The following is a 72,089-nucleotide window of genomic DNA, read 5'->3' as shown; positions in this document are numbered from 1 at the left end:
TTATAGAAAAATTCATTTAAGTTGACTACAAAAATAGTGATAGATTCAATTTCAATAATAATAATAATAATAATAATAATAATAATAATATGTTGGTTTATGTCTTTAATTTTATTTTGAAGAAGCTTTATGTCTCTAAAATTCTAAAGATTATCTATTCGTCAATTTAGATGGAAAAGATATATAATTAATTGTCACATGTCTATCTCTATCTGAAGCAGTCTTTCTAATACGTCTCACTCGCCTGATGAGATTGAGTATTGTCGTTGTTTAATATATAATCTACCGAGTTATTTTTTAACGTACTTGATATTGAATGGTACTTAGAACGTTTGATACTGAATGGTACTTAGATTATTTGGATTTGATGGCTCATCAATCAAAAAGTTATCGAGAGTAGTTTCCCTGTAAAAATTTAATTGCATTTGATGAATTTAGACAAAAGGAGTAGAATAAAATAAATTTATTATCGGGATAAACATATACAAATGAATAATTATATCATAACTTTTAATGAATCTATCATTATTATGTAACGTATAGTTGTACTATGTGTTATATATACTATAGTTTCACTCTATAGTAGATTAATAAATAAAATAAAAATTAATACGAGCTCTTTAAACATATAGGCATTTTGACGTAGGACCAACTAATACCTCCAAGTGTTTTTAGGTAATACGTATTTATTTAATCGGTATTCGAACACTTTTAGCTAATAGTAGTTGGTTTGTCGTCTTTAGGTAATTGAACCTGTATATAAACCTTAAAGTCCTCACCTTTTTGCACCATTTCAACCTCTTGTCTCTTTTAAATTCTCATGGAGAATCACGAGCTTCTTCCAAATATTTGTTCTTATTTACGTCAAACTACAGAAGCTTCACAAACCTTTTCTGTTTGTGACGTCTCAAACCCTGTAATCGGGCTCACAAGCCACGAGACTAGCGGTCGCAACACTGGTGATACTTGTCCAAAATCATATATTATGACACCAAACAATGGTGGCTCTGGCATTCCACTAAACTTTATTGAATCCTTCCCACAAAATTCTGAACCATATATGGGTTCGTTCACCAACACCTCAATGTTGTCTCCAAACTTGAGCATGTGGTTGAACGAACCCAAACTCGTAGCCAATTTGCCACCAGTGGTAAATTGGCTCAAGATCAATCAAAACTCAACAAACGACGCTAGTGATCATTCCTGGCGGTGCACTACTAGTGCTCAGACTATGAAATACACTAGGAGTAGAGGGGTTATTAACACAACATTCGAAAGGAACCAAATTTGCTCACCAAGGAGGATATTTAGAGGAGTAAGACAAAGGCATTGGGGAAAATGGGTAGCCGAGATCAGGTTACCACGAAACAGGACACGGGTGTGGCTTGGGACATATGTTACAGCAGAAGAAGCTGCCATTGCATATGATACAGCTGCATATATGCTAAGAGGTGATTGTGCACACTTAAACTTTCCTAATCTAAAGAACCAACTGAAAGCTAGCTCGAGAAACGGGAGCATTGTAGCTTTACTAGAAGCAAAGTTGCAAGCTGTCTCTAAAGGTGTGGTGGCCAAAACAAAGGCTAATGACATAGCACCACAATCGCCAGAGTTAGGATTATCTGAAATGCCTACGATAGAAGGTGGGTTGGAGGTGGACGTAGCGGTGCCACCAAATGCAGGGGAAGGGGTTCAGCTCAGTAGAATCCCGTCTTTGGATATGGATATAATTTGGGATGCACTTCTGGTTTCCGATACATAATTATTTTTCTTAGGATTTTATTGATCTTGATAGATAAAAAGGTACAAACAAGTATGAATGAACAAAATATATTCAGTTGTGTCAAGTGATACATTTTGATATAAACAAGCATGCTATACTATTTGATATAAACAAGCATGCTATACTAGACTGGCTGTTGGAGTTAATTGGGTTGGATTGACCAGCCAACACTTATTTGTTTTTTCAATTTTATAGCACAAATTAATGATTATTATAAAAACCGCATAATTATAAAATGGAAAATGATAATGACAGCCCTAAGGGTTGTCATTAACAGCTTATTACATGCATAAAGAGTAGTACTTTATATATCAATAACCGCCCCCTGAATTTTCGCAAGCCAAAGTACAAATTTTAATGCATCAAATTAACTAATACTGACAGCCCTAAGTAGTGCACACAAAGCCGGCATATATTATGTTTGTGTGCACTACTACAGGGTTGCGAGTTACAAAGCCGGCAAGAGATATGACATCCATGAAAGGCTTGCTCGAGTTATACACATGTTAAATCTCAAAATAAAAGGCTCGACGAAATGGAAAGGCAGGTATGAGATATGACATTCGAGATGCTCGAGTTACAAAGGCATGAAATATGACAAGATCCCTAAATGCTCGAGATACCTAAATATATATTTAGGTAAACATGTATATGTAGTTATAAATTAGGGGATTTGACTTACAAGAAATAGGAAAGGCTCGAGATGTATCAAAGAAAGAAGGCTCGAGATGTATCAAAGAAAGAAGAAGCTCGAGATATGACAAGTGAGGAAAGGCTGACAACTAGCTCGAGATATAGCAAATGGCTTGAGATATGACAATCACAAATACCTATCACTAATGCTCAAGCACGGGTACCGATCTATATATGCATTTTCGACTTACAAATATACAAGGGTAACATGGAAAGATGTTGCTCGAGTAAAGGGGATACCCGAGATGCTTTTGCTTGAGTCTATCGAAATAGGTAAGAAGGCTAGATCATAATTAACCTAATGGGCCATTCATGGGCTGGGCTAATATAACTCTTTTAAATCCATGATGTTAGAACTAGATATATATTATGATGCTCGAGTTATGAATATTTATTAATTAGTCTGGCTCTCGAGTTACCGATACCTCAACAATGACATCTTGCTCGAGTAGGAGGAAGTATCATTGCTCGAGTAAAATGGTATGGAATATCATGGCTGCCATATATCAATTTAAAAGCTATTTAATATCACATGAGCCAGAGTTGGGCCATACTAGTACAGGATTCTCGAGCTATGATCTTTGGCAAAATGTCTTGCTTGCTCGAGTAACTCTTAACATGGATCATGTATGACTAAATGGGCATGTCAAATTAAAGGCGTGAACTTTTAGTGGGCTGAATTACATAGTTCAAAAAATGTCAAGCTACAGTCTTTACACAAAAAAGAAACGGACAACATTAAGAATCCCAGAAAGTGTTTGTCACTCTTCCAAATATACTTCTATAAAAACTCAATTGATTGTCTATCAAACGACACATTCAATTCATATTTAAGTCAATCAATCATATTCAATCAATTCACAATCATTCCACGCCACCTTAGGTTCGTCAAGAACTTGTTAGGTTCGCACTGAATTCTCAGGAGTTGCGGTGGTTGTGGCCCGTAATCTTGTTTGTCACTGAGCCAATAAATTTAGGTTCAAACAGGAACTTACATTAAGATACTATACATTTGGTGAAAGAATGAAGAAAAGGCTAACGGAATCAACCAACTATGAAAGAAGAACAGGTGAGAAAGATTAATGGAATCAACTAGAAGTCCGATTCTTGTGCATGACTTGACAAATAAACCCATGTGATATTCAATGATACCGTTGTGGATATTTCTAGTAGCCAAATATCCAAATGATAGTAACCTTAAACATTCATATGTAAATCTCGTAGAAATAACAATAACAAGTGTATTCATTGGTGAAATAATCAATGCTTTGTAGAAGCATTATAGATGTCTAGATCTTAACAAGTAAGCATTTTAATTGGTAGTTAGCATCTTGGTACTCGTGTTCAGAATTTCACCTATAACAATAAGTACGTTGTATAACAGTTGTTTAAATGTATACAATTGACTGTACAAGTAAGTGATGCATACTGATGATAGATATATCAAGTTCACTGATATAAATATCACTTCCCCCTGGATAAAGAAACTAATACGGAGTAATAACTATCTTTTTATATGTGTATGGATAAAAATCTTCCATGTAAAAATCACCTCTCATCTTTTATTGATACTACTCTATATTAAAAAAAAAAACTAATAATAACTATCTTTTATTGATACTACTAAAGTTAATCTCATTATGTGTCTTTGTGGTTGTTGTGATTAACAAATTAGCCCATTGGGAAAGAATCAAAGATATATCTTAGAAGTAGCGCTAGTATGAATGGTTGACGGATTAGTGACTGTAGAGGGAATTAGAAGTGCTCTTAGGCCGGTGCCAACGGCCCGTCGTTGGGTTGTTCGTGGAGGCCGTTGACGAGGAAGCCGTTGGTAGGACCTTGTTCGTGGAGTCCGTCGATGGAGGCCCTTCAATGGGTGGAACTCGGACGAGAGAGAGAGAGGGGAGTTTGTTTGGGGCCTGCTGTTAGTTTTTCCATTTTTTTAATTGAAAAAGGCTTTTTTTTTAGTTCCGATCGAGAAATATGCAGGTTATATATAATATATATATATGTATGTATGTATAGGGTGACAATTAAATAAGAACCAACTTAAAATGTAAACAAATGAGAACACTTAAAAACTACATTTTGATGCATTATAAATCCATAAAACTGACATAGTGCATAACTAATTATCATTATTTAAGTGTTTAACAACACATTGATCTGTCAAAATCAAGAAAATCACGTTTTTTGTTGGATGCATCATTGAGTAATGAATATGCATCCAAGATGGATGCACAAAACAAAAAACGTAATTTTTTCGAATTTGACGGATCAATGTGTTGTTAAACACTTAAATAAAGATAATTAGTTAAACACTATGTTAGTTTTATGGACTTTTAATGCATCAAAATGATGTTTTTAAGTGTTCTCACCGTTCTTATTTTAAAAGTGTTCTCACCGGAGTGTTACCATATATCTATATAATTATTAAAACAGTAGTTAACCTAGCCTTTTAAAGGCCTCTTCAAATTTAAAGTTATTTTTAAAATTTGCCACATAGGTTTTTATCCTATGTGGCATCTCTATAATTTTTGACAATATTTATCTCTATTTTATATATGTCTTTTACAAAATTCAAAAGCAAAGAAAAAAAAATCATAAACCGTATAAACTTAAAATATACTTTTAAAACTGAAAAATATTTAATTTTTAAAATAGTTATATTATATCCTACGTATTATAAACTCTAACCATATATCACATTTATCATTTGATATATTAATTTAGTTTTTTTTTATTATCTTTTTCTTGGTGACCATGTAAAAACAATTTTTTTTTTATTTAATATAAGGTTTTTTAAAAATATTTTTATAAACATGGGGGACTTTTCTCTTTAATTTTTATATATTTTAATGTTCATCAACTTAGTTGGTAAAAACCTCCATAATGCCCAATGACATTTTGAAAATATTCAATTGTAAACAACATTTTTTTTTTCATATTTATCTTTAATAACATTTTGATAGTGATATATTATACCCATATTTAACATTGTTTTATTTATATTAACATGCTTACGAATTTAATAAGAACAATCACATTGAACTAATTAAACAAAATATTTGATATTGTGTATGTCTACATCAAAACATTTAAATCAACACTAATTGAACAATAACTTATAATAATACGCGCATCGCGCGAGGTAAAAGACCTAGTATATATATATATATTATATATGAAGTATGTGATATAGTGGAGAAGAAGAAGCAAGCATCGACCCACTTTTACTTTTTTTTTTTTTTTTCTATTAGATCCCTATAAAATATAACAATTACATATTCTACCTTTACTTTAGAATACAAAATGTGTTTATTTTATTTTATTTTTACACTTTTTACTTTAATATGAAAGTATATGTATAAAAATTAGATAAAATTGGGTATATAGATTTAGGTTTTTATATATTTTAAGATAAATATAAAATATAAATAAAAGTTGAGGAAGAGTTGGGGAAAAGGTGAGGAAGAGGTGAGGTTGGTAGTGAATGAGGAAGAGGTGTTTTAGGAGAGAGAAAAACAGTGAAAAAAAAGTTCATGGTTGGCAGAGGCTTTATACCCATCCATATTTCGAACACTTAATAATTCTTCAAAAATGCAGACTTACTTTAAATGATAGAAAGAAAAGTGCATTCTCATAGAAATACCAAGATGATTCGACTTTCTAAGGAGAATTTACGAAAATATATCTCACAAAACATTGATCAAACCAAATGTCACCAAAGATTTGCAAACCAACATAGTGTATAGCTGCAATGAGTCAACGACTCTCTCATGGACTTGGTCATAGATTGATCTCATTTACTTTTTCTTCATTCACTCGAGATAGATGAGAAATCACCATCACCGTTTTTACCCATTTGCTTATCGAATTCTCTTTTCTTTATAGCCTACAAAAAACATAACTTTTTAACATTCAAGCTAGAAACAAAAAAAAAGAAGAGAATTGAATAAATATCTAGACCAAAATAGTCAGAGAAAATAACTTGAATGACCAAATAACATCTAAAGTATATTATTTGACCAACTGTTTATTGTGTTTAATTTAATCGATTTTTGGCCACTAATTTATATTTCAAATACTTATTATTAGTCTAATAAAAAGAGCTTACCACGCAAACATTCTCTAAATGAAGCTTGAGTTCACCGGGGCTATGTATAGGACCATAATGACAAAGCTTACAGTCGTACTCCCCTACAAGTCTGTTTTTCTTTTTCATTTCCTCTTTACCATCTAGTTTCTTCATAACACTTGAAGGATCTTTTGTATTATATTTTTTCATACAATATGCATTAACCTTCTTCAAAACCTAAACAAATTTAATTTGGTCAAAAATTTATTAGTAATATAAAAAACAGTAACAAAAACAAAGGCCAATAACAAAATAAATAATAATAACAATATTAAGATAATAAGGGTGAATTTCATATTTTTCCATTTTATGCATCAATATTACATATTTACCTAAACAAATTTTCAAATTACATATTTGCACCATTTAACTTCAAATTTTAGCATATCCGGCCCAGTTTATAATATAAAATTGTGTTAAGTCAGATGAGAAATGTAAGTAAATAATAAATTGTAAAACATACAACCAAAAAAAAAAAGGTGAAAACATGATTTACAAAAGCTTAATATAAAAAAAATAAAACTATTGTTTTTTTTAGTCATTAAGTGACTAAATTGTTAAAGTGGTTGAATGAATATATAATGTCTTAATGAATTAAGTCAATACGGTTTTTTTAAAAAAAAATCACCTTTGATGACTTAATTATGGATATTTTTGATTAAATTAGATTTTTTTTTATTAAACCCCTAAGACACACTACCTAAGCTATACAACACCAATGGATAGCAAATGTAAAGAGTAATTTCCAATTATATGCTTCTTTTTCATTTTATGGATAAATGTATGCTTGTTTCAAGACTTATTTCTAGAATTATGCTTTTGAGTATAACAAAATAAGTTGACAATTTTTATTTTTTTTTCTTTTTCTCCCAAATCTTTTATTATTATTTACTCCGTAATAAATGAGAAACAATGATCTTTTCTAAAACCTTGTTAAAATTTTAACATACAAATACAATTGATGAATATTTTTTTAATCATGCCGAATACTTGGTACTAAAACTTCTAAAACATATGTAGTTTTAGAATTTGCTTGGATAAATACCCTATGTAATATTGGTGCTAAAACCAGAGAAATATGAGAATTTACCTAATATTTATACATACCTTTCATTTGTCGTCGTCAATATGTTCCTGAAGTTTGGTCAAGCTACTTAGATGATTTTTGCATAGATTACATTCATATACCAATTGTTGAGCTTTTTTAATAGGAGCTGCTTCTTTACCTTTACCTTTAACATCATTTAGATCTGAGCAATTCATCATATATCCTACATATGGTTAACATTTTATTAGCAAAATAAAAGCATATATCCACTCCCCAATTGATAATTATTACACATCCCAAATCCAACAACGATACGTAAACTTACATGCACAATTTTTTAATCATGCCTACTACTTGGTACTAAAACAGTAAAACTTGTAAAAAATAGACATATATATATATATATGTCACCAATTGTTTTAACAAATCTCGATGATATATCGTGCTATAAGTGTGTCAACATCTGGTAATCAATAATGATCACTTCAAAATAACCTTTATCAATTTATAATAATGGCACAAAAAAAGTTTCTCTAGCTAGACACTATTAATTAGCATCTACAACACAAAATGTGTCAAATGTTATCAAAAATCTTGGTAATATAATGTGCTAAAAGTAACACCTAATAATCAAGAGGGCACTCGAAAAAACCTAGCGGATGTAAATGATCACCTAGGTACTCGCAAACTACTCCTCAACTCATCAAAAGCTTGGTTCGAGTCAAACCTCAACAAGCTTGGAGCTAGTCTAAAAAACGAACTCAAGCCCAGGAACAAACATCCGTTAGATTTGCAAGCCTAGATGAGTTTCTTATGTGATTAATAATTTATTAATACGTATATATAGAATATAAGTTACTTACACACTTATATATTATAACACCATCTGTAAATATGATTTTAGTTAACATAAGTGAAAAATTATGTATCTATATGTATTATTGTTAAACTTATATCAAAACTTAAAAAGTGATGATTTAAGAAAATAAAATAATTTAAAATTTAATATAATCTATATATACGTACCCTTATAATGATTTCAACTCCATGTTGACTTGTTTAATATACACTTGCAACTTAAAAGGACGTTTGACTGCTCGAGATGGTCTGGTCATCTCAAGATGAGGGATCAAGAAAACACCTGTTTGGAGTGTGGAATCATTCCAGGTCGACGGTGTGAGGTGAAGGGGTCGGTCTACCCTGAGACGGGTAGACTAAAAATCGACTTGAAGGAGTTTTGTCTGTTGGATAACATGACCTATGATAGGAACGAACTCTTGGGGGGCTAGGATATGCCAGGTAGGGGGTAGGTTACATCACACCTCCCCCATACCCGATTGAGTATGGTGGTTGTGTATCGACAAACTAACAAATTAAAGATGCACACACCAAAAATCAAACAAAAACATAACAATCCATAACACACCAAATCAACCTAAGTATTACTACAATAATACTGTAATAACTAAAGAAACAAAACAGAAAAAACAAGCAAATATATGACGACTACTTGTTGGGAATCTTACATTCAATACTTGCAGTATTTAGTCGTTTTACCTGATCATATATGACCCGACTCATGATCCATACTAATTTTGAAGTTTCATTACTTATCTATATTAAACAAATCAAACTAATAATCGAGAACATATACATATATATATATATATATATATATGTAGCCTACAACAACAACAACAAACCGGACTAAGTACAACAACAAAAAAACTCAGCTAACAAATATATATAGTATTTATAATGCATAATCTTCATCAATCAATACGCAAAAAAAGAGATATCAGAATTACCTCTAATTAATCAAGTCAAGATTGCAGATAGATGAACGTCAAAACAAGCTTGTATGTAACACCTGCGCCTTGTCTTGTTTTCTTTAGGTTTTTGTGTTTTGTGTATATTTTTTTATATAAATATAGTTTTAGGTTACTATTTCTTTAGGTTACTAATGATGACAATTACGATATTCTATTTTCTATATCTATAATACTAGTTAAATAATCCGGGTTCAACCCGGACATTTTAATACAAATTTTGCTAGTCAATATTCAATAATGCTTAGTAAAAGAATAATTGCATATTGTTTAAATTTTATATGTGAAATATACTTAATCCAAAAATGCAATAATAAATGAACACGGTACACTAAAGTAGTTTTGCATTGATATATTTCACATATATCAGAGAAACTGATTAAATAATACACAAGAATGGAAAAAAAAGTTATAAACATATTAATGTATTTAAAGCTTTAAATAGATATCATCCAATTAACTTTTCATTTGCTTAACACCTTCAAATTCAAGAAATAATAAAAAAACTTTATGAAAATTATTACAATACTCTTTAAGAAGAAAAATCATTATTAAAGCTAAAAATCTTATAAAATACAGTTAAGCTACAATTAAAAAATAATAATAATTAAGCTACAAATTAAAATAAACTATAACTTTGTATTACTAATAATAATATTAGCATAATGATAATAGTTAATAACTATAAGGGAAAATCTTGGCATAAAATTTGTAGAACGAAGATTTGGTTTCCAAATTAAATCAAATTCTACAAACATCTAAAGAAAAGAAAAATCAAAATGATTTATAATGTCATAATTTTTTAAAACCCTTGTAAGAAATAATATCAACTTGACACATAAGATTTTTGTTTAAAAAAACTTCTAGAAACAATCCTCTTTTATTTATATAAGAGATCTATAATAATAATAATAATAATAATAATAATAATAAGAGTTATTTACTGAAATGGTACCTGGACTATCCACCATATTACTGGTTTCATACCTATAACTTTAAAATTACTCTCATCATACCCCAACTTATCAATTTTTCACTCGGACGATACCTGACTTGACGAACGTAAGTTTGGCCGTTAAGTTGGGGTATGACTACCGTAAAATTTAAGTTTTAGGTATGAAACCAGTAATATGGTGGATAGTGCAGATATCATTTATGTAATTATTATTATTATTATTATTATTATTATTATTATTATTATTATTATTATTATTATTATTATTATTATTATTATTATGGTTGTTGTTGTTGTTGTTTTTTTAATTACACAAAGTACATTGATATTTTTTTGTAAATATTTATTTATTTTATAAAAGAATACTTTATTTTTATAAAAAAATTATTGTAAATATTTAATTTTTTATTAAAAACTATTAATATTTCAAAAACTATTATTTATAAAGTTTATTTTTTAATAAAATAATATGTTCTTTAAAAGATCATTTTTAGTACAAAGTTTTTATTTTTATAAAAAATATTTTTCAATCTTCCTTTTTAAAGGGGTGAACCGGAAAGAATATCATAATTTCTTGTATTGCATTAGTACTTGTACAACTACTATGTAAGGTTTGAATCAGCTCAAAACAGATTTAATCAACTCCATGTGGTGGTATCTATTCAAGAATTCACGTTCATTTATCAATGTTTTACATGAAATTAATGTACTGCTTCCGATTTACTTATTTTTGTTAAATAAAAAATAAATAAATATGAAATAAATAAAATCATCATGGATCTTTAATTTGATTGATTAATAGTTTTTAATAAAAAAAACTAAATATTTACAATATTTCTTATAAAAATAAAATATTCTTTTATAAAATAAAAGTTAATTACATAAATGACACCTGGACTATCCACTATATTACTGGTTTCATACCTAAAACTTTAAAATTTACCGTAGTCATACCCCAACTTAACGGCCAAACTGACGCCCGTCAGGTCAGGTATCGTCCGTATGGATAATTGATAAGTTGGGGTATGATGAGAGTAATTTTAAAGTTATAGGTATGAAATCAGTACTATGGTGGATACTCCAGGTACCATTTCAGTAAATAACCCTAATAATAATAATAATAATAATAATAATAATAATAATAATAATAATAACAACTAGATTTTAGACCCGTTACAAAATTATCAGTATAAGAATTAGTTTATGGAACAAACAAATACTCATACGTTAAATGTAAAAATATATTTAAAAAGAAATTGAGACATTCAAAAGTAGCAGCTAGTTCTTGGGGTTTTCAATAATTTTGTTTATTGGTAATTTTTTTGTAGTTTCAGTTTATATAAGAAGATTTTGTATTCTAAATATAATTTGATTTAAAATACTAAATAGATTTTAGACCTGTGTCGAATAGACGGGTTTTACAATTATCAATATAAGAATTAGTATATGTAACAAAAAAAATATTTATAAACTTAATAACTTTGAATATACTTAATAAAAGGTTGAATGCTAAATCATATTGAATGTAAATATTCAAATGTAAATATTGAATGCTAAATCATATTAAGGCTGAATAAACTCTTTTAGAAACTTAATAACTTTGATTACACAATTGATCGAGTTTTCATTGATGTCTGAAAAAAAAAATTATTTCATTAGCCATGGTTGATAAAAACAATAAAAATAGCACCTGGTTTGTGGGATTTTCAATTATTTCGTGTGTTGTGATTTTATTTGTAGGGTTCCGTTTATATAAGAAAAACTTGTATCCTAAATATAGTCTGATTCCGATTACTAATAACAACAATGATTATCCTTATTATAGTGTGATTACAATTATTAATAACAACAATATTACAATTAGTTTGATTATAATTAATTAATAATATAAAATAAGATATTTATATAAATATTTATTCCTATTAATCCAAATGTTGTAACTTTCTAAATTTTAGGTATATTTATTAAATAGACATTATACAATAAAATATTAATTATTTTTTTATTGGGTTAAAAGTGTAAATTGGTGATGGAAAATCAAAAAGTGTAAATTAATTTAGACATGTGTTGATTTAATTAATTTTGAGAAATTGAGCGATGTGATTGGTTAATTGGTGTTACTTAATAAAAGGTTGAGATATTCAAATGTAAATATTGAATGCTAAATCATATTAAGGCTGGATAAACTCTTTTAGAAACTCAATAACTTTGATTACACAATTGATCGAGTTTTCATTGATGTCTGAAAAAAAAAACTATTTCACATCAGTTTCCAAGTCTGGAAATCCATCCTACGATCCCCCTCACTCATCGCCAATTACAACCGCAGCCACATTCAGCCTCATCAGTTTTTTGTAGTTTATCCTAACAAAGATTTTGTAAACATATACGACGATGATGATGATTTAAGGTTTTGTAAACACCTTAAACACCTTCCCAGGTCACCTCATCTTGGGGACTTGATGTGTGAAAACCGAGTTAAATTAAAGTTCTTAAAAATACTCCAAATCGAATACTACACACAATCGGGCAGTGGACCCGTCCATATACAATATAGATTAAAGTAAGTCAAGGTTCATTCCACAGGGACTAACAAGAGCTAGCGAGTTTTAAGTAGCTAAGAAAGAGTTTGGATTTTAAAGACTCCACGTCATCTTGGATTTTGTTTGAGTTAGTAAAGATTAAAAAGAGTTAGAAATTCCAAAGAATTTATCGAAAAGAGAATTGTCTTGTATTAATAAAGATTAAAGGATCATCCACTTTCGACTCCATGATACATTAACTCTGGTTGCATTTAAATTAAGACCCAATCCAAATATGTTGACAAGTAACCTAGATTCGAACAAAGGAACTCACTTGGTGGCCAACAAGCTTATAACTCTATTCAATTCCACTAACTAACTAGATCAATCCTAGAAAACCGGCGCCACCAATGTTTAATAAGATTTACCCTAATTAATTAATTTGTTTTGGTTAAGTATTAACAATTATGCTTATTTGAAATTAATGTGACACCATCAACTATTAACCCCAATTAACAAATCGTTTCCTATGATTACTATGCCGTTTACTATCACTCCATGACCTAGTACCAATTACTCATAGACAAATAATTGAAATCATACTATGTACTTCCGACACAATCGACAAAGCATATAAATATCACCAACAAGCATAATAATATTGAACAAGAAAACGATTCATTAAGATCACGACATAACGTTAATAAAAATCAACTTGGATTAAAGAGTATGCAACCATCGTCTTTGTATCACTTCATCTCAGTGGATAATGAAGTATTTAGCTACTCATAATCATAAACATAACACAAAGAGTAAAAGTATGAGAAAACATATTGTACCAATATATAGAAAACAATTGAAAGCTAAGAAAATCGATAACCGAATGCCTTGGAAGTCTCGAGCAACCCTATGATCTTCAAAGATGTAAAAGTTGCTAAATATGTCTCCAAAGAACCCTAATTTCGACTGGTATTGAGAGATTATTCGTTTGATAGGGTTTTGACATGTATTTATAGTGTTTTGGAAATTCTTAAGTCTGGCCGACCTATAGTGCGACCCACTGAATATTGGGTGGGGCTCACTAAAACTTTTCTGTTCTGAACTTCACAACCAATGCTACCCACTGACTCCTAGTGCGCCCCACCATCTGAATAATCTTCAATCTTTGTTTTCCAAGAACAATAGTGTGACCCATCATATATAAGTGCGGCCCACTGACATCTCAATCGACATTTCCTTGCGTTTCTTCATCCAATCTCTACTCCAAACATCCGTAAGCCATCATGGATCTTCAATATGTCATTTCTGATCAATTTCACCCATCTTACATGCTATAGACCTGAAATCGCTCACACATACCATAAAGCATCGAGATATATGTATAAATGATTATAAACTAAGCATAAATGGTCTTAAAACGATGTGGAAAATATGTATAGAATTGGACACATCGGGGCTTCAAATCCATCGGTTACTCGCAAGGCTTGTTTGGATTTCACAATTACAAGGATAGTTTATTTATTTGGAATCCATCAATTAGGAAATCCGTTCCTATACCCGTCATGTAAATCCGTGATGATGATGGTTTTGGTTTCACGGTGGTTTGTAATGACACCGAGCCTAATATTTTCAAGATTACTTAGGTACCCCGGCTGCAGGTACACTTTTATACATTAAGCACAAGGATTTGGACAACTATGTCTACTGATCGCGAATCCTCACTTGGATTCACAGGCACGTGGGTAGTGATAGATAGGTTTATTCATTGGATTGCTTATTATGAGGGTGATCGCTATCTGATTTTGTCATTTGATATTACTACTAGTCAAGATTTTTAAAAATTATGCCTCCCGCCTCCTTTAGCACCACACCCTTCTAGCCTTAAGTTGGGTTTGTCTAAGCATAAGGAGGCTCTTGTTGTAGTGCTTGAAAGATATGAAAGCAAACAAGATATCGGTGTATGGATGGAGCCCGGTGCTCAAAACTCCTTTAGAAAGCTATATACTATCAAGGCACCACCATATCCTTTTACACTAGATTCAGTACTTGGTTTTAGGAAAAAAGGCCGACCTATAACCACAATGCATGTCTGTTCTATAGCGTGGATGCTTTTTTTTCCATAAACCTAGCACGGAAGGCTTTAAACATTTGGGGATATCTGGGAAAAGGGGTATAGACCTTGCAGGTTCATACTATTTATGTTTATTGGGGACATACGGGCAAATTAAGTGTGGAACCTAGAGATGTTTTAGAACAGGAAAACTAGCGATGTTGTATTCTTTCATTTTGTCCTACATCAAAACTTGTAATGAGATGATGTACGTTTAGTAGAAAAAAATAAATTGAATTATCTGGATCACCGTTGTTAAAGTTCTTCTTAAGCAAAATGTACATCAGCGATGGCAAACTCATCCTTAAGTTCACGGGTTTTTTCCCCTTCTTCCGAGAAAGACTGAAGAAGAGGTGAGTGCTGAGCAATCCTTCAATCTTTCTCAGCAATTCTACGTAAGTGTGGAAGACGAAACTTACATGTGGTCGCGAAACTAGCAGCAGCTTGTGCATCCATCTTGAAGCATTTGGGTTGTTCATATGATGATATTTGTATAAGTGTGAAAAGATGAACTGATAGATATATGATGATATTTATATAAGTGTGATTTTTAGGGTTGTGAGTTGTGGGCTTCTTGTCCCGCGGACCTATTCATTTTAATCTTTTATATCAAGTAATTTTTATCATGTTTCGTCATTTTTTTTTGTGTGTGTGTGTGAGATAGGTATGGATCATTTGAATACAATGTTTTAATCAGGTCCGAGCTAAACCATCCTCAATATTTATGTGACAACCGTCATCTGAGCGTACTTCCCGAAACACTTTCCGGTCACTTTAGTTCGTCTGGTTTATGTACGTCATTAGCCTTTAAGACTTTAACATGGAATAAGTGAATTTATTTTTGATTCGGGCCTTATGAGCACCTAGACTTTAGAAAAATTGTACGTGGACTCGAGAACAGGAGGAATACTAGTTGTCTTGTGAAAATGCCAAATTTAGTAAAATACTAAAAATTAAATCAATTAAAGATTAAATAGATAAGGATAGACATATTTATAACCGTTGGAAAGCTATTGAAAAATTACATTTAAATATGACGACAAAAGGAATTAACGAGTCTCGGGTTTTGTGGATTGGTCGAGTCAAACGAGTTTTAGTGAGGTCAAAAGGGAAGTCAAAATCGGTCAAGGGGTGGAAGGGTGAACAAAACCCTAACCCTAACTCCCCTCCCCCTCATTTCTCTCAAAAACCTTCACACATTTCCTCTCTTCTCTTTTCCCTCATAGCCGTCCCCCTTTCCCTCTTCTCCCTCTCTCTTTTTGGCAGCCACGAGCCACACGAACCACAAGCCATACGAACCATGAACCACCATGAATTCATTCTTCTTTTCTTATTTTCTTTGAGTTGTGGTAAGATTATATAAATCCATGCTTTAAATCGGTTTCTCTTCATCAAAAATCATTTCTTTTATATATATGTATATATATATAGGTCCGAAAAATTTTATTTATGTACATATATAAATCAGTGGTGATTATACATAAAGATATATATCCAAAAATATGTGTTGTTTTGGTTGTTTTCGGTTAGATCCGAATTGTATTAGTGATTTTGTTCTTGGGATTGATTTTCGTTCAGTCAAACGGTCGGTCAACTGCCGGTCAAACTGGGCGGGAAATGTGTTTGGGTTGGTCAACTGAGTCAAACTGGTTGGAATGTATATTTTGAGTCTAGAAGTCGATTTGAATTGCTTTTGGCGTTTAGATCTTGATTTTTCGGTTCGGTCAACCGTCGGTCAAACTATTGGTCAAACTTAGTCAACGACGGCTTAATGATGAAGATTAGGGTTTGGCATTGTTTTGGGTATTTAGTCAAAACTTAAAGTTCTTAAACAAAATCACATTACATTGTAATTAATTTGGGTTGTATTTATAAAAGAATTCCAATTATCATAATATTGAAGTTAATACGGATAAAACTATATGTACAAAGAATGATTTTTAAAGGAAAAGGGTTACTAACTTAAAAAGGACTTGCAAGACTATATAAATCGTACATTTATATAATGATAATTAAAAACTTATCGGGCTAATATTTGATAATGACGTTTCATACGAAGACTTGAAGGGATATAAACAATAAAACGTGACATCGGAGTTAATATGGACATTAGACCTATATATATATAATATACCGATTAATTAAAATGGACAATTTCTATATATATATAAGGACTAATTTAGTAAGAACAGATATATATATATATATATATACAAGGACTAATTTAATAAGAACATATGTATATATATATATAATACAAAGAACAATGGACTCGAAAAGACCAAATAAGTTATACATCGGTATAATAGTAATTGATGACATTGATATTAAAATATAATTTTATTAAAAGAAGTAAATCTTTTGGACAATTTACAAGGACAATAAGACTATTATTTATATTATGACATTTGACGAGACATAATGGCATTTTCTAAGACACTAGTATATGACCTGGACGTGTGAAGTTAAGTAAGTACTTACTGGATGACTTGTGGACAATGTAGGACTGTTGGACAGATATTGAGCGTGTTTCAGGTGTACTGACTGTTCCTGTTCTTGTTCGTTGACTTAGGGTACTTATACTTGTGCTGCTTACAGGTGAGTTTCGTAGCCCCTCTTTTTACAAGTTTTGGGGTGGAAAGTATACTTATTTTATTTTTAAACAGTTTTGTCGATTTCTGTTTATGTTCAATATTGAGCCTATGCGTATAGAGTTATTTATGTCATTTGACGTGCTTCAATCTTGTTGTATGTGTGTGATTATGTGTTTGTTGTTGTGCTTTATGACGTGCTTTTTGTGTGTATTGGAGACTTGAGACTTTGGACTAAGGCAGGTACCGTAAGGCCAGACTTTGAGACGTTGAGTCTTTGAGACTTTGAGACTTGTGACTTTGAGACTTGGACTTGGGACTTGAGTACTTTGACTTATATGGCGTAACTCTGCTCATTATATATTGAACAGATACTTATTTTGACTTAAAAGAATCGACAAAAGACTTATTTCTTTAACTAGACTTTTTGACTAAAACCTACGAACTCACCAACCTTTGTGTTGACACGTTTTAGTATACTTTTCAGGTATTCAGACTAATCAGGGATAAAGCCTTGCATGCAAGAACTGGACTTCGGAGATTTATGCTCCATTGCTTATTGTCAGACTTTAAGGCTACATGCCCTGGATTATACCTTTTACGGACTTATTGTATTAAGCTCTTATAGCATCATTTTGACTTGGAACTCATATATTGGGAATATATTTATTATATTCTATTTCACTTAGCAGTATTTATGTAATTCTATGTCGTGCTGTACTTTTCATGACACATCATGTTTCCGCCAACGGTGGGGTGTTACAATTTAGTAAGAGGAGAAACACTCAACTAAACCATCTGATGGCACGACATTTAATTAGGATAAAAAACATTACATTGTGTCCAAAATAGATAAATCATTTGAATAATTTTAAATATTCTAGCCTGGATGGAAGATTAGTAAGTACCAGATGGTACATAAAATCAGCCATCCAATTACTCTTTCATTTTAGTCTTATTCATAAAAAATACCTTTTTTAAATAACAATAAAAAAATCTATATATGAATTTATGATATCTATAAATAATAAATTCTTTATTTTATTATACTAGTTATAATAATTGTTAACAATATGTAGTATTTAAAATATATAATCATATTATCAAATGTTCACTAAAAGTTAAGATAACTATTGAAATTAACATCCCAATTTGATTAAAGATAATTTGTTTGTTGTTCTGCAATTCACATTTCACAACACTAAGGTTACAATTGGTTGAGACTGATCAATGATCACAGATAGACCATAGAACAAAAACAAAACCAAAAAAGGAATTCAAAAATAAAGACCAGAAAACTCCATTTCTGAGATTGCATTTTGCATCAAGATATCCAGACATCATCCATTCTGCTTGCCTGGCCGTTACTGAACATGGCCCGTTGTCTCTTTCTAAGAACGGCTGCTTGTGAGCTCAAACCTGAGGGTGAAACTGGGCTTCCATTTGATGTCAAACAGCTATCAATACTAGGCGCAATTCCGTTTTCAAGATAAGCTGCAACTTCATGATGTGAAGGGATGGGGATGACGGATGGAGGGCAGTCATTGGCTACCTTGATTGCGAGCTCTGACAGTTCCTCCCTAGCTGCTTCTAGCCCAGCAGTCGCAACTGCCTGATCATTTAGAGCTTTACACGCTTTTTCCAAGATCGATTGAAGATACTTGCCTTGTGCTTCTATTCGTAACTGGAGACGGCGTTGAACCTGAAAAAGTGAAGGTTTTATAACAACGCCCTTTTTTGGATCTAAATTCAAAATCGTTATTCAAAATGCATAGTCTGCAAAAAAAAAAAAGTATTCTAACTGATATTAGATTACATGTAAAAGAAGTTTGAGAGTTTTGGGCATTTGAAGATATTTTGGATGAATTTCGACCCATTTGACCTAGTCAACCCATCACAAGTACTTCCAATTTTCAAATATGTGTCCGGAAAATATATTTATTACATTAATAATCAATTTCTCTAATAAAAAATATAGTAGGTTGACCTGTTCCACATTTGGTCCTATTCGACCCTATTGATAATCGAATCCATTTCTTTTCAGCTGAACTTTTTGATTAAATAATCCGCATCAATACTCTAAAACATGTCAAATTACTTAACTAACCTCCAGTTGGTCATGCAATCTTCGTTGGACTTCCATCTGCACTCTCAAAGCTTCTGTAACCTGAAAGCCACTGTTCATAAAAGCAATTAACGAGGTTATCACAGGTAATCATAGAACCCCAGATGTCAGGAATTCCATAAATGAACATACTCATTTGAATCTGGTGGCATCATTCTTGTTGATGATGTTGTGGATGAGCCTGTGTCCTGGCTTTCAGCAATGCAAGATGCTATAAATTCAACAATTATTAGTGATGAAAGAAGATGGTAACTAGAAAGACCAATTACACATCCTCAAATGGATCAAAATATTTTGACTAGAAAGCTAATCACATATATGAAGAAAACAAACGTGCAACTTCCAATGTTGGGGATGTTTCGATGTGTGCTAAGCAGTTACAAGTGTTAGGGTAAAAGTGATTATGATTTTAATTCTCTGGATTAAAATAATCATGCCTATAAGAAATTATATATATATATATATGTGGAAATGTGAATATATCAGGTTCAAATGAGTGGGTTGGGTAATTTTGTATGTATCAGCTCGTTGGGTTAACCCAGAGCATTTTTGGACCAATATTAGTACTTAAAATTAATCAAAAAAAAATTGTCGAACAAGGTTTAAAGAAAAAACTGCACTACAATAAAAAAACTCTTTTTTAAAATGAATAGGAAGATTTTATACACCACAAAACACTTTCGAAGACTTCCAAGTTCCAATCCATTTGACCCATTTCATTCTAGTCTATTAAATTGATTTTAACCGTTTGACTTGTCAAGGCTAATATAAAATCTGATATATAAATGATTTCAAAGTGCCAGCTCTAAACAAGATTGATTACTGAAACAAAAGAAAACTTGAGTATCTCTCTGAGCTTTTAGTACATGACTATATTCTTCAACATTCTACAACACTTCTAAATTGCACATCCAAACAGCATATTACTGTTTGAATTAGACTACTTTTCTAGTTTACCTATGCATAACAGAATGTCACAGGAATTTAACATCAGATAGTGACAGCTCATTATGTCTACACAAGAGAATTTATTGTAATGGAAGTATAGAACAGCTCATTAATTCAGAAGATTTGGACTTATAAGGTCAATACCTTCTTTGGAATTTTCTGTAAACTCTTTGCAAGATTGCTTGCCCAGCCGGTATTTCTGAAAGAAGATATACGACACGAGAACTATAAAAACGTAGAGTAAAATTTAGAGGTAAAATAATTAGTAAAATTACTTGTATACCTTTATCTACTGGGTTATTTACCTGCATCTTACACGAGCTCCTTAAATAATAATTAACATTAAGACCAACTTATGAATATGTAATCGAAAATTATATTTATGTAAAGAGGGTAAGGTGTATGTGGTTGTTATACACCCAAGCTTGGGTGTAGAACCCCTCACATCTTGTTTTTTTAATCCATAAAATTCATGGGGGGCCAAGCATTTACATATATATTAAAAAAATTAGTATGTGAGGGGTTCTACACCCAAGTTTGGGTGTATAACAGCCACATACTCCGTTTTCTCTTATGTAAATGATGAGAATATGTATATGTATTAACATATTAAAGGTAAAAGGTTTTAATGCCTATTGAAATAAAACCAAGCAATTTAACTGAAAACAGTTATGATATGGTAATTAAAGACTAAACTAAATCAATTATAAGTAAGGTGTATGTTGTGTAAATCTTGTTCAATTTTGTTACTCCTTTATCACTGATCAGGATAGATACATAGATCACTACCTCCTAGATAATCACAAATTTGCTAAACACTCAGCACATCAAAAGTGATTATTTCACCTTCAAGCCGTAATAGCACATGCAAACATTATCTCGTGTCATGTTTTATTTTAAATGATCATCTAATTTGTTTTTCATCATCACATAATCACTTTCAAACCTACAATCACTTTCGAAATACATTTCCAAAACCTAGTCTCCTACATATCTGATTTTCCTCGATTAGGGTTAGACATGTTAGTGACAAAGACAGCCAAAATGCATATGCAGCTATTGGAAGGTCATGGAGATTGGCTAACCTGAAGATGTGATTTCAAATGATAAAGGGTTAGACCTTTTACCCCCATTGTCCTCATGATTGTCTTTGGAGTTGCTTCTGCAATAGTATAAGAAATTTATATGCATATTTAATGAACTAAAAATGTTGCATTAAACTATAAAATTCTATATACTTCCATACCCAATATATAGTGCAATACCATCAACTGCACAATGTGATATCGTAAGCCATCAAACAGTAGAGCTTATATATCAAATCAGTAACCATGTCAACATGCAACAACTAGTACATACATAATAAGTAATGAAGTCTAAACCAAGTCAAACATTAAATCTTGGAATTAACATAGATGTATAAATTGCTCAAAGCCTCAAACCTTCTAAAGTAAATAGGAAATCCCAGCAAAAACAGCTATACCGCCTTCAAGCATAAAATACTAAACGTAATGAACCATTGAAATAAGCCAGCATTCAACAGTCACTACATGTCAGCATGCATGGTAGACACTAAACATATCAAACGTCGTGTCTAATTGGTAATAAATCCAGAAATGCATGATGATTTCCTTTAAAGCCACCTTTTATCTCTGCGTGACATATATATTACTCCTAATTCACAAGAAAGCTTGAATAGTGCATAGAATATTAGAATCCATCACTAGTCAGCAACAAACCACAACCAAACTGCAGTACGATATATCATCAAACACGATAAACTCATGACACCTCTAAACACAATATAATAAGATAATAAGATATAAATAAGAGAAGAATCTTCTTATCATACAATGACAAATTAAAAAAACTTCTCAAATTTGTCTACGACAATGACTGCACACAGTTGACCAGATAAGAATTAAGAACCAAGGTGTTTCCAAATTTAATACTTTCCGTAGAAACATTTCGGATATAAGAATTTCATAAGATTAACCGGTGTAAATCACATGAAGCGTCATTTGGAACTTTCAAAGTCATTTTCCATAACTGATTATTGCGAGTTCAAACTTTTTGTGATATGCTAATTATCGTCTTCCTCACTTTCTGACATTCAGATTATTTAGGGCCAAACTACATAACCAGATTTTAAGAAGCATGTATGAGCTTGCTCTGTATGAACTTATTATTGACATAAGTATATAAGTATACTTTACTAAACTATACCTAATCATCTTCATCTATTTTACTAAATAACTCGTTATCAAAATTCTCCTTCTAGCCAAAAATCACGATAATCACTATTCACCCTTTATTTCAGACCAAAAAGAAAGATGCACCTTGACTTTAGGGGTCAACATAAACACTTTACCATCAATTTTTCAAAAAGAAAAAAAAAAACTAACATATCAGTCCCAAGTTCAGAGCTCTATAAGTAATAAATGATTAAAACCCATAGAGCCACACAGAATATATTATTACCCACAAAAATTATATCAAAAAAGGACTAAAAATTAGTCCCAAGTTTCAAACTTTATGAGCTATAGATGATAAAAGCCTGTAAAGATACACAAATTATCATTACCCGCAAAATTATACTAAAATAATACGAGTAATAGCATTTCGCTAATTATACCCTAATATTGACACACAGTAAACTATATTACATAGAAATAAATAAATATCACTGAGTACTTTTTACTGTGTGATATTGTTAACCATAAACCTGATTGTTATATTAATCCAAAAAAACTATGAACATACACAACTTATCATTACCCCACGAAATTATACATAAAAAAAAATGGAAAGAAAAAAAAAACTCAAAAATAGAAAAAGAGAGGGACTAACTGTCAGGGCCACCAAGTTGAGTAACAGCATCAACAAATCTTTCATGGAGCTCCGACGTCCACCGGAGCCGGGGCTTCGGATCCGTAGTCAAAACCAAACATGGATCACCACCCACATAAGTATTGTTATTATTGCCATCTAACTGACCCACCACTCCATATTCACCACCATCCAATGATATTGAATGAATCCCAGAATACATTTCAGTTTTACGATTTGTTTTTTTTTTTTTTGAAAGTGATTTTTTGAGATATATCTTCTATATATATATACACAAATAAGTACTAATCAAAAAATAATAAAAAAGCTGTGAAATTTTGTAAACAAAGGAAAGAAAGAGAAAAGACAGCGATGTCGTCTTCTTCACTTGTCTTAGTCTGTCACTTTTGTGTTGTTTTTTTTATTATGTAAAAAATTTGTTTAAGTGAACAAAGACTGATTACTCATGGAGAACATGGTATTGAGGAGTCCTTTCACTCTCACTAGACTAAACAAATATAAATATGAATAATAATAGTATTATATGTACTATTTTTATTGTTTTCTGTATGCTTTTGATGATATACAATAGTTGTAGACTTTTTCTTCCTGAGAAAGTATTTTTATCACCTTTCAAAAAAAAAAATATTTTTATTTTAAATTTGACGAGAGCAAGTATTCGTGCATTGTGACAGTGAGATGGTGGGGTGATAGGTCATAATAGGTCATAGAGTGTGATAGTCAAATGCCTTAACCGTACGGGCTCCGCCCTCGGATTTAAAAATTCGTCGAAAGTATATCAAATGACATCTCTAATGAAAGAGCATGAAATTTTAAGAAGACCCATATAATTTTATAATTTATCGATATACGGTTTTTGAGATAAAAGATTTTGAATGAATTGGAGCAATAAATGATTTATGGATGAGAGAGAAAAAAAATGATTGGTTGAAATTTCAGGAGAGAGAAATGGTAATATAGTTATTTTAGGTAAATATTAAATAGATAGGGGACATTTTGAGAAAATAAATGTTGAAACTTAAAATTTAGACAGGGTGAATTTGCTTTATAATATAAAAAAAATAGTATAGATAATAGAGAAATGGAGTCTAGATGAATAGAGTTCATGTTATAATTAAATCCTTTGAAAGTGAAGCTATGCAAGGGCCTAAGAGTAAGAGTGTAGTCGGCAAATAACATCGACAAGTAGCATCCACAAAAATTGACAATTTGTGACAAATAGCATTGGCTCTTTTGGTAAGTAACATCGGTTCTTTTTGACCGATTGTGGTGAACGTTTGGAGCTTTATCTGTTAACTTTTTATATGAAATTCTCAAGACTAATATCGGCTCTCTTAGACAAGAATTGATACTACACCCTACAAATTGGTAAGATTTGGCAGGTTTTTGGCTCGACACGTAACGGACTCTTATTGACTAAAAAACAAGTCAAAACTTATCAATTTGACAAATATTGACATTGCATTTTTACCAATAAGTAACTGAAAATTCTAATTGAAAATGTAATATTTGGGTCTCATCAAATATGTATAAATTGAATTGTAAATGGATAATAAATTTTAATTTATTGAATTTTGAAAATATTGCCATCAGCTCCAATGATAATATATAGACATATAATTGTGGAAGAGTGTATAAAGGAAATAGCATAAGGTTGATAATATGGACTCGCACATGAAAATAGCGACCAAATCCTTGTTATACAATGTTTACTCAAAGTTTTGTCAGATAACCCTTGAACAACGTTACATCTAGGGATGTGCGTGGTTCGGTTTGGTCGGTTTTTGTTAAAAATCTCAACAAAACCAATGTAAACGGTTTAACATTTTTTTAAACCAATCCGTCCAAATTGTTATGCCAAATCAACCCAACCAAAACTAATTAACCGATTTGGTTTGATCCGGTTAAACGGTTATCATACTTTTGACGTTTATATATAAAAGCTTTTAGTAATACTAAATTGCAAAAGTTTCCCTTATACTTAAAGAAACACAAAGTATTTTGAAAAATATAAATCATGTAATATTAATTAGCTTGATGATTTAGGAATCGTATCTTTGAAAATTTTAAATCTACAATTTGAATACGTTCAACTTTATATCAACTAATAATTTGTTATTTATAATTTATAATATTATTGAATATATATATATATATAAACATACCATTGATATAATTAAACAGTCCGGTTTGGTTAAACCGGTTTGATAAAAGTCTAAAACCACGAACCAAACCATAAGAGCGGTTTATTAAAAAAACAAACCAACGATTTAAGTTTTTTTATTTTAAGCCGACCAATCCGTCCAATTACTCCGATTTAAACGGTTTAGCCGGTTTAGACTAAATCGTGCACATCCCTAGTTACATCATCTTAAAAAGTCTTATAGTATTATTCAAGAAAGGTTTCATTATCCTCTTTGTAGTTCGCGACTTGAAAACAAAGGTCTTGTGATTTTTGCTACTACACATCTAACAATTAAAACAAAATTTATAAGTTTAAACTATTAAAAATTAAAAAATTGAATTTCCCATAAACTCTTAGGACGCGTTTGGTTCACAGAATGTTTTTTGAAGGAATGGAATCTTTCGAAAGAATTGAAATTTGAAGGAATGTTTTTGATTTTTTGAGAATTCAAGTGACGGAAAGAATCAAATTCCTTCTTCTATCCCCAAGGAATGGAGATTCCATCAAATGATGGAATGTTTACATTCCTACGGAATGAGATTCCTCCTTCTTTGAACAACCAAACGCACTAAGGAATGGAATTAAATTCCAATTCCATCAGATTTTATCAAATTCTGTGAAACAAACACGACCTTATAAGCTACGAGTACATGCTAAGACTATAGGGGGTGTTTGGTAGGAGTGAATCAAAGAGAATGAAAATGTAATAGAGAATGAATATATTGTAGTGGGAAAGAGAATGAGTATTTGGAAAGAGAACCGATTCCGTCGTTTGGTACAAGCAGAGAATGAATATATAAAAAATACTAACTTTTAAATAATTATCAAATTTAATATATATAACATCACTAAAACAAAAACAAAAAAATTTAAAAATTTCCATTCCCATCAATTCTCTACATTTCATAGAGAATTGAGGGATTGGAATCGATCTCCTGTTCTCGATTCTCTTTCCCATTATCCATTACAACCAAACATGAGAAGTGTTTCTCATTCCATTTTCACCCTTTCCATTCCATTGTACCAGCGCCGTAATGACGGTGATAGTGACATTTCATCGACCAATTCTCTTTATGGCTGGCGTACCCCATAATTCGTGTTAGTGTTTACTTTTTATTTAATGTATTTGTGTTAAGTATTGTTTTAATTTCATGTGATGTGTTTAAAATAAATGTAATGTTTCGTGATTAATAAATGTAATGTTTTGTGATTAATAATATATTAAATAAACAAGTTAATCATATATAATAAAAAATAAAACCTTAATAACACAAGTAAAACATTTATTATAAAAACACTAAAACAAACATTTATTTTAAACAAACACACAAAACGTAAAACAGAATAACATAGATAGATATGAAACTAAACATCTTCGATAAAATCACATCATAAATCTTGGACTAGCTCGTAGCAATGCCCACCCTGAGAGGTAGAGAAAATCAGGATGCGTCATACGATACTCCTCTAAAGCAACTTCGACACGCCTCGGGTTTATTTCATTGTTCAGACGAGCATAGATGTGCTTGAACTCGTGAATTGAGTGGCGCATCTTCCGCCCTTTTTCTTGCACACTCTCAAGGCTCCTTTACTTGCCTTGATGATTTTGGAGATTAATAAAGACTTCCCTTACACGGCTCCAAAATGTTCTTTTTTGTTGGAAAGCCTCTACGTTTGGATCTTCGGCTACGTCAAGCCAAGCTCTCGCTAAATTCATAGTCTCATCTGCTGTCCAAGGTCTAGGCATTTGTTGTTTGAGTGTATAAATATTAGGAGAAGAATGAAAGAAATAAGAAGATTTTGAAGATAAAATGAGAATTGATGTGTTAAATGGTAATGTGTATGTATATAGTGTTTAAATTTAGGGTAAAAATAAATAAATAAATAAATATGGCTTTGGGGTGGGAAAAAACAGAAAAAAAACAAAACTTGCAAGCCCAATTTAACGCATTCAAAATCGGAAGGGCTTCAATTTCTAACGGAGGGACCACCCGGGGACCGATGTCAGGCATTACGGGGCATTCCAGACGATATTTACGAAAAGGAACGGGCTACCCCGGACGGTCTAACCATAGCGTTTTTGTTAACTGTCCAAACGTCCATTTCAAACGGTGGGTGGACTTCGATGATTGAATAAGTCCATATAAATTAAGAAGATGCATCATAATAATCCAAGTGGAGTAAACAAATGTTTTTTTAAGGAGTATTAAAATTGTGGGGCTTAAAAAATTCATATTGCCTTTTTAGGATAAGTTAGCATAAAGCTATTTACGGATGATAATTTAGTATGGATTTAAGTAGAGGCAGTACAATTTTTCTAAAAAAATAAAACAAAATTAGAAATTCATGAAAAACAAATATAAAAAAAAAAACAAAATTTAAAAGCTTATAACAAAAAATTTGAAAATCAATGATAAAATTTTAATTTCGAGATTAGCCCCTCATACCTCCCTTTGATAACCATCTCTGGTTTTTTGTCATAATTGTTACTCCATAGCTTTTAATATTTGTATAAACATATACATAGTATATAACAACGACTTAGTAAAATTTTTTGAATATAATTACAATATGTTAAAAGATTTTGTTGGAGCATAAAACACTTGTATTTTATACAATTTTTTAATTGTGTAGAAAAGAAGTTTTTATATTATACTTGTTACAATAATAAAGCTTGATTAAGTGATTAACATATTTGTTTTTGAAGATTATTTTATATCTCGATAGATATACCTCTATGAGTAACTATCTCAATCTTTATATGTTTTGGCAACGTGCGTTTCCGTTAAGAATAAGAAGGTTTGGATCTTGGTGCGCGTGAGAGATGCGACCTATGTTAAGTCCATAAGATGACACAATTTTTGGTGTTCTATGATTCACCTCCGAATAATGATTAGATTGAGAAGAGCTTTTTTTTTTCTTTATAAAATACTAGAACAAAATGTCAAATTATTATCAAAAGAAGAGTTGTAAGCTATAGGAATGGTTTGATATTTACTCTTTGAATGTCAAAGGTCTTTTTTTTTTTTTTTTTAATTTAGATAAAATTTGAAAGTAATAAATTTCTCATTTAGAGATTAACTTTTAAGAATGTTTTTTTCATAATTATATATTAATATTATTATATTTTTCAAATATTTTTGAAACACACTATTATTTTTCTAAAATCATGACTCAATAAAAATCAAACATATAGCTTTCCGTTGTCTAGTCATTTCAATTTTCAAATATGAAATATATCACCTTCTACTAATTGTGTACCTACACAAAGCAGAAACACCAGCCAACAAGTTTGTCTGGTCTTTTTTTAACAAGGCCAAAACACGAATGGGTTATGAGTTTGTGACCAACAAGTAGCTTTTAAATAATTTTCTAAGGTTATTATTCATAATGTAAACAATTTTACATGAATTGTTATAATTTATATCGAATTTTAAATCCGTGCAATATACTGAACTTTAAAATCATGGTTATTATACGTAACAGACCAATTAAAAACTTGCAATTTTACTAAGTGAATCTTAATAATCATTATTTTTGGTGTTAAAGATTTAATATTTGTTGACCTCGTCCTCATTTTGGGTTGTGTGTATTAAAATCTCTTGAATATGTTTAATCATATGCATTTAATTAAGGATGAAGATTCTCTCAAGTTGAAATTCTAACTTGAGTCAAGTTGAAGGGATCTTGACCATTGAATGAGAACCAAAGGCCAAAATTAAAAGATCATATTTGTATCTTAACCTTTAAATTTCATCTAAGGGTTAAGAAACTCTTAACTTGACCCCTCAAGTTGAAAGTAACTTGGGGGGATCTCCATCCTTTAATTAATCATTAGGCGGGGGTTAATTCAAATACTTAAAATAGTATGTATCACCTCCCACCACCGTAAGTCACCACTCACTTTCTACATTTCGTTTTTGTCACCATCGTTATGGGTTTAGGGTTTTAATTGTCCGCCGTATTATACGGATAACCTACTAATAACTTGGTTAAAATACGATTGATAGAAACTTGATAATCAAATCTAGTATAGTAATACGATATCATATTCATATATATATATATTATAGATTAACTAACAGATGTGGCGGCTAATATCCTTAAAATAATATTCTGAATGGAATATGTTTTATGACAATACAATATGGTACATGAATAAGAAATATTGGTTGGTTTGTATGTGGAGTGACTATCAACAGGTCAACTATACAAGTATACAATTAACTACTCTATGTGATTATTACTCTAAGGTATTTTTATACACTCAATCATTGAATTTGAAATAAATATTTAAACATAATCTTCTAAGGGAAAGAATAATTGTTTGAGGATTGATGACTCTGATTACTATTTATGGATTAATTTTCTATAATAATTATTAGGAAAATGCTAAATATATCTCTAAGGGCTGTATTTAATATGCATAAAAAAAACTTGTACCTTCCATATTAAAAGTCCGCCCCCTGATTTTCATGATAAATGTACAAACAATTTATGCACCTTAAACACAGCCTTAAAGGCTGTATTTAGCAAACCCCTAATCATTATATATATGTATAGGAAATATTTTGTAAATGTAACCAGCTAAAGTTTGAAGTATAAAAAAGTTCAAATTTTAACAAACTGCTCAATAGAGTTAAAGTCGAGCTCAAAAAATATATCATTCCTCAATTTTGATTCATCTCATCTGAAAAGTTGATTATTTTAAATTGAATGAGCTAATCGAGCTTAACCAAAAAATACATCTATCAAGCTTACTTTATTCTAACATAATGTGCCCATTATGATCATAAATGAGATTTCTTGAGTCTGAGCAATCACGCAAGTTTATCAAACTCGAGCTTAAAATTATTTAATTAAAAATGTTTTAAAGAACACAAACGAGCATTAAACTTCTACAATGATTAAAAAAAAATCGAGTTCGCATTGTGACACAATTTTGAAAAGTAGTTCAAGCACACGCCTCGTAAATTTCATAAAACTACTACCATCAGATATCTAATATCTATTTCGATGATTCAATATAAAAAATAAGCTTATAACGCAGGATTTGTTTGGTCAGCAGTAAAAGTAGAAGCCTGGGTACTTTCAAATACCATTATCAGCAGGCGTAGCCATGTAGTCTTAATATATAACATGTGTGAGATTGTGCGTAAATGAATATGGAATTATGAATACTTAGTTACTCGTATAGTCTTATTACATAAAGGGTGCATAATATCTCTAAGATACAACAGTTATTGGACCCAACTGGCGGAGAAATGAAAGCCCAAAATGAAGAGCACAACAGGATTTGACGATATGCAAGATCAAGGTATCTCGGACTTCAGTACACGGAAACATTTCTCTTTGTAGTCGACTATTTAGAGTTGTAAATGAAACTATTTATTTGGTATTGTGAGTTGGGACGCTAAGGTAAAATTTAGTATTTATAAAGTCGTCAAGAAGAGGGTTGTATCCATCTTTGGTCCTTGTCTTTGTAGGCAGGCCAAATTCTTCCATAAACACCGATGTATCCAGCTACATACAATCACCACATAATCTTAGATACGCCAATGCAAATCTTTTAAACCCAAATTCACAAAGAAAATCACATTAGATTAAGAATGTGAATTTACTGTTATGGTGCGCCTTTTCTTTCCTTGTTTTGATGATCGCTCAAAAGACTCTATACGTGATTTTAACCATCCAGAGCTGTAATGGTCAATACGCTCCAAGAACCAAAAATCTGTTGGGAAAAATATATCTGCATCACCCTGCAAGAAACATAGGAAGTTTTTAAGCTACAGTCGTCCATTTCACTCATTGTTATCATTACAAAGAAGTGGATAGTATTCATTTGTGATGCAGAAATTAGATGGTTTTGTCCATTTTTGGGAATAAAATATTGATAAACAAATAAATCGTCACTTAGATGAATTGTTAAAGAACATATGAGGCAATACCTTGGCATCCAGGTAGGTGCTGTAGTCTGAACTGCTTCCATCTTTCTGCACAGATAAAATTATAGTGCCTTTTATTTCTCTGTTTTATCACCTATATGCCAACCCTTAATCATTGAGGAAATAACCAATAGTTCATATCCTTTTTCAGTTACCAGTATATAATATTGAAGTTCATATATATTATGAGTTTCTGCTTTACAATTTTTGGTATATACGTGATACGTACATATTCACAATCACACTTATGTTCACGTGCACAGACACAAGGATTGCTAATTTACAATCTGTTATTTGAATCCAAAATCCTTCAACATTTCACTCAACTACGGAAAAAATGGTTCATTGTGGTCTACAAAATTTCTGGTATCGTGAATTTCAACAAAATAATTAAGAGACTATGTTACCTTTGTTGAAACCAGTGGAGCTCTGTCACCAGGTACTTTGACATCAGGAAGGTAGTTGAAGTCAGAAGCAATCATTGACATCTTTGGTAAGGCTCCGTGTAATGCTTCTAGAAGTTTCTGGATGTAATGTAATTTTATATTATAAATAGATGTAAACAGAATCTCCTTTCTGTTATATATGAATTAAGCAAAACCTTACCAAACAACCAGTCGGTAGCCAACATCGTCTAGGTTTAGGAAAGACTTTAGCCCAGATGTTGCCAGGGAACGAAGCCTCCCTAGCTTCCTGGGGTCTATAGTCTTTGTCCACATGTAAGATATCCAAACAGCTTTTGATCAGTGGATCCTGCATCGGCTTATACAACTCAGATAATTTAGAGCTGTTAAGAAAAGAGCCATAATCATTAAACAATCATTAGATGTTAATTAACAAGATACACTATTTAATTCTGTAGTTTCTCGGTCCAATTATATGATGCAAGCAGAAAAAATGATCAGGTTCAATTCTCCTTTTTGTGGGTCCCATCGATGCAACATGCCTACTGCAAGTATTGCTCATCCTAGGCACTATTAGACCAGCACTAAATAGCTAAAGAACTTTCTTAATTTGTTCTGTGCAACCATACTTGCAATGGTCAAATGTACATACTTTCTTAATTTGTATTGTGGGCCATCGATGCAACATGTCTACTGCAAGTTTTGCTCATCCTAGGCACTATTAGACCAGCACTAAATAGCTAAAGAACTTTCTTAATTTGTTCTGTGCAACCATACTTGCAATGGTCAAATGTACATAGCTCAAACCGACCATGATTATTTGTCAGGCATCTAACTACCCTCCAACAAAGATGAAACAGAGAATATTGTGGATGTGGATCAATAGAGTTAATTGCTTGTAATAATTATCAATAATAGATACGTAACTTAGCATGAAAAAGAAATATATAATAATGTGGCAATCTGAAAAGAATTACAATTTCCATGAGTACCATAAAGTTGGAAGTAGATTCCCTCAATTTTCTATGATATGTATATTTATTATGATGTCATCCTTACCTCTAAGGCTCTAAGAGGTAAGAGTAACTTTTCTACATTTATAGCCTGTGACATGATAATTCTCGCTATACCTTAATTTGCTCTTAACAGAGTGTCAATGGTTTTAACCAACTTCCCATGTCAGATATTTAAACACATTCAGGCCATATATGATATTGATTATTGAAAACAAGGACAATTTACATATATATTTGAGATAGTTAAAGCTGGAATAAGTAGTTGCATCAATTCACCTGTCTTGTTGCTTTTCTACCCAAACTTCCATCCATGGAGAAACTTGATTTTCTGAATAAATTAGATCATGTGGAAGGTTATCAAGAACCTAGCAGGACAAAATGAAAGTTTTATTTATAACCTTGCAATGAGGTAACAAGATCATAAAACTGATTCATGCCTGAACAATTTGTCAAGCAATTATAATGTTAGTAAAAATATAGATAGAACCAAACCTCGAGCATTATAACCCAGCATGGTTGTTGTTCTGCCTCCCCTGTTTTAAGAGCAAAACTGTTAATTTCCCAACCTGTTCATGGACAAGAGAAAGTCCGACTGCACAATCTAACAGAAAGAAAAAAGAACTTTCTCAAAGCGTCATTAATGAAAACGAGATTTCTATAAAATTGAATGAAACTTATAGTTATAAATTGTTTTATCAACAGCTATTATTCCATATTATTAACTGTTACAGGGACAGTAGCACATACCCCATCCACTACGATCAGCAGCATCACGGCATTCTACTTTGAACTTTGATAAGTGACTGCGAACTTCCCCAACAGTCTCCAACTGTTTCTTGGCTAACGAAGAACTAATTTCTACAGAGCTGCAGAAGACAGGGTAGTTCACGAGACGATATAACAAATCATATATACTTTGACAACTTGGCAACAGTATGGCTAATTGCGATTTTGCATAACATCCATAGTTAGTCAAATTAATATTCAAATATATTACACATACAAATGCTTATGTATAATAAATTTATAGCAGAAACACTGTACATACGTGTATGACATATCATTATAAACTCGAGTGGGTGCATTCAACATTATGTAATCCATTATGCCCTTTGCACAAGTTCCTGATCCACCTCCAATTTCATAGATCTGAACACACCACATTAGCATCAAGAGTTAACCACAACAAGCAGAATATGATGGAAACTCTCGTTCTTCATCTTATTCAAAAAGACAGAACATGCAGATTGATCAACTCACCTTTAGTGGAAAAGAAAGATTGGTTGTTCGCAAAATTGCTTCAGCAATTCCGTGGGCATACCAAGGCTGTAAAATAAGTTGCAAATGTGACTATGATCGCATGTATATAAGTTAGCTTGAATTAACTTTCCTATAAATATTCATATAAACAAAAAGTCCGGCCAAAAATGCTACTTAAAACTTCATGCTAGACATAGAGCTTAGATTCACCTTCTATGCTCAAGTTCAAATATTTCATTTTGGTTTAACCTTGAAACCCCAAATGACAGATGGTTGCAAGGCTCTGAAATGTTAGCCATAAAAGTTATGGTGTACATTATATATACCTTGAAAAGCTCAACTGGAGTAAACCAGGAAACATCATTTTGCTTGTATATTTTGTCCAAGTGTGACATGTAAGCTTTCCTTCCTGAAACAAAGACCCTGCTCAGATTTTAAGCCTGACAACAGTACAACACCATCTTCCACAATGACTACTGTACAATAATGTATTATATTTTGTTTAGGTATTCTATTTCTAAAAATATAAAATAAAAGTGATGTGATTTAAGGTATAAACTAACTTGTGTGGTAACTCATGTTAGTCATTAGATAGAACAAAGACCTGGCAGAGCCGGATAAATTTTTCGTAAGTCATCTAGCAATCAGATTAATAAATCTCTGAGCTTAAGAAACTAAAAAAGTTAGTTGAACTCCACCTATACTCAAATTTGATCGACATATAATCCCCCCCCCCCCCCCCCCCCCCGACATTGTAGTTTTAGAGCACATCTACTACTAAGCAACTTAACTAGTTCAAGGGGTGTTTGGATGTACACATTTCATAGTAATCAAAGTTTTAATTACCATAATCTATTTATGTCAAGTACCCAAAACAGATTATCGTGAGTTACAGCAATCAATATAAGCACTGGAGCACACATCACATGCCTAATGATGAGTGGAAAACTAGAGAAAATAAATGGTGTTTAAATTAACAACGAGAACCATAAAAGGTTGAGAACTATCAGATTGCATGTTCATTCGTATGTGAAAAGTGCTGAAAACCACAAATGTACCATATAATTCAAATATGATTTGTTCGAGTGTGTCTAGGCCATAGGCATATGAAACAACTTGTGTGTTAACAGGTTCTCAGCTCGTTTTTTGGTCTCATTTAAACGTCCATCACTTTTAAACATGAATGAACTTAACAAAGAAGCCTTTAACTTAATAAGGGTATGGTTATCACGATTCTTGACCTTTTTTGGGTGGTTCTCGTCTGAAGTTAGTTAGCCTTTAACTTGAGACGAGAACCACAAAAAGGTCAATAACTATAAAATTACATGTTAACCGGAACTAATGGTGTGTATATTAAATACATGTGGAAAAAAGTACATATATACCTTGAAGATTATGAAAGTTAATGCTCCTATCGAGGACGCCAACAGAGCGAGGACTTTGGAAAAAGTAACCATGATTTGGATCATACAATGCTGAATGTATAAAATCCCTAACCTATACATACATACATACATAATATTATAATTCAAAGTGAAATTTATATATCTAAAAATACAGTAATAATTAAGGAAAACACTAGAGTAATAAATAAAGGGAAACATACGAGGACAGGAGTATCGCCAACAAAATGTGTGGAATAAAATGCCGAAAACCTTAATTTATGCCCGATCGAACTCACTGCTACTGCAACATACTTACATATATATATATGAGAACCAAAAGGAAAAAAAATCAAAGAGTGGTAGAAAATGGAAATGAATAAAAGGAAGGAAAAGGTACCTGTAGAAATAGGGGGGGATCTGTGGAAATGAATAACATGATTGTATATGTATCTTCTATATCTATATGATAACAATAATGAAGATACCATTGTCCGTCGCCTCGCCTCGCCTCGCCGGACAGGGTTTACAAAAAGGAAAGGGTTTTGGATTCCTCTGGGTTTTGTTTTTCTATACTTTTTTAACAAGCAAGTTTACCAAAAATGTATCGGTAATAATACGAGATAGGTACGATATCTGTATTTTTTTTTAATATTATTAACATGATACCCGTGCAATACGATGGTAGTTGTGGCGGCAACGGTGTGGCATGGCTGATTGTTGGTGGTGAAGGCGGCGTTGAATGATGTTAATAATAAATGTAAAAGGAGATATTTTAGATAAATGATTGATATCGTAATTTAATCATTAATGATATGTTTGATAATTCCTCCATAATTTTTAAATCGAATTTTATTTTATTTATTAAAGAGTATAAAAGTATTGATTAGGTATATAGGGAAATTAAGATTAAAAATAAGGGTATTTTGGACATAAAATGGTACTGAATTTTTTAAAATAGGATAGGTCAATATGCGTTATAAGGCTTTATAGAAAATTGAAATATTCTTAAACATTATAAAAGAGGTTTTATTTTTATATTTATTTATTTATTTTAGTTGGCGATAGAATTTACGGCTTACCAAATACATTCAAGTTTTCAGACTCTACATTTAAAAAAAACAACAACAAATTGAACTTGATTGTAAATTTATGATCCAACCTCCAGAATTACGTTTTGACATCTAAATGCTATAATTAGACATATCTCAACAAATTGTAGCCGCGTTATGCGGCGGTATTCGTGGCGGCGACAGTGTTAGTGGGTGCGACTATTAGTGGTAGAGGCGGCGAGCGATATAGATAATTGATGTAAAAGTCTTCAATATAAAGAGTTAATTGAGATATTTTAAAAGATTAATGACTAATAGTGTAATATATCATTAAGGGTATTTTAGACATTTTCTCCCATGTAACTTTCAACATGGGCTATTCTTTTTATAATATAATATATATTATGTAATCAAGATTACCATCATCTTAGAAAGACCTTGTATACTTTTTGGAATAATAAACCATGTTCTTGGGTAACTTTTAGCATATTAGTTAAGCATAAGAGCATAACTAGGCTTAAGAAGTATCAGTTTAAAGAAGGAAACTGCATCGTTTTTTGCAGATTTTGAGTCTCAATACCTTGACGTTGGGTGAGAATTTAAATTTAAGCATATCTTACTTCTACTTCTACCTAACTAACAGACTACTTATATTTTCTACTTAAATGATAAAAAAGGCCCTCAAACTTTTGCATGAGATAGAAAATCAAACCCATATCTCTCGACTTCACTTTATTCCCAAAGATATTCGCAACTTCATGTAACCGGTCGATTATGTTGGTTGTCTTTTAAATGTAGAAAATCATTACCCCAAATGAGCAGTTCTTTCTAATAAATTAATGATGCCAACTAGTGAAATAGCCCATTATATGTTGGGAAGTTCTTATATAGTTGCATTTCGCTTGGGAAGCCACAAGTGCTCTGGTTAGAAAGAAAAATAAAAATAAAAATTTTGAGCCTTAACATCGATCCTAAATAATTACAAAACATTTATTTATTTTGAAAAATATTCTCATACATTTCACAACGTACAAAATCCGAATTTCTATAATGCAAATCCAAACCGGCCCGCTTTTTAAATTCGAATTATACCCGTTTTGAATAACCATGTATCATACATCATTCAAACTTACAACCAAACTACACATATATAACTATTCAAGAAACACTTCAAATAAATAGAACAAAACTGTTAGGGCCAAAACTTCTGGTTCAGTTGGGCGGAGGTCTTTTAATAGAACAAAACCAGACGCAGCTGCTTTCACTGGAGCATATCTACTGTTTTCCAGGAATTTAATATACCTCTCCTGAGCAGGAACCACTTTTGCAGGGTTTGTTAAGATCTGGAAAGTTGGTTCAGGTACAGCTTTCTTTTCCTTCTCTCCAGCAGGACTATCCACCTGTCAGATGCATAAAAAGCAAAAACAATAGTAAGAATTGTAGCCAAGTACCATTTTTCATACATTCAGATGCAAACAAACTAATAGCTTTTAATCCCACAGAGTTGAATAATGGTGTTGCAAAAAAAGTCATATCCATGAAACGAATTCAAGGATAAATGGTAGAGGTTAAAAGTCACACTACCACCTTTAAAAGTGGTGAATTTTGAAATCTATTTAAAATAAAAATAAAAAAAAGGGACCAATAAAAGATACCTGCATCGAATCCGCATCCTTCTCAGCAGAAGCTTTTCCCTTGCCAGAACCAGAGGCAGCAGCTGTGTCACCACCAGGTAACTTCTCGGCATTAGCTTTTTCCGCTTCCTTCTTGCTAGCTCTTGCTGATGTGGACAAAACAGCGGTTGGAAGTTTCACAGCTGATGTGGCTGTGGATACGGTTGTAGGACGACGGTACTCAAACAAGGAAGGTTTCGCATTCGACAAGAACTCAAATCTAGGCACTTTCAGGTCATAATTGAGTCCAATTAAAGCTGTAGGGGGAAAAGCAAGGCTAATAAAGTATCAGTGGATACCGGTACCAAAACTGGCTAAAAACAGCAAGCCCAATTACAGCAGTCATCTTGTCATGTTTTGTCTTCGAAAGCAGCCTAAGAGTAACGTTTCTTCCTCCAGCATCTAGGATTCCAGACGCTAAAATTGCACCCATCTTAGACATGGTGTCTTCATGATTATCCAATATTATTTTCTCCAACTGGCGCCTGTTAGAAGTTAAAAGCACATGAAGAAAGTAGAGAGAATAGCAAAAGCAAGATAAATATAATATGAATGGCAACTTTCACTAATCTGATACAGATGGTCAAATTGGTTCAAACAGATAAACTAGGACATATGGGTAGGAAAAAAAACCTGAAAGCCCCTACACGGGAGTCACTAGCTTCACTTATTTGGATCAGGACCATGGCCATTGAGATTAGAGCACCTTGACGAACAAAGTCAGTTACATCCGATGTCAGAGGTTCTAACAACGATATAGCCTCGCTTAAGCCCGTATAAAACTCGGACAGCAAAGAAACCATACGAGGCATCTGCAGTAAAGAAGAACACAGGAGTTAGATTAATAGATATACATCATAGAAAATGAGTCGAATGGTCACAAAGGACAAGTCATGGAAAGTGCAACTTTAAGGCATAAAAACATCATTTTAAAATGGTTACTGAAATACTACAAACCTTGTAATCACGTTAGACACTGAATAATTATTAAAATTTAATTTTTCCACAAGCATATTAAGAGAAAGGGTCAATCCTGCTACCAAAACTTACCCATTTTCACATAAACCCGCCCACATCTTGCCACTTCTACTGTATATGCAAAAAACATGCACCAAAAATAATGATAGAAAAACATGCACCAAAAATACTGTATATGACAAGACTGAAAGCGATCCAATTAGAAATTATCAAATCCATAATAATGATAGACTGATGCGACTTAGGTTTATAGAAATAGCATTCACCTGTTCGGGCTCAGAGTACATGACAAATCCAAGGGCTAAAACAGCAGTCCTCCTGACATCATCACTCACATCTGATACAGCGAGTGAAGTAATTTACCAATTGCCTTGTTATTTGGTGTCCCACTGTACGCTAATCCTAATGCATACATGCCACCATAACGTAGTATGGGATCTTGATCCCGGGTCATTTGTTCAATTAAGGTATCCGCTTCTTCTTCTCTACCGAACACTGTGAGAGCAATACCTAATGATAACCCCCAGCGCATCAAGATTTAATTTAAAATGTAAATGATAGCAATTCCCACGCATTTATGTATAACTAATTTCATCTTGATAGTGCTTTAGATAAATTTAATCTCCGATGTGGATTATAATTGAAGAGAAAATGCTTTTTCCATCTTAATTAACACATAGAGTTTTTCAAACTGTTTCTAAATAACTCTGTGGACCAACCAATCCATCCTGTTTTGACCAACACTAGACAAGTTTTACCTTAAAATCTTCCCATGTTGTGTCTCATAAGCAGACACCAGCATCTCTGCTGCCTTCTCACTTGCAGTTCCAACCATCAGCAGACCCATGCTAATACCTGCGCCTTCACCCGCAACAGCACTATCAGTGTAAAGAACGCTCTTTATCTCATCATAAATCTCTTCATCAGCAGTCCCAAGAGCCGATAGACCAAGACCTAAGCAAGCACCGTGTTGAACAACCTGCAACAAACAGTATACAAGTCAATGTAACTATAATCCCTATAAATTCACACTATTTTGGCTGGGAAAAAAAAAATCACCTCAACATTAGTACTGCGTAGGCTATCCCTCAGAAACTGTTTGATGCCTTCTCCATGATTTGCATGAATCAAACCCAGGGCATAGAGGGCGCCACCTTCAGAATAGGGACTACCCCCACCACCAGACCCGATCTGAGGAAGATAAGGAGCCATCATTGACCTTCCTTGCTGCAGGTGGCCTCGGTGAATAACACCAAGCCCGGCCGTTGCACTGAAATTCGCCCAGTTAGTGGCCCTGCTCAGCCAGTCCTGAAATCATACATGGGAAAGGTTTAGAATCACCAACAAAGTTTTGATAGCATTTTATAATAGGAGTGAAATTAACAAGATGTCTACCAAATTCTCTCTTAAAAATGTATCACTGTAGTTCCAGCATGCATAAGTGCATTTGCATATATCGTAGCACTGTGACAAATGCTGTTCCTAATCTCAATCGATTGCTTTATAGTCTTCAGAATAAGTAGATCAAACCTATTTAAAGATAGGGACATTATTAATCTTTTCCAAAATGAAGCGCACCAAATTCTAAGTTAGATAGAAAAAAAAAAAAAAAAAAAAAAAAAAGGTGACTCGGATTATGTTTTATAAGGAATAACCAGGTATAATCTCAAAAACTTAACTTTAAATTAATCAGCTTCAAAGTCACCGAAAGTATACCTTTGATGGATAAACCTCTTAAATCACTATAACCATAAAACTATGACTATATGACACACAAATTATATACAAAAAGAACAAGTCTTTCAAGTAAATTTATCTGATACAACCCACCTCAACTCATACCCAACCTGCCAAAATAGATCTAAACAACACTACTAGAAGAAAGAGGTTCCTCACTTGTTATGACTGTAGAGAAACTGAAGAGTCAACTGTATTGAAGTTCCTCACTTGTTATGACTGTAGAGAAACTGTTCGTGAGTCAACTGTATTGAAGCTTCCTTAAGCTTATCCAACCTTCGACATTCAATTGCCATTCCTATCGCTTGTTGAAACTTTCCATCTTTTATGCACCTTGAGAAGATATACAGAGAGAATATATGTTAGACCTATAAGGGCCCGGGCCTGATGTTAATTATAATTTGGTGATAAGATGCAACTATTTCCCACATATAGGTCATAAGAGAATAGCCTGACACTTATGACATTGAGATTAACTAATTGGTGAGATTACTAGTTTTTAACTTTTTATAATTTCCAAGAAACGGTGTACCAAGCAACTAGTTTTTCTTGTAATGGATTACTATAATTCAACTATTCGCTCGGGCCTTATCAGAATATGGAAGCCATAACTAAACAAAGAATAATAGCAGACATACTTATCAAGCATTCTCTCGACAATAGCTTCTAGCCTGGGGTCCACATCTGAAGTTTCTTCCTTCCACTCTGCTGCCTTCATCCAAAGTTGCATACTCATCAATAGCTTTGGCTGGTATAAAATACATCATGTGAAAATAGATTACAAGTCCACACCCACAAAAACTTAGTGTTGTACGCAAACATTTTATGAAGACTGATACCAAGTCAAACTGTTCGAGAGCATTCTTTTAAATGCAATTTGTGAGTCAAAACTTACCAAGAAGAGTATGAACATAATCTGAATCCTCGGAAACATCAAATAAACTGCCAGCTTGACATCCACCATTTTACTTTCAAGTTTGTTGTCTAACCTCTTGTATCCGCTAGTGTATTGCAACAACATAGTGTTTCTCCAAATTTGTTGCAGTGACTTGAAAGAAGTGCATATTAACTAAAGCATAACAAACCATCTAGTTTACTACATAACTATGATCAGAATTAGCCAAAATCACGAAATCCCTTACCTAAAACTATTACTATTCAACATAAACACTCTTGACTTTTAGGGTCAACATAAACACTATCCAGCTGAAAACTTGCATTCAGATAATTTATCAAGTTTGATTTACCATCAAGTGTTCATTAAAAAAACGAACATATCAGTCCCAAGTTTGAAACTTCCTAAGCGATAAATGATTAAACCCACAACAGCATACATGATATTTAAACTCCAAACCAGAAAAAGAAACGATTAGTTCCAAAACATCATACATCAAAAACGCAAAAAAAACTATAAAGATAAAAATAAAGAGGGACTAACTGTGAGGGCCACCAAGTTAAGTACACATCATATAGACTGATAAAAAGCACATATAGTGCCAGGTGAATACTATACACAACAATTAAAAAGTAAGTACACTTCATATAGACAATTATAAAACGCAGATATAGTTCCAAGTGATATATCATACACAAATTTATCAGAAATCAATTCCGACATAAAAGCAATTTCTGTTTCAACAACAAAGCTTAACAAAAGAGTAAGTACACTTGATATAGACAATGATTACGCATTAGATCGCTCTTGGCAACTCCCTTGATCAGATTCAGCTTGTACATGCACCCTTTTTCCAAGGTAGCAGCCAAAAAACTGTCATAGAGAGGAGAAATATATAAAAATTATTACTAGTTTTAAACTACTTGGGTTTATGTTAAATTTGGAACTGCAATGCATCAATGTGCATCAATGTCTGCTACTTAATTCCATGAATCAAATGATGAATTTCAGATCAGTTTATTGCAGTAGGGACTAGTTGCGGTGATATGGAACTTTTGTTACATCTATTGAAAAAGGCACATTTCTAAAAATCACTTGTGGTACATTATGTTTAGAATTTAAAATTGTTTTTTTGAGAGATGTAAATTATGTTTACGTGTGGTACATCTAAACAATTGAAGAGAGAATAAAGAATCAATCCGTACAACCAGGTATTAAAAACAAAATAAATGCATTTCTAACGGCGATGTGTCTCATGCTTCAGATGGGCCAGTACCAGTTGCATGTTGATTCTTCGCAGCCTTGCACTCGTTATTCAAATGAACGCCTAACTCTTCTTTGCTAGAACAAACAAAGTCGCAACGATTGCAAGGATACTTTCCTTCATTTATTATTATTCTCTTCATTACCTCTTCCTCAGTCATGTTCTGCATCTCCGCTTGATATTTTATAATTTTCTTCAATTCCTGAAAAAAACAATGACTGATATGTTAGTTGATTAAGTTAATTAAAAGAAAATGAACTTTAACTTGCATCTATATATAGTTAATAAAAGCTTTACCTGGCACTTCTTCCCATACACATGGATCTTAAACTTCTTGTCATTCCTCATTTCCACAATATCCACAATGGAATCCCTTTCTAACTATTACTTCAACCTTTTCTGTCACTTCTTCTTCAGCCAGCTTTCTCGCTTTTTCTTCTTCTTCAGCCAGCTTTCTCGCTTCCTCCTCTTCTTCAGACAGCTTTCTCGCTTCCTCCTCTTCTTCAGACAGCTTTCTCGCTTCCTCTTCTTCTTCAGACAGCTTTCTCGCTTCCTCTTCTTCTTCAGACAGCTTTCTCGCTTCCTCTTCTTCTTCAGACAGCTTTCTCGCTTTTTCTTCTTCTTCAGACAGCTTTCTCGCTTTTTCTTCTTCAGACAGCTTTCTCGCTTCCTCTTCTTCAGACAGCTTTCTCGCTTCTTCTTCTTCTTCTTCAGACAGCTTTCTCGCTTCCTCTTCTTCTTCTTCAGACAGCTTTCTCGCTTCCTCTTCTTCTTCTTCAGACAGCTTTCTCGCTCCTTCTTCTTCTTCTTCAGACAGCTTTGTCACTTCAATGAACCTCAAGAGTTGTTCATTCTTCCTCAACAGTTCTTCATTCCTCCTCAAGAGTTCTTCATTCCTCCTCAACAGTTCATTCCTCGTCATTTCACCATTATTACCAAGCAATTCTCCACTAATCATCAGCAGTTCCCCGTTATTCCTCAGCAGTTCTCTGTTATTCCTCACTAGCTCGTCACTATCCCACATCACTTCTTCATTTTCCACAGATTCATAATTTGGAATGATAGAGCTGTTTGGAAGCATTCTCAGCACTCCATCAATAACCTCATATGAATTAGGCTGAGCGTATACAGATTTCCCAGATCTGAAACCAAAAAAAGTAGGTTAGGGTTTGTGCAAATTATAAAAATAAAACAAAAACAATAAAATTGGAAAACAAAATAAAAAAAAAAAGAAAGAAATTGAAAAAAAGTTTGCAAAATATATAAAAATAAAAATAAAAACAACAAAACTGGGGAAAAAAATCAAAAAAAGATAAAAAAAATTCGAAAAAAAAAAGTTTACAAATTATAAAAAATAAAAATAAAAACATCAAAATCTGAAATTTGAAAAAAAATAATCAAAAAACTAGTAAACTAGGTTAGAGTTACTGGAAATTTACCCATCGTCACTTTTATTTGGTGAAATCGGTGAAGATTCAATCGATGGAGAGGACATTTTCAGGAAAAATGAGAGAATTATTTATCAGAGTTCAGAGGAATAGAGATGATTTATGAGTTTATTGAATGAATGAATGCAATTACAACTAATGTATGAAACTCGGTAACCGTCCCTAACGGCTATTCCCGCCAATTTGCTATTTACATTTGCCCCCTTCTATTTATTAGAAGTTGATATTATTGTCTAAAACTAATTTTTCATGGATTAGATTTTGCTATTTACATTTGCTCCCTTCTAGTTATTAGAAGTTGATATTATTGTCTAAAACTAATTTTTCATGGATTAGATTTTGCTATTTACATTTGCCCCCTTCTAGTTGATATTATTGGCTATAACTAACTTAACATGGATTAGATTGTTATTTATAATGGACAAAAAAAACAAAAGCAACAAACTTACACGTGATCTCGGATCTAGGAGCTTGTGCATCGATCTTGGCTTGAGTAAAGCTAATGGCAGACCGCGGTTGCAACAAAGCCCATAGAGAAAAATCAGATGTCTGCTATTTTATTTTTTTTTTGGTGCTACTGGAAAGAATGGCTTGAGTAAAGCCATGGAAGACCGCGGTTGCAACAAAGCCCATAGAATAAAATCAGATGTCTGCTCTTTTTTTTTTTTCTTTTTTTTTCTTGTGGTGCTACTGGAAAAAAAAGAAGAAGCAGAGAGAGAGGGAGAGATAGGTGATACGGTATGATATTTATAATGTGATGTTTAGGGTTGTGAGAGTTGTGGGCTTATTGTTGAAAATAAAACGTTATCATGTTTGGATTTAATATTGGGCCTGGGCTCTTCTTCTACTTCAAGTTGAACAATATCAAACTCATTTTTTTTTTTTTATTTACATTTTAGTTTTCTTTTTAAAGTCAGATTGATATTGATTTTCATTTTAACTATATGTTATTATGTTATATAACTAGTTAATTAACCCGGTTTTAACCCCGGGTGAACGACCCTATAACACCCTACACTTCTAAACTCAAATAAGAGGTGTTATTTCTGAACTTAAAATAATAATACAAAAGTGATAAACAAAATTTTCTCTTAACACTTTACAATTATCATAGCCTAATGATCCTTGACCTTGATCTTCAATAAATCCTTATGCGCGGAAGCTAGCTTAAAGTTTGAACTATCTTTCTTAAAAAACCGTTGTGAGGAAAGAAAAACTGCGGCTGAACCAATTGCTCAATACGCTGATATAGAAATACATATAATAATATTCAAATTAGACAAGATGTTTTTCATACAAATAAATCATTTAACTCGGGCGAACATTTTAAAGATATTTTTAGCAAATCAAAGTTTAAAGACAGATTTCAAATAGAGATAAACTAATTCAAACAAATATAATCATATGATCCAACGTTATCAAAAATCCTACTAAGTTTCATATTTTCAAATCCAACATTATCAAAAATACTTACATTTCGAAGTTCTATATGTTCAAAATTAGCCGAGCTCCTACAACAAAACAAAACACATACATTTGCATATCGAATCATAAGGATCGATAAAACAAATGCCAGATATATATACAATGGACTTGTACCCTACAAATGTGAAATGGCGTGTCGGGCACAACACAACCATCCACTCTACTAGAACAGAACTTACAAACTAAAGTCGAATCATATGTTTATGAATTTGTGATACTAACAAAAACATCAGTATTGATCCTGTATGCTAGTTCTCGTGTCATTAACCCGTTATTTATTCTAAGACCTGTAAAATAACGAAATCTTGTATATGATTGTTAGCAGCTAAACTAAAACGGTCGTATGATTGATATTCAAAAAGGGTTGATAGAAATATACCTCTGCGGGCAAACACAAACTTCGCAACAAACACGAAACAAACTCAAAGTATCTCAAAACGAACTAAAAACTTTCTCCCAAGACAATCACACAACGAATAGCTAAAACCCGAAACTGATCTAACTATGAACTCACTTCTTTAATTACTTCCAATCATCACCTCGTGTTTCAAACTTCCGATTGTTTAATTATTATGGTGCAAGAAGGAATGGGACATACATACGTAAAGGGTTATTTGAAAGTTGGAAAGATTCGAATGAACAAATTAATATGAAAACCTGATGAAGTTACGTGATTTCTATATATATTATGGAGAGTAGCCCGATAATTCATGATATTAGCCCACAATCCGCGATTTGCACGCACGTTATCTTGACTATCTCTCGTTTTTGTACTTATCTCCAAAAAGTTTAGGTGCATTATCTAATGTTTAAACCTTATATCCTTTTATGAAAAGCAAACAAATTTAATTTGCCACGGAAAAATAATTTTCTAAGCCAAAGAGTTGCCGATAGTTAAACCAATTAGTTGCTTAAATATCTATTTGTAACTCTCGAATGGTTTTATATTTATCATTATTTTTGACTCATTGCTAAAGTTATAGATATTTTATATTTATATTTAAGTATTTATTTATTTATTTATTATTGTTTTTTTGGGTCATTACAGACCCGCCCTAACTATTCACCGTAGGGTACCAATTTTGATCGTGATCGTATTGAAGCACATGAGCGTTTGATTCATGACTACTTTGCAGATGAACTGAGATACAACGCGAGACATTTCATAAGACGTTTTCATATAACTAAGTTTTTATTTCGGCGGATAGGTGACTTGGAGGCTAGGTACACATGCATATTTTCAGACCAAATATGACCGTGCTGTTAGAAGAGGTTTCAACGGGATACAAACGTGTACATCTGCAATTCGTCAACTCGCATACGACGTGAATAGTGATTTTCATGATGAGTATTTGCATATGTTTGGGCGAACATCAAGGGAAACATGCCTACAATTTTGTATTGGTAATTATTTTCTACAATACTAATATATAGTTCATTATTTAAAATACGTATATAAACCTTACCCTTTTATTTTCTTTTATCATAAATAACTATACGGGAAAATTACGGAGCAACATACCTACGGAGACCAACTCTGAATGATCTGCAGCGTATATACAATATCCATGAACAAGTTCATGGTTTTCCCGGTATGATTGGTAGTATCGATTGTATGCATTGGTCATAGGAGATGTGTTCAACGTCGCGGCGAGGTGCTCACACAAGCAGGCATGTAGGTAGACCGTCGTTGATACTCCAGGATGTTGCCTCCTACGATCTTTGGATTTGGAATGCATACTTTGGACAGTGTGGGTACCACAACGATATCAATGTGTTCGAATCATCGCCGATCTTGAAGAAATTGTAAACGGGTTGGCACCGTCAGTCCGTCACCCACAGGTAAATGTTTATTTATATATGTTAATTGCAGCACACTTTTGAGCAAACAGAAACAATTACGATAAGGACTACTATTTGGGCGACGACATCTACCCAGAATATGCAACATTTATCAAGAGTTTTTCCGACCCGATTGATGGAAAAAGAAAACATTTTAAGAGGAATAGTAGGCAGGTCGGAAGGGTATTGAGCAGGCTTTCGACACATTTCCTTACGTATTATGCATGTTTTTTTTCAGTGTGGTGTGTTTTTTAATTGAATAGAAAGTATACACTTTTTATTTAGTTTAGTTGTATATAATAGTTTTTAAAAAAAATGCTCCACTCCAAATGAATGGGAGGATGCCTCTCTTAAAAGCATCTCCAATGGTGGGTTTATAAAATCTTTTTCTGCGGAAAAAAAAAATGGTGTAAGAATGTGTAAAAGATTTTTAGAAAAAACCTTTACCTCCAATGATCAAAAGCTTTCAAAAGGTTAAAATCAAATATCATAGTACATGAAGAGGAATAAAATAGAAACTTATAGGTCAATGGATATCAAGCTTTTCAACAAATATTTCATCCAAAAAATTGTTATTTTCTTTATTTTTAAGTTTTAAAAACTTTTACCATTGTATGAAAAGTTTTTTTTTTTTGATAAATAAATCTCTTACATATTCTTGAACATTTTTTAACTAAAAAGCTTTTGAAAAATAACCATTGTGAATGTCCTAACGATTTGATGCCACATGTCAACATTTGATAGGTTGAGAGTCATTCCAAGAATAAGCTACTCCTATTAGTCTAAAGTGAACTATTTTTCATAAAAGGTTAATCCAGGTATTCTAAATAAGTTTCGTAAATACATGTCTATTATCATAATAAAGCATAAAAAAACCGTAATGTAAAAATGTCTATATTTTTAGTGGTTAGTTATCAATGTTGCTATAATGAAAAGAAAATATTCAACCTTTACAACATCATAAAAAATGTTATTATACATTAGGCTTTGATGTGTAAAATCTAGTCTTAAATTTATAAACAAGAAAATACTCATAATTAGACTTCTACACACAAGCAGTGTACCTTATAGTAAATAGTATAGCGAGTTAAATGTAGTTCTACAAGGTTTTAGGTTTAAGGACCATCGTCACTTGGATTCTGAGATTAACTAACAACTAAATTGACTGTAAAAGTAATCCGGTATTACCAGAGCAAAAATCGTTCGAAAACGATTGTGAAATTTGATTTGTAAACAAGAATGTTAAAAGCACACACACTTGAAATAGCTCGCATGTCAAATTATCACAATGTCACTTTTTGTGTTGAACGAGAGCAAATAATTTCTACCATAATAATCAAGCATTAAGTTCTAAGTTGGTTTTACAATTTAATCTAAAAAAAGCTTTCTCTCGAAAATTGCTGGTTTTACGAAAAAAATGGTTCATTGTCTGTCGCCTCGCCGGAGAGGGTTTACAAAAAGGAAAGGGTTTTGGATTCCTTTGGGTTTTGTTTTTCTATACCTTTTTTAACAAGCCGAGTTAAATTTACCAAAAATGTACCGGTAATAATACGAGACGGGTATGATATCTGTATTTTTTTAATGTTTTCAGGAATTTCTTAAAAATGTGTTTCTAACATTCTGTTACTCGCGATATGTGGCGATAGTTGTGGGGGCAACGGTGTGGTGTGTGTGTGGGGGGGGGGGGACTGTTGGTGGTGGAAGCGGCGTTGAGTGGTGTTAATAATAAATGTAAAAGGTTAATGGAGATATTTTAGATAAATGATTTATATTGTAATTTAATCATTAATGATATTTTTGATAATTCCTCCATAATTTTTAAATAGAATTTTGTTTTATTTATTAAAGAGTATAAAATATTGATTAGCTGAATAATGTAATTAATATTAAGAAATAAGGGTATTTTGGACATAAAAAGGTGTTGAATTTCCTAAAATGGAAGAGGTCAATATATTTTATAAGGCGTTATAGAAAATTGAAATATTCTTAAACATTATAAAAGAAGTTTTTTTTTTTTTATTTATATTTTTTAAAAGAAAAACAACAACAAATTGAACTTGATTGTAAATTTACAATCCAACCTCCAGAATTACATTTTGACATCTAAATGCTTTAACATTTATTCTGTAATCAAAATTACCATAATCTCATGAAGACCTTGTATACGTTTTGGAATAATAAACCATGTTCTTGGGTAACTTTTAGCCATTAGTTAAGCATAAGTGCATAACTAGGCTTCAAGAAGTATCAGTTTAAAGAAAGAAACTGTTCAGCATCATTTTTTGTAGATTTTGAGCCTCGGTACCTCGACGTTATGTGGGGGCTAAAATGTAGGCAGATCTTACTTCTATCTAACTAAGAGACCGTTTATATTTTCTACTTAAATGACAAAAAGGGCCTTCAAATTTTTACATGAGAGGAAGATCGAACCCATGATCTCTCGAATTCACTTTATTTTCTTGCATCCGGTCGATTATATTGGTTGTCTTTTAAATGTAGAAAATCATTACCCCAAATGAGCACGATTAAAGTTCTTTCTAATAAATTAATGATGCCAACTAGTGAAATAGCCCATTATATGTTGGGAAGTTCTTGTATCGTTGCATTTCGGTTGGGAAGCTACAAGAGCTCTGGTTAGAAAGTAAAAATAAAAATAAAAAATTGAGCCTTAACATTGATCCTTTATAATTACAAAACATTTATTTATTTTGAAAAATATTCTCATACATGTCACAACATACAAAATCCGAATTTCTATAATGCAAATCCAAACCGACCCGCTTTTTAAATTCGAATTATACCCGTTTTGAATAACCATGTATCATACATCATTCAAACGTACAACCAAACTACACATATATAACTATTCAAGAAACACTTCATTCAAATAAATAAGAGAAAATTACATTTTTGGTACCTCAATTTGACAATTTTTGTACTTTTAGTCTTTAACTCAAAAAATTGTAGTTTTCATATCTAAAGTTTTGTGTTTTTTTCAGTTTTGGTACTACGTTATACGACGTTAAATTTTGCCGTTAACACCCTCAGGTGACAAGCACGCACGTGAGAGGTATTTTAGTCTTTTGACCCCATCTTTTTATAGAAAATTACACTTTTGATACCTCAAGTTATCAATTTCTCTCACTTTTGGTACCTCAAGTTGTCAATTTTTTCACTTTTTACAAACATTATTTTAATACACTCTCCAATTTCCATCTCACATATTATCATCCATCAAGCAACATACAATCAAAAATCAACAAACATAATATTTTTTTTTACGGCTCTTAAAAAAACATCCAATGGTGTGTATCCATTATTGAAATATTATATGTTGTTGGTGTAATTACGAGTGATGGTGGAAGAACTGAATGCATTGGTGGATCGATGGCCAGAAAAACTCATGTTGCCGGAATATGCACCCACCATCGATCTCATTTCTTCATATTATTGAAGACCCTCTCACCTTAAATTACTCTATTCTTCGATCGAAATATGCTACAAACGAAACTTGATCGGAATCTGCTACAAACGAGATCTAAAAGGAATCTGTTTCAGATGAATATATTTGCGACAAACGAGATTAGATCGGAATCTCTAGCTATGGTGGAGGTCGTGGTGCCTGGTGAGGAGGGGGATAGTCGGCAACCCTTTCTGGTGGTGTATGATTCATATAAGAGATTTGAATTTATTTACGGATGTTTATGTATTGGATTTTGTATGGTATAGAGATATAGGTATACATGGATATATGAGTGATTGCAATGTATGTTGATTTTTGAGTGTGTGTTGTTTGATAGATGCTAATGTGTGAGATAAAAATTGGAGAGTGTAATAAAAATATGTTGTCTACTTGAGGTACCAAAAGTGAAAAAATGACAACTTCAGGTATCAAAAGTGTAATTTTCTCAAAAAAAGAGGGGTCAAAAGACTAAAATACCCCTCAAGTGTTTATCAGGTGAGGGCGTTAACGGCAAAAATTAACGTCGTATGAACGTGTACTAAAACCGAAAAAAACACAAAACTTCAGATATGAAAGCTGAATTTTTTCGAGTTAAAGACTAAAAGTGCAAAAGCTGCTGAGGTACCAAAAATATAACTCTCAATAAATAAAGAAGCAACAGAAAATAAAGATAAAAAAAATAGTAATGCAAGACTGAAAAGAAGTAAACTAGAAATTAATAAGACAACATATTAAATGCTTGATTTCTAATCCAACCTTCTTCATCAATGTACGACAAGCTTGTTAACCTTCCTATCTCTTCCTTGCTCAACCTCCTTTCCCACCCTACTCTTCCCGACGTATTCGATCCTCCACCACGACATTCATCCTCGGCAAACACCAAATCGTTCCTGTCCATCAAATAAAATAAAAAAAGTTATTATGTATACCATTATAAGTGTCTATTATCTTTATTTTGGTTTGTTCCATTTTAACCATCTACTTTCAAATATAATTTGATGAATTCCAATAACACTACTCTTAATCATTAGACACAACATATGATTTTAGTTTTTAAAAGCAACTTAATTTGAACACTTTTAAGAATAAAAATGTCATTTTTTCAACTTATAAAAGAAGCAATAATATGATCTTTGAAAAAATAAAAACGTAAGGTTAGTCAAATGTAGACTGTTAAAATGAGACGCAAAAGGTTTGATAAAAAATGACCCGAAAAGAGAAGCTGGAGATCATACATTGTGTTAGTGACAAAGGTGCCATAATGCCATCCTTCAGGCACAACAATGTTTGATAGGGAGGAATTATAAAACAGAACCCGAGCATAGCCACGCCACGGTCTTCCCAAATACGCCGTTCCATTTCCGATCACATTACAATCTTTGAACACAAACCCGTTAGGTTCACTAGCACCGCTTCTTGATTGGGCCGTGATGAACCCGGGTTGACCATTTAAAAATCCTGCTATCACCGATACAGTACACCTCTACAAAATATCAAACATAACTATTTAATTAATTATGTTATGTTTAAAAGATGACATTTGTTTTTTTCTTAATGGAAGATAATATATGTTTGTGAATATGCATATTAATATTAAGTATAGTTTAATTACCTCATATATAGATTGACCGGAACCCATGATGAAATCAACTGCACCCCTTATGGAGCACAGCTTAAAGTAATGTCTACCGGCAACATCCCACAACGTATCTTGAACCCCCATGAAACCAACACGGTAAAAGGCTACTTTGTCGCCGGATATCTTTGCAGCCAGAGCCGGCATTATGCGGTTTTTGTTGGTTGACAACGGGTAGTTGTAAGAATTCTGATATCATAATAAAAACAAAAATTAAGTTAATCACGATGTCTCTTATTTACGAATGAATTTTAATAATAGAGGTCAGGTCTATATATGTGTGTGTGTACTTACAATGAAAGTCATGCTTTTGACAACCACGTCATCAGCTTCAGAAGTAAAGGTTGCATCGGTTTCGATTGAGGAATTGGAGCCCCAAACAACGTACGTTTTCCTTTTTCCATCTCCTTTTAGATATATCATTGTTTTATCATACCTTATTTTCACTTGTTCACTACGTACCCAAAAAAAAAAAAAAAAACAATTTGTTAAAAACTACTCGTATAAGCTGGCCGGGTCATCTTCCATTTAAAAAAAATCATAATAATAAACTAACCATATATGTACACTCCTAAATTAAAAGAAGAAGATGCTGGAATTAAAACGCGGCATGGTCGATTTGCTATATTTTGTGATTGTTAAAAATGCCCAAAAGAACAAGAAGAATATTATAAAAATATAATAAAACAGAATTTATTTGGTGATGAATTAGTTTGTAATAAAGAAAGCAAGGAAAATGGACACTAGTCAATTGACCAAGTCTTTTAAAAAAAACAATTATAGTCGAAAATTACTGCTATACATATTTTCTTTCTAACAAAAAGTGAAGGAGTTAAAAGTAACCTAAAACTCTATCTATCTATGTTTAATTTTCATCAGAAGGCCGGTTTCGTAACAGACATGCTGATTTGATATATACAATTAATTATTTGTTTAAAATGGGATAACTTCAATTCTGAACATTTATCTATTAACTATACCATACGTAGGGTTTTTCTTAAGGATGACGGCACATGTTTTACAAGTTCATAAAAAAAAAAAAAGTAAATAATAATAAATAAAAGAAGTAAAATATGTACAAAAGTTGGAGAGAAGAATTACTTGTAAGTGCCAGCCTTAACGCGAATACAAATCCATTGCATGTTATTAGAAGGAACGGCATCAATGGCTGACTGAATGCTTGTGTAGTTTCCCGATTGATCAACAACGATCGTTTGATACGATGCCCCACCACCGCCACTCCAAGACTTCAATTTTTGATCGCCGCCGCCACCACTACCACCATCTTCTGTTGATGATGTACTACCCAAGAAGAACAAAAAGAAAACAAGGACTAATGTTTCAAGAATAGCCATGTTCATGGGATGTACTTAGAAAGTGTGTCCAAGATTTATTTGGACATAAAAAGAACAAGATGATAATGATGAATGTGAATTGTGTGTATGATTGGAAATCACGAAGGTTTTATAAATGTTAAGTGAATAATCAACGATTAATTTCTGGTTTTGAATTGATTTTATGGAGAACTTTGGCAGATGAAAATATTTTAATTCCTTATTAGTAGATATTAGCCTTATTTAAATTGTTGTTACTGGTTTAATTAAACACAATATCTTTTTGTATCATGAGTAAAATACTTGTTATATTTAGCGTATGAATATCAACTAGCTAGGAAAAAGGCTCGTGGACAATTTTGTTTGTGCATTGGGCTTTTCAAATATCTCATTTTTCATTTTATGGGCTTTTTTTTTCGCCCAAACAATGTATTTGGGACTAATGTACTACATTATACGCTATTCAATTAAAAGAATGAAGTTTCGTTTGTATTTTTTATTTTATTTGCGAGTTATCTCAAAGAAACATGATATAGTGTCAAGTCTCCAAGTAACATTCACTTGTCTACCCGTATAGGTATCTAGGATCCATTATGTTCTTCTAAGAATACGTATTTTTGATAATTTAATCCATTATTAAAAATTTAAATCCAAGAACCTACTTAGAAAAAGGGAAAAACCGAAAATCACAACACTCTCATTTACATGTATAAAACCTATAGATGTGAAAGTATCACTTAATCATCTTTTTAGAGAATCGTTCAAAATAAAAATGAAAAAGAAATGCTCCCACCTTTTCTTTTATCTAATAGTCACTTATTATTATTGATCGATCTCATTTACAAACAAAATGCACCATATGCAAGCCAAATTTCTGAAATGCCCTTAAATAAATAATAACTTAATAAAAGATATATAGAAGAAAGATGGACCATGAAAGATTAATCGTAATAATCGGCCCTGCCAACCCACAAACCCTTTTTCCTTTCTTGTCTTGAATTAAACAAATTAATCTGTTCAATATGCTTTCTAAAACTATATTTCTCAAAATTTATCCAAGTGACCCGCTATAAACAACATGAGATACGAATCTACCAGCTCATCCATAAACCGACTTGAATTGCCACCTATGCTATAATGACATCCTGCTAGGGTTTCATCCGTCGGAAAATACGTGAAAACAATGGGATTCTTTTGTAAAACGAATGGAAAAATGATACATTCATATCGTGACACTTGTGATATTTGGGGTATCGGGCGCGGCAACAGGATAAAATTTATGAAATCTCATGTTCTTAAATGCAGCAACATTCGCTTGACCCAGGTCCTCTCAAGCTCTATTACGTTTTTCTCTTGTATACTAAATTTCAGCTTAAAAACTAAAAGCAACCTGATAAGTTGAAAGAGATGAAATGGGCAGCTTAGGTGAGTAGAAACCTATCAAATATGGTCCTAGTAGAATATAAGGGAGTCAATCTTCCACCTTGTTCATCCAACAACCATTACTTTCGTGCTCTAACTAAACAGTCGTTTCTTAACCATACTTAATGCTCTTAACATATAAAGATTGTTTAGATATGAACTGTAATATTAGTTAAAATATAGCTGGAGCTAGAAATAATTGAGTAGTCCTAATTGATTAAGGTTAAAATATAAAGTTCAACCAGAAAATTAATCGAAATTGAAACTGTATAGTAAAGCAAAGTTATAAGTTAGATTTGAAAAACGAATAACTGGATCTCATATTTACTTTACTTTAAAATGAGTCAAGAATAACACTCATTTTTATAATCCTAAATATTTTTTAATCATCTTTACACCTATATAATAGAGTCTAGAATAATAGAACTATTAATTAGGCTCAATGGACCAAACCAAGTAAATCTGTGTTTTTATATAGTTTTACATTATTATTTGTTATATTGGCTTTATTGTTGCACTGATTGTTCCCAACATGTCTATTAACATTTCTACCATCCGTGCACGCATCAAGTAGTGTAAAAACAAAGTATGGTCAGTTTGAGATCCAAGTTCAGTTTCATACTAAAAACTATCTTAGTTCCGCAAATAGTTCAGCCGATAAATTCCTTTCATATAAATACACGGTAGATGATAAACTAAACAAACAAACAATCAAATCTAGTTGTCATCCGACCTTAAAATCATACTAGTCTTAACACAAGATTGTAGCCTACAGACCAGACAGACAGAAAATAGGTAAGCTTCCAATCCGGTGTCGCCTCACAGGATGCAAGCGTGTAGAATCAGACCAGATCAGCGCATGCATCAATCACAATGACAAATAAACCAACTTAACTCGACTCGGCTTAATCAAGAGCTGTATTCAAAGGGCTGGGGTGGTTGAGGCTCATCATCCACAGCCATAGCTGCAGTAGACCCGGGTTGTGCAGCTGTGGTTGCACCTGCAGCGGTGGATGCGGTTGATGTGGGCGCATCTGTTAGGGCCAAAACTTCTGGTTCAGTTGGGCGAAGGTCTTTTAATAGGACAAAACCAGACGCAGCTGCTTTCACTGGAGCATATCTACTGTCTTCCATGAATTTAATATACTTCTCCTGAGCAGGAACCACTCTTGCAGGATTTGTTAAAATCTGGAAAGTTGGTTCAGGTTCAGCTTTCTTTTCCTTCTCTCCAGCAGGACTATCCACCTGTCAGATGCATAAAAAGCAAAAACAATAGTAAGAATTGTAGCCAAGTACCATTTTTCATACATTCAGATGCAAACAAACTAATAGCTTTTAATCCTGCAGAGTCGAATAATTGTGTTGCATCTCAAAAAAGTCATATCCATGAAACGGATTCAAGGATAAATGGTAGAGGTTAAAAGTCACACTACCACCTCTAAAAGTGGTGAATTTGAAATCTACTTAAAAAAAAAAAAAAAAAGGGACCAATAAGAGATACCTGCATCGAATCTGCATCCTTCTCAGCAGAAGCTTTTCCCTTGCCAGAACCAGAGGCAGCAGCTGTGTCACCACCAGGTAACTTCTCGGCATTAGCTTTTTCCGCTTCCTTCTTGCTAGCTCTAGCTTTAGCTCTTGCTGATGTGGACAAAACAGCGGTTGGAAGTTTCACAGCTGATGTGGCTGTCGGTACGGTTGTAGGACGAGGGTACTCAAACAAGGAAGGTTTTGCATTCGACAAGAACTCAAATCTAGGCACTTTCAGGTCATAATTGAGCCCAATTAAAGCTGTGGGGGAAAAAGCAAGGCTAATAAAGTATATCAGTGGATACCAGTACCAAAACTGGCTAAAAACAGCAAGCCCAATTACAGCAGTCATCTTGTCATGTTTTGTCTTCGAAAGCAGCCTAATAGTAACATTTCTTCCACCAGCATCTAAGATTCCAGACGCTAAAATTGCACCCATCTTAGACATGGTATCTTCATGTTTATCCAATATTATTTTCTCCAATTGGCGCCTGTTAGAAGTTAAAAGCACATGAAGAAAGTAGAGAGAATAGCAAAAGCAAGATAAATATAATATGAATGGCAACTTTTACTAATCTGATACAGATCGTCAAATTGGTTCAAACAGATAAACTAGAACAAATGGATAGGAAAATAACCTGAACGCCCCTACACGGGAGTCACTCGCTTCACTTATTTGGATCAGGACCATAGCCATTGAGATTAGAGCACCTTGACGCACAAAGTCAGTTACATCAGATGTCAGAGGTTCCAACAAAGATATGGCCTCACTTAATCCCGTACCCGCACAAGATATCCCCACAGCCATAGCTGCCCCATAGCGCACATGCGGGTTATAAGACTCGGACAGCAAGGAGACCATACGAGGCATCTGCAGTAAAGAACAACACATGAGTTAGATGAATAAATATGTAGCATAGAAAATGAGTCAAATGGTTCACAAAGGACAAGTCATGGAAAGTGCAACTTTAAGGCATAAAAACGTCATTTTATTTATAAATGGTTACAGGAACACTACAAACCTTGTAATCAAGTTAGACACTGAAGAATTATTAAAATTTAATTTTTCCACAAGCGTTAAGAGTAGGGTCAATCCTGCTACCAAAACTTACCCATTTTCACATAAACCCGCCCACATTTTGCCACCTCTACTGTAGATGCAAACAACATGCACCAAAACAAATGACAATGACAAGAGACTGAAGAGCAATCCAATTAGAAATTATCAAATTCATAATACTGATGGACTGATGCGGACTTAGGTTTATAGAAATAGTATTCACCTGTTCGGGCTCAGAGTACATGACAAATCCAAGGGCTAAAACAGCAGTCCTCCTGACATCATCACTCACATCTGATACAGCAGAGTGAAGTAATTTACCAATTGCCTTGTTATTTGCTGTCCCACTGTACGCTAATCCTAATGCATACATGCCACCATAACGTAGTATGGGATCTTGATCCCGGGTCATTTGTTCAATTAAGGTATCTGCTTCTTCTTCTCTCCCGTACACTGTGAGAGCAATACCTAATGATAACCCCCTGCGCATCAAGATTTAATTTAAAATGTAAATGCTAGCAATTCCCACGCATTTATGTATAACTAAGTTCATCTTGATAGTGCTTTAAATAAATTTAATCTCAGATGTGGATTATCATTGTAGAAAAAAGCTTCTTCCATATTAATTAGCACGTAGAGTTTTTCAAACTGTTTCTAAATAACTCTGTGGACCAACCACTCCATCCTGTTTTGACCAACACAAGACAACCGACACGTTTTACCTTATAATCTTCTCATGTTGTGTCTCATGAGCATACACCAGCATCTCTGCTGCCTTCTCACTTGCAGTTCCAACCATCAGCAGACCCATACTAATACCTGCGCCTTCACCCGCCACAGCACTATCAGTGTAAAGAACGCTCTTTATCTCATCATAAATCTCTTCATCAGCAGTCCCAAGAGCCGACAGACCAAGACCTAAGCAAGCACCGTGTTGAACAACCTGCAACAAACAGTATACAAGTCAATATAACTATAATCCCTATAAATTCACACTATTTTGGTTAAAAAAAATCACCTCAACATTAGTACTGCGTAGGCTATCCCTCAGAAACTGTTTGATGCCTTCTCCATGATTTGCATGAATCAAACCCAGGGCATAGAGGGCACCACCTTCAGAATAGGGACTACCCCCACCACCAGACCCAATCTGAGGAAGATAAGGAGCCATCAGTGATCTTCCTTGCTGCAGATGGCCTCGGTGAATAACACCAAGCCCGGCTGTTGCACTGAATTTCGCCCAGTTAGTGGCCCTGCTCAGCCAGTCCTGAAATCATACATGAGAAAGGTTTAGAATCACCAACAAAGTGTTGATAGCAGTTTATAATAGGAGTGAAATTAAAAAGATGTCTACCAAATTCTCTCTTAAAAATGTATCAACTGTAGTTCCAGCATGCATAAGTGCATTCGCATATATCGTAGCACTGTGACAAACGCTGTTCCTCATCTCAATCGATTGCTTTATAGTCTTCAGAATAAGTAGATCAGACCTATTTAAAGATAGGGACATTAATAATCTTTTCCATAATTAACAACACCAAAATCTAAACTAGAAAAAAAAAAAAAGGTGACTCGGACAATGTTTTATAAGGAATAACCAGGTATAATCACAAAAACTTAACTTTAAATTAATCAGGTTGAAAGTCACCCAAAGTGTATCTTGACGGATAAAAACTCTTAAATCACTATAACCATAGAACTATGACTACATGACACACAAATTATATACAAAAAGAACAAGTGTTTCAAGTAAATTTATCTGATACGACCCACCTCAACTCATAACCCAACCTGCCAAAATAGATCTAAACAACACTACTAGAAGAAAAAAGTTCCTCACTTGTTATGACTGTAGAGAAACTGAAGAGTCAACTGTATTGAAGTTTCCCCGGTCAAAATCCCTTTCATTTTGGCCAGCCTCTCAGCATAGGTCACTTCAGCAGGGTCAGATTCTGGCACACGAACGGTAGATGTTTGGGTTTCATCAGCCATCTGAGTGTCCTCTGACCCTGATGGATTTCCACTTTGAGCAGTATCAGTCTCTGTGGCTACTGGCAGTTCGGGTTTCAACTTGGGACTTGAGAGTCTATCTCTCACACTCAAAAGAAACGCTTGATGCTCATTTTCGATGAGATCAAAAGCAATTTGAAAAGCCATAGACGCATCATCCTTGTTATCAGATCGCAAAAGTTTCTCCAATACGCTTGCAACACCCTCAGGTTGATCGAGAAACATTAGGCATTGACATATATTTAGGTAATCTGGAGACGCCAAATCTTGGTATACTTTGACCAGAAGAAGAAGAACCTACAGACGATCCAATTGCATTAATAAAGTACATGAAAGCTGGAATGAATGTGCTATACATATAAAATAATATTGGTATGATTGAAAAGAAAAGTGAACCATGACACTAGCTGGAGAGGGTACAACAAGAGAACAGAAGAAATTCTTATGTGTTATAATATTATTACCTCACGGCGATATTCTCTTCGATTGACAAAAGCATGAGAGACATTCATGCAATATGACAAAGTTCCATGAACATTATCACTGTTCGTGATTGCTTCCTTAAGTTTATCCAACCTTCGACATTCAATTGCCATTCCTATCGCTTGTTGATACTTTCCATCATTTATGCACCTTGAGAAGATATACAGAGAGAATATATGTTAGACTTATAAGGGCCCAGGCCAGATGTTAATGAGAAGATATACAGAGAGAATATATGTTAGACTTATAAGGGCCCAGGCCAGATGTTAATTATAATTTGGTGATAAGATGCAACTATTTCCCACATATAGGTCATAAGAGAATAGCCTAATACTTATGAGATTGAGATCAACTAGTTTGTCTTGTAATGAATTACTATAATTCAACTATTTGCTCAGGACTTGTCAGAATAGGGAAGCCAGAACTAAATAAAGAATAATAGCAGACATACTTATCAAGCATTCTCTCAACAATAGCTTCTAGCCTAGGGTCCACATCTGAAGTTTCTTCCTTCGACTCTGCTGCCTTCATCCTCAAAGTTGCATACTCATCAATAGCTTTGGCTGGTGTAAAATACATCATGTGAAAAGAGATTACAAATCCACACCAAACATAGTTTTGTACGCAAACATTTTAATGTAAAACTAATACCAAGTCAAAGTGTTCAAGAGCATTTTGTAATGCATTTGTGAGTCAAAACTTACCTAGAAGAGTATGAACATAATCTGAATCCTCGGAAACATCAAATAAACTGCCAGCTCCAAGGGCATATGATAAAGAGTCATTGAGCTCTCCCAAGTAATAGAATACCTAGACAATAGAAGGCAGAAGCCGCTTTGATAAATACTATAAACACTAAAAAGCATATCCTGTAAACTCTATAATGTACATAAGATCTTCTAGTAACGCACATAAATTTGAGAAAGACACCAATGAAGTATATGAAATAGAGTTAATTGTGATAACTTGCACATAAAAAAAAACGTCATTAATTTCTCTTGAAAAATGATCTTAATTCATGTTATATAAATATAGTAGGGGTTCATAACTACAGTTATCAATTATATGAGCTAAGTGTTCTATTAATTGGACTTTTAAATCGAGTCCCTTTGACGAATTAGACGCAACATTGTCCCAGAGAACAATCTTGACCGGGCAACTTGATATTATAAATCGTACAAGTTGTGTTGGTCCAATGAGACAAAAAGCTCTTCATATTTGTTGGTGTGATTCAGCTCATTATCTATAGAGCCTTATCGTTTAAAGCTAACTATACACCATTTCTTTATCTCTTAAAATATTTTGTACGTGTATGCTATAGAGATACAATCAGCAAACACCCACATCATTGTTCAACAGACAGGGCAAACACACAACATGTGTTTGTAAAAAAAAAAAGTTCAAAAATAATATAGCAGCATAAACAAGAAACAGATCCAACCTTTGAAACAAGTAAGGCTGCCAACTGTCTTTGAGCAAACTCTTCGTCCTCGTATAAACTCTCTCTGGGAAGGAGAAAAAAAGGTCAAATTAGTCAACGAAATAAAATATTTTTTTAAAAAAAAAAAAAACAATAATTAATAGATTAACATGGAATGAAGTTCAACTAATTATCTTGAGGCTACCAAATGTTCAAACCCAATGTCCTATAACTCTAAGTGTACACAATTCTATTGATTTCTCACAGCAAGTTACTTTTCGTCAGCGTCATCTATTACACTAGAACTTTTTATCACACGCTCGGCACCGCCAACCAATCAATCATACCCTAATAAGTAGTTATAACAACAGCATCAAGTACTTTTAGTAGGATTCCAAGCCTTATACCAGCACACCCGCAATATACACAAGCGTCAAATTCTACGGAAACCTTATATAAGAGGTTGTCCATTAGATAAGAAACATAAAACATTGTACATCTATCTGTCAATTAAAGCCCTAATAATCATAATACATATATATATATATATATATATTACAGATTTTAAAATATAATATATATACACAAAATCAACAACATCTCAAGATCACATAACATTAGAATTATCATAATAATAAAACAAAACCCTAAAAACAGAATAATAGATACAAAGACTCAGACATTTGAACTCTAAAAGTATATATGAATAATAAATAAATAAAAAAGAGAGGGGGGGGGGGTTACATCATAGGGACGCTGGTAGAAATCTCGGGCCAGAAGTAATCAACGTAAGTGTTGAGATTAGACAGAGCGTGAAGTTTAAGAGACGGATGCGGTTCATTTAGCATCGCCAAGAGACCACCGGCCGAGCTCACCATTGCAGTCGCCATTCTTCCGATAATGATTTAGGGTTTTGTTAGGATCTGAGTTTTTATTGATGAAAGTTTTTGATTTCTTTGAGAAGGGGCAACCTGCTGCTACTGATCTATGTAATCGTATGCTCCTGACTTTTGTTACTTTCGATCCTTGACTTTTTCTTTTTTGCTATTTTTAGCCCTTTTATGTTTACAGTATATATTTTTACTAACTAAAAATAAATATTTTAAAATCATATTTGGTGTGTAAGGTGGTCCAATCAGGTAAAAAGATACAATACCTAAAGATGTTTTAATTTATAAAAGTTGTGTTTGTAATAATTTATTTGTAAAAAGTTTATAAACATGTAAAATTACTCTTAGTAAAATTATGGAAATGTTTATTTTTGTTTAGAGTTAATGACATAAATTGTCCTTTTGGTTTACCTAAATAGTCATGTTTCGTCTTCTATAACCGAAAACCTTAAGGATAGTCCTTTATAGAAAGTTAAGAATCACGTTTGGTCCTTTAACTATTTGACCGTCACTTTCTCTCTGTTAAACCCCCCACGTGACACTTACGTGAGGGGTACTCCAATAATTTGTCACCCCTTGAGCACGTTTCCCTTTTTTTTTTTATTTACATATATATATTATAACCTATTTAAAGACTAAAAGTATATATAAATAATAATAAAAAAAGAAGGGGGATCACATCAAAGGGGCTGGTAAAGATCTCGGGCCAGAAGTAATCAACAAAAGTGTTGAGATTAGACAGAGCGTGAAGTTTAATAGATGGATGTGGTTCATTTAGCATCGGCCAAAAGACCACCGGCCGAGCTCACCATCGCAGTCGTCATCGTTTCCCTTTTCTGATAATGATTTAGGGTTTTGTTGAATGTGAGTTTTTATGATGGAAGTTTGTGTTTTTTTTATTTTTTTGGGAAGTGTGGCTTATGTAATATAAAAAGGTTGGAACTTTTTGGATTTTGATAGCTTACTTTGAAAGCTGCATATCATTTCGATACATCATCTTCTTCTGCATATATTACATATGGATGAAAGTTTGTGTTTTTTTAATTTATTTGACAAGGGACCTGCTGCTACTGAGTATTAATTTAGTAATCGCATGCTCCTGACTTTTGTTACTTTCGACCCTTAATCTTTTCCTTTTTGATGTTTTTAGCCCCTTTATGTGTACAATATATTTTTACCTCTCTCTCTATCCTCTCCCTCTCCCTAACGGTAACAATTTTCCAGATCTAAGATCCGAATCTGTGATCCGGATAGTAGGATCGAGTTTGAGATTGAGAGTTTGATATCAAGATCCGGTTAAGACTTCCACTACGGTGGATCTAACCCTATTTTTTACTTTTGGGCCGGAGGTCCCTTCCACTCCGGTGGATCTGGAAGCAGTCTCTCTACCTTTGAGTAGGGATAAGGTCTGTCTACATCATACCTCCCCCATACCCCGACTTTTGTCGGGATTGGGTATGGTTATCGTTGTCGTTGTCGTCAACTAAAATAAATATGTTACAAACTAATTTTTATACTATTGTGAAGTGGTCCAATCTTGAAAATAGATCAAATACATTAAAATGATTTAATTATTGGAAGTGTCCGTAATAACCTGTTTGCAAAAAGTTTATAAACATATAATTACTTAATAAAATTATGAAAGTGTATTTTTTATTTTACTATGTATTACTATTTTAAGATTGATTATTCTATTTATTTATTATAAACTTTCAAAAAACAATTGAATATATGTTGTCTCATGAGCAATAATAACTAGCACTTTGTTTTTGTTGGAACTTCGTATTTTAATACATGTATTTGATCTTAGATGAACGAACTCATACATAGAGTATTTGATATACTTTGAAGATGAACGAACTATAGCTAATAGCGTTTTATAAACTTTCAAAAAAACAATTGAATATATGTTGTCTCATGATCAATAATAACTAACACTTTGTTTTTGTTGGAACTTCATATTTGAATACATGTATTTGATCTTTGATAAACGAAATCATACATAGAGTATTTGATATACTTTGAAGATGAACGAACTATAGCTAAGAGCGTTTGTAATGGTACACACCACCATACCAAATAGTGTGACACATCAACACCACACAATACCATCAACACATCTGTAACAATAACCATACAATAACCACCAACCAATCTATTAATGAAATCAAAAATAATTATAAAAAAGAAGATAAAAAAGAGGAATGACACAACATATATCCAAGGTTGATTTCTCCACATTGAACATTCAACACCAAAAGGGCATTGATGTTGTAATGGTCTCCACATGGTATGGTCAAAGTCCTTTCTCCATGTCGTTCCCACCACGTACCATTACAATTGATCTAAGATTGAATGGTTAGCGTGTTACACATTGTAGTCTAGATGTTGGGTTTAAATCTCATCCATGTTATTTTTTCTCTTTAGGTTTTTTTTTATTGTTTTTTTCTTTGGTTGCTTAATTTGCATTTTTGTGTTTTATTCTTCTGTTTTGTTTTTCTTTTTATTTTGATTCTTGGGATCTTTTAACAAAATATATATATACACACACATCTAATATGACTTGATTGTTTTGCACGAAATAAAATCCTTATTTTTTTATAAACTTTAAAGCAAACATATATAAAATTGTATATAATGTGCTTTTTGAATATCAAGACGGTATATGAGATTTGATTATTCTCATCCAATTATTTTTTTTAACATGTGTGATTATAGTAATGTCTTAAATAAAAAACAAATGTCTGAGTTAACTCACAGTAAAAGTAACTAGTGAACAATCAAAACTAGATATATACCCGGTCGTTGACCGGGTTATTAACAACAAATATACATCTATATCTATATGTCTATATATATATATATATATATATATATTCTTACAAGTACTCGAAACATGTTCATCTCTATATATATAAAGATACAACAAGTTAATAAAAATGCAAATATCTAACGTTTATTAGTAAGACGTAATATAAACATTGCAAACCTAAACATAAGGTAGTATCACTTTTGTTAACTCATTATATATATTATTTATAAAGTTAAACATGTTATATATATAATATTTATTGTTTGTAACCCGATCAACGATCCGGTATAGATTTACTTCATTTGTGGGAAAGTTTATTTGTTGTGTACATTTAGCATATGCACGGGTCAAACCCTAACGCGACCCATGCAGACCGTGACCTGACAAAGCAACAAAACGAACCCGTGACCCGGTTCTTTAAGTGTCGAACGATTCAATTGGGTAAGGTTTGATCGGGTTCAATTCAATTCTCGGGTTTAAGAGACTTTTGTTCTTCATTTTCATAAACCGTTCCGGCCTGACTAAAACCCGACAGAGCAACACAATCAAACCCGTGAGCCGGCTCATTAACCTATCGGGCGGGTCGATTTGTGTCGGGTTTGGGTAGTATTGGGCCGAGTCGTGAATTTTCGGGTCATATGCTCATCCGGGATGTACACTAATTTATTAGCTATATCTTTAGATTTTTTAGAATAATCTTTTAAAGATGTAGATATTGAATACATTTTTCAAAGCTAAGAGGCATCGATTTAATTAGCTACCGATTTTTCTATCTATCTATATCTATACTATATTATAAAAAAGCAGCATTTTAATTTTGGAAGTGCTTGAAAATATGTAATATCACTTAACACCCTTTACAATATTTTCACATACACTACCCCTTTAACATTGATGGTTAATTTTTTTAACGACATTTTATCCTACTCCTACTCCTAAATTACATGTATGCCTGAAACCAGGATTCTCGAAAAATCCCGTGTTAATTAATCCACCCGCAAAAATGTGAGAAGTGAGACTCGAACCCATATGGATCCTCCCAAGATCAAAGACCTTATCAATGGGCCATCAACCCATTGACATTGATGATTAAATTATACTATATATCAACTATTTATCTTTTGAAATATCTCCATTAACCATTTACATCATTTTTAATCACATTATTAAATGTTTTTTTTAACATCAAACGCTTGGTATATGGAATATCATTTGTTGCACTATTGCTTAATTGATCTCATCTTTAACTTTCTTTTGACATGTTACGATTTTTCTTTTTTTCTTGAATGTTCTCCTGCTCATCGAACATATTATTACTACATAGTGACAATAGTAAAAGACTAAATCTAATTTTACTCTAAATGACAATAGTATTAAAATAAGTATATTAAATATCATAAAAATTTACCATAATTAAATATCAAAGTTTGACTTTTAATTTTGATGGTTAAGATTAATTTGTTGATTTATTTTCAATGGTGAAGATCAAAAGACAATTCATATTTTTTTCTTTTTGTAGTGGTAGCCATATATATATAATTTAAAACCATCTTACGGGCTAGTTAAAGAAAAATTTTAGGACTCAGTTGGCCAGACATATAGTAAGACATTGCTATTGGGCTGGTTAGTTTTGCGCTAATGGGCTGTTGCTACTTGCAAGTAATATGATACAAAATTACATGCGTTATTACATTGCAACAAAGGGTGAAAATGATGGGAAAGCTGTCTATTTCTACACATGTTTCATATATCCTTTCTTACATTTTCATGTATGTAGGTGTTCATGTTTGGTTCATTTAATTGACGAACGTACATAAACGGAGTTCTTTCCATGGTTCATAAAATGTTCACGAACTATTCCCAACACATAAGGTGACCTTTCTCCTCATACCTCACTCTTTAACTACATTTAAGCTTAAACAATTAAAAGATTATGCTCATTTGACCTAAATGTATCCCCAACCTGTTTTCGGATATATGGGTACTAATCCTCAAATTGTTTAATCCAATCAGTCATTGGTAGATACGCAAGCAACGATTTATGAAACCACATTAGTTTAGTTAGACCATTACAATGAGCCAAAAAAACTTGTCATCTCGGGATAATTCTTAATTAAGGGAAAACTTTTTTTTTTTTTTATTGAAATAAAAATACTTGAAGTGCACATCTCAAGACATACAGTGCACTTTAGTTATTCTTTTTTAAATATTGTACATACAAATATTTGCTTTAGTTTGTTGCACACTTTAGTGTCAAAAATTGAAATTGCAACAAAAAGGATCTTAAAAGTATCCAACATGATGTTACAATTGTGGCGTAACAACCTATATATCCAACCACACGCATACGAACATGCTAACAACTTTATGCTTCTTTTGTACATTACTCGTGCATCTGTTCATTCTTCTACATGTTGTTTCTTTTCAGTAAATAACTGTTGTTTATCGATTTGGTTCAATTTAGAATACCCAAATGTTTGACTCTCCACATGTAACATGACAGAGATCCCTATTTCTTTTCTAGTTTTCTATTTGCATTAAATCAAAGAATTCCAATAATTTAACTACCATATCGAAACTTAATTATTTTTACAATTGTATATATTGGATATTATTAATGATGATTCTTGTAAATGTATGTTTCATGCACCTGCTAAAAAAATATACATAATTGTTTGTTTAATTACATGTCAATTTAAAAGATAACAATCATTTATAGGATCAAAACCATTGTCAGTTGTCCATAAGTGTATGGACAAAAAAATATTTAATTAAGAAGTGTAACCCACAATGTATAGTATTCAACCATTTCAAAAGACGTTCTCTTCTCATTATTTGTCAACAAAATCAATCTTCCCTCCCTCATTACCCACACCAAAGAAAAGGATCATGAAGTTAAATAACAAGGTTTTCGGTTTAGCCGATGTCTCTCTGCACAACAACAATAAAGATTGTTGGGTCATTATCAATGCAAGGGTAAGAAACAATAATCGAACTTGATATTGTAAATCCTCAATTTGATTTGTCATCCTTTTGATGTGTTCCACTTTAATCACTTGATCGATCTTTTCTTTTTCTTTTTTTTTTTTACTAAATTATTGATTAGCTAGGTTTATGACGTTACAAACTTTTTGAACGATCATCCTGGAGGAGATAACGTGTTGTTGGATGTAGCAGGTATTATTGTATTGAAATTACTAACTAGCTAAATAATCAAGCATGTCTTAATTACTTGGGTTCAGCTTAAACATATAATCTAACTTGTTGTCCTAGGTAAGGACGCTAGCGAAGAGTTTGAGGAAGTAGGACATGGAAGTGCTGCGAGATTGATGTTAGACGAGTATTATATTGGAGAAGTCGATGTTGTAATACCATCTTATAGTACTTCAACACCGAAAACCCCTAAAACGGGAACTCAAACCAATCTACAGGCTAGCTTGCAAGAAGAGGAACAATCAAGGTTCAGTTTCATGATGAAATCGGTTGGACTCCTTCCCTTAATTACAATATTTGTAGTTGCTGTTGGTTTTCTGCTGTACAAATGATGTGAAAATTAAATCTAATATCTTGATCATAATGGATCATTATCTGTGTGCTTAAAAGCCTTTTTAGTCTCAATATTAAAGGGAATACAATGCAACCACTATTGAATGGTCAAAGTTAACTTATAGTATATATTTGTGTTATGAGTAATAAAATTAAGAAATTAATAACAAGAGCACAATGATCAATTGAGCATCAAATGATGTTGTGATTTGAGAAGAGGCATCTTTAATGGGGCGAGCAATGTCAAAATTTAATACCACTATAGTGGGAGGCAATACATCATGGTTAATAACCTTCCACTACACAATCAAGAAATCCATTATACTCTTGCTCCAAAGGGATTCCAAATTCAAAGGGAAAATGGCAAACAAAGTGTTATGCTTGTTGTATATTGTTGTAATAATCAATAAAGTTAGTTTTGAATGACAAATTATAATCAATTAATTAGCTTTTCAAAATGATATAAACCTTATTTATACAAGTCGAAGTTAATTAATGTTTACATGTATCTTTACATAAAAAGGTACTTATCAATGACAAAATAATGTACATGTATTTCTCTGTCACAAACTCATTTCACACATTCTAAACTTTTTGTCCACACAGAGAAACAGTACGTGAGACACATTTTATGGTGGGGTTCTTCCCATTTCTAGAATTTTTACACACTCTATGGTGGTATTTGGCCATTGTTAGCATTGTTCTACAACAGCGAGATATGATGGTGGTGGTGGTTGTGTGAGAGAGACATGGAGTAGAAGGATGAACCACATAAAATGATTTTCTTAACTGAACCCCATAACATAAAGATCATGAACATCTATACTCAAGCAGTATATATACCGTACCAACGTAAATAATTGTGTATGTACATTATCTTGTACATATTTACAGAACATCTACCAAAATACTGCAGCACACGAGGGCCATCATCTCCAGAGTATATATATATAAAAAAGGATTCCTAGACAAAAATGACATCTTTACACATATGTCTTTGTATCTATTATCTCAGCATTCTACTTTTGCATCATACTGTATTATTACTTCAAGTTGATAAAGAAAAAGGAAATTGCATAGACGAAAGATGGTAAGTAGTATGCAAACAAACATGGTGGTGATGGATAAGCCTCAAGAGATAAAATTGAAATAAAATAAAATAAAAGTACAGCCTGACACAATAATAGAGAAGACACAAGATTCTTCCCACCAAGAAAACTTACCCCACCACCACAAGCTGTTAAAAAGACATGGTAGGTCATACATAACCACAAACACTGTTGAAATTGGCACCATCATATACAGTATTTTTCAAAATATTAAGATTCATTGTGTTTTGTGTGTTTTGTATGCACATGAATATATCTCAAACACAACATTATTGGATAGTGTTGTTGTTGTTGAATGCACATAAATATAAAGACTAACATGATAAAAGATATAGAAGAAAAGGGTCAATTTATATCAGCAAAGAAGGGATCAAAGCTTCCATCAATACAAAATATAGACAATCATAAGGACTAAAAATCATCCTAAAAGTCATTGGATCCCCCTTTTTAATATAAAAAAGACAACCACCATTATCTTCTTTTAGATGATCTGTTTATGTTAGAAGCTCTTTTTTTTTTTTTTTGCTTATGCTACAGAATTACAGATCTTCTAATCTACATTCTTCTGCATTCGGGTTTTTTGATGGGTCCTGCTTCTTTCTTTACAAACGAAACAAGAATGACGGGAGTTTAAGATATATTCTTCCATCACCCACATATAGATTAAAATCTAAATCTATTTCTACCCATATCTTCGACTATGCTAATTAAAAGTCCAACCGAAAAAGATAAAAAAACCATAATGATAAACGACCTGATAATCAGTTATTAACTTTTCTCGGGAGAATCCAGTTTCACCCATTCATAACGTCCATTAAGGGGCTTGTCATTCACGGGATCAAAGTTGTACCTGCAGGACAATTAGGAACAACATATAAACAAATCCAATTTGTGATTATATAATATTGTATAAGAAGTAAAGGTGATAACTTTGACTTCATGAATTGGTTGACTCGGGTTCTGTTTTATATCTAAAGGATCAATAATGTTAGATAACTTTTTACAAAACGCTAAGAAAGAAACAGGTCAGAAGTAGCCCAAAGTGTTTGGTTATTGCACACAACCTTCAGAGTCTTGACATAGAACCGTTATGACGCATTACCCAACCCATCCGCCACACTCATTTTCCCCTCTAAAAATAGAAAGTAAGTACATACTTTTCTATGAACAATTGCTGCTGCTGCTTCTCTGGTCCGGTGAAGAACTCTTCCATTTCACT

At 32.7% G+C, this 72,089-nt stretch overlaps 8 protein-coding genes and 1 pseudogene across 9 annotated transcripts in view; 2 read left to right on the top strand and 7 right to left on the bottom strand.

Annotated features, from left to right (window-relative positions):
• Positions 1-820: 820 nt before the first annotated feature.
• Positions 821-1,762, top strand: LOC122596472 (ethylene-responsive transcription factor ERF062-like). Its single transcript, XM_043769055.1, has one exon. The coding sequence runs from the start codon at positions 821-823 to the stop codon at positions 1,760-1,762; it is 942 nt and encodes a 313-aa protein (XP_043624990.1).
• A 17,040-nt stretch (positions 1,763-18,802) lies between these two features.
• Positions 18,803-24,017, bottom strand: LOC122585801 (protein PHR1-LIKE 2-like). Of its 2 annotated transcripts, none has more exons than XM_043757925.1 (6): positions 23,593-24,017; positions 21,828-21,904; positions 20,887-20,941; positions 19,927-20,005; positions 19,777-19,846; positions 18,803-19,371 (listed from the first exon to the last, which is right to left on the bottom strand). In XM_043757925.1, the coding sequence occupies exons 1-6, from the start codon at positions 23,792-23,794 to the stop codon at positions 18,994-18,996; spliced, it is 861 nt and encodes a 286-aa protein (XP_043613860.1). In that variant the 5' UTR covers positions 23,795-24,017; the 3' UTR covers positions 18,803-18,993. The 2 variants fall into 2 exon arrangements, with proteins under 2 accessions (XP_043613860.1, XP_043613862.1); XM_043757927.1 differs by lacking the exon at positions 23,593-24,017 and adding an exon at positions 21,989-22,070.
• A 6,909-nt stretch (positions 24,018-30,926) lies between these two features.
• LOC122584322 lies at positions 30,927-36,356 on the bottom strand. Its single transcript, XM_043756529.1, has 14 exons — positions 36,185-36,356; positions 36,009-36,088; positions 35,788-35,899; positions 34,729-34,811; positions 34,403-34,468; positions 34,191-34,291; positions 33,890-34,008; positions 33,635-33,675; positions 33,419-33,507; positions 32,329-32,509; positions 32,130-32,246; positions 31,726-31,770; positions 31,399-31,536; positions 30,927-31,300 (listed from the first exon to the last, which is right to left on the bottom strand). Exons 1-14 carry the CDS (start codon positions 36,273-36,275, stop codon positions 31,166-31,168), a joined length of 1,398 nt encoding a protein of 465 aa, XP_043612464.1. The 5' UTR covers positions 36,276-36,356; the 3' UTR covers positions 30,927-31,165.
• Positions 36,357-37,884: 1,528 nt separating this feature from the next.
• On the bottom strand, positions 37,885-42,245 carry LOC122596461 (annotated as a pseudogene).
• A 1,515-nt stretch (positions 42,246-43,760) lies between these two features.
• On the bottom strand, positions 43,761-45,067 carry LOC122596451 (golgin subfamily A member 6-like protein 22). Its single transcript, XM_043769033.1, has 3 exons — positions 44,823-45,067; positions 43,863-44,525; positions 43,761-43,764 (listed from the first exon to the last, which is right to left on the bottom strand). Exons 1-3 carry the CDS (start codon positions 44,876-44,878, stop codon positions 43,761-43,763), a joined length of 723 nt encoding a protein of 240 aa, XP_043624968.1. The 5' UTR covers positions 44,879-45,067.
• Positions 45,068-52,336: 7,269 nt separating this feature from the next.
• Positions 52,337-54,612, bottom strand: LOC122596442 (probable pectinesterase 29). The gene is made up of 5 exons (XM_043769022.1): positions 54,359-54,612; positions 53,552-53,711; positions 53,234-53,446; positions 52,857-53,104; positions 52,337-52,511 (listed from the first exon to the last, which is right to left on the bottom strand). Exons 1-5 carry the CDS (start codon positions 54,610-54,612, stop codon positions 52,337-52,339), a joined length of 1,050 nt encoding a protein of 349 aa, XP_043624957.1.
• A 1,997-nt stretch (positions 54,613-56,609) lies between these two features.
• Positions 56,610-63,479, bottom strand: LOC122603270 (26S proteasome non-ATPase regulatory subunit 1 homolog A-like). Its single transcript, XM_043775941.1, has 13 exons — positions 63,258-63,479; positions 62,535-62,598; positions 61,798-61,903; positions 61,545-61,656; positions 61,075-61,243; positions 60,441-60,907; positions 59,955-60,090; positions 59,619-59,867; positions 59,323-59,543; positions 58,824-59,082; positions 58,179-58,411; positions 57,515-58,031; positions 56,610-57,258 (listed from the first exon to the last, which is right to left on the bottom strand). Exons 1-13 carry the CDS (start codon positions 63,401-63,403, stop codon positions 56,923-56,925), a joined length of 3,015 nt encoding a protein of 1,004 aa, XP_043631876.1. The 5' UTR covers positions 63,404-63,479; the 3' UTR covers positions 56,610-56,922.
• A 5,527-nt stretch (positions 63,480-69,006) lies between these two features.
• LOC122585420 (cytochrome b5-like) lies at positions 69,007-69,874 on the top strand. Its single transcript, XM_043757553.1, has 3 exons — positions 69,007-69,191; positions 69,326-69,392; positions 69,489-69,874. The coding sequence occupies exons 1-3, from the start codon at positions 69,105-69,107 to the stop codon at positions 69,758-69,760; spliced, it is 426 nt and encodes a 141-aa protein (XP_043613488.1). The 5' UTR covers positions 69,007-69,104; the 3' UTR covers positions 69,761-69,874.
• A 1,328-nt stretch (positions 69,875-71,202) lies between these two features.
• Positions 71,203-72,089, bottom strand: part of LOC122583741 (cyclin-dependent kinase inhibitor 4-like) — a 3,506-nt gene continuing 2,619 nt past the window's right edge. Inside the window, exons 2-3 of the mRNA XM_043756118.1 lie at positions 72,028-72,089; positions 71,203-71,720 (exon numbers count right to left, since the gene is read on the bottom strand). The exon at positions 72,028-72,089 is cut by the window's right edge and continues 142 nt beyond it. Coding sequence (XP_043612053.1) covers positions 71,639-71,720; positions 72,028-72,089 — 144 coding nt within the window. The 3' untranslated portion in view covers positions 71,203-71,638. The remainder of the gene's footprint in view (positions 71,721-72,027) is intronic.

The sequence above is a fragment of the Erigeron canadensis genome, chromosome 1 (assembly GCF_010389155.1).
Source record: "Erigeron canadensis isolate Cc75 chromosome 1, C_canadensis_v1, whole genome shotgun sequence".
NCBI classification, from domain to species: Eukaryota; Viridiplantae; Streptophyta; class Magnoliopsida; order Asterales; family Asteraceae; genus Erigeron; species Erigeron canadensis.
The sequence above is the reverse complement of the archived record's forward strand: the minus strand, read 5'-3'. Positions and strand labels throughout refer to the sequence as shown.

Bases quoted from the DNA above. Each gene is read 5' to 3' on its own strand.
- LOC122596472 (XM_043769055.1), top strand. From the start codon at position 821: ATGGAGAATCACGAGCTTCTTCCAAATATTTGTTCTTATTTACGTCAA.
- LOC122585801 (XM_043757925.1), bottom strand. From the start codon at position 23,794: ATGTATTCTGGGATTCATTCAATATCATTGGATGGTGGTGAATATGGA. The intron at 21,905-23,592 runs GTTAGTCCCTCT...ATACTATTGCAG, and splicing joins TCAACTTGGTGGCCCTGACA to AAGCAACTCCAAAGACAATC. The intron at 20,942-21,827 runs GTTAGCCAATCT...ATCTTCTTTCAG, and splicing joins ATTTGAAATCACATCTTCAG to AAATACCGGCTGGGCAAGCA.
- LOC122584322 (XM_043756529.1), bottom strand. From the start codon at position 36,275: ATGGTATCTTCATTATTGTTATCATATAGATATAGAAGATACATATAC. The intron at 36,089-36,184 runs GTACCTTTTCCT...AGTATGTTGCAG, and splicing joins ATCCCCCCCTATTTCTACAG to TAGCAGTGAGTTCGATCGGG. The intron at 31,301-31,398 runs GTAAATTCACAT...GATTGTATGTAG, and splicing joins AGAAAAGGCGCACCATAACA to CTGGATACATCGGTGTTTAT.
- LOC122596451 (XM_043769033.1), bottom strand. From the start codon at position 44,878: ATGTCCTCTCCATCGATTGAATCTTCACCGATTTCACCAAATAAAAGT. The intron at 44,526-44,822 runs GTAAATTTCCAG...TTTTGGTTTCAG, and splicing joins CCAAATAAAAGTGACGATGG to ATCTGGGAAATCTGTATACG.
- LOC122596442 (XM_043769022.1), bottom strand. From the start codon at position 54,612: ATGGCTATTCTTGAAACATTAGTCCTTGTTTTCTTTTTGTTCTTCTTG. The intron at 53,447-53,551 runs GTAAGTACACAC...TTATGATATCAG, and splicing joins TCAAAAGCATGACTTTCATT to AATTCTTACAACTACCCGTT. The intron at 53,105-53,233 runs GTAATTAAACTA...GATATTTTGTAG, and splicing joins CCGGTCAATCTATATATGAG to AGGTGTACTGTATCGGTGAT.
- LOC122603270 (XM_043775941.1), bottom strand. From the start codon at position 63,403: ATGGCGACTGCAATGGTGAGCTCGGCCGGTGGTCTCTTGGCGATGCTA. The intron at 61,244-61,544 runs GTATGTCTGCTA...TATCTTCTCAAG, and splicing joins GTTGAGAGAATGCTTGATAA to GTGCATAAATGATGGAAAGT. The intron at 59,544-59,618 runs GTGATTTTTTTT...TGTTTGTTGCAG, and splicing joins TACGCAGTACTAATGTTGAG to GTTGTTCAACACGGTGCTTG.
- LOC122585420 (XM_043757553.1), top strand. From the start codon at position 69,105: ATGAAGTTAAATAACAAGGTTTTCGGTTTAGCCGATGTCTCTCTGCAC. The intron at 69,192-69,325 runs GTAAGAAACAAT...TTGATTAGCTAG, and splicing joins GGGTCATTATCAATGCAAGG to GTTTATGACGTTACAAACTT. The intron at 69,393-69,488 runs GTATTATTGTAT...TTGTTGTCCTAG, and splicing joins CGTGTTGTTGGATGTAGCAG to GTAAGGACGCTAGCGAAGAG.